This window comes from Glycine max, chromosome 10 (genome assembly GCF_000004515.6).
Source record: "Glycine max cultivar Williams 82 chromosome 10, Glycine_max_v4.0, whole genome shotgun sequence".
Classification (NCBI taxonomy): domain Eukaryota; kingdom Viridiplantae; phylum Streptophyta; class Magnoliopsida; order Fabales; family Fabaceae; genus Glycine; species Glycine max.
The window spans coordinates 29,524,972-29,597,060 of NC_038246.2; the positions used below are offsets into that span (position 1 = coordinate 29,524,972).

A 72,089-nucleotide genomic window follows, 5' to 3' on the forward strand; every position below is an offset into this window, starting at 1 on the left:
TTGCTCGGCCATGGGTCGTAAGCAATGCTCTAACCTTTTTGTGGATGAGCTGGGGTGAACTCTAGAGGTGATGGCGGTGCGTCTGTTGCCCGCTGTTGGCCATCCCCAGGCTACTGTGGTGTTTCGCCATGTGCCTGCCTGGGGGCGCAGTACTTCTTGATGAAAGCTCGATTAGTAGGGGGCCTGATGCCCTTGCTAACAATAGATGACATCAGAAATCAATTGAACCATGTGCATACTTACCTATGTCATGATGGCACAAACCAACCGATACATCTGCAGGGGGAGATTGGCATTGTGGTCGCCGGGCAGAATGTTACTAAATAGCAACGTCATCCATATCCATGTAAAAGTGGTCATGTTGGTGCGCATGATCCACACTCGTCTTTTTGCAGCAGCATGGGTGAAATCTTGCCCCAGTATGCATAGTAGATGCGTGATAGCCTCCCTCTATGGATGTGCTCGCACAGTCGGTCGCCCTCTAATATCAGGGGGTGGCCCAGGAACTGAAAAAAGGAAACTACTGGCCCCTTAACCGGGAGCACAAGTCTCGGTTAAGCATCTAAGGGCAAAGGACATTATATTATCTTAAGGTGTGGATATGGAGTCCACTGAAAGTGAGGACGCGTAGCCCTCATAAAGGCAAGGGTGTGCAACCCTCTGAAGTTCAGGACGTGCCGCCTTTTGAAGGTGAGGGAGTGTAGTCCTATGATGGCGAGGACGTGCAGTCCTCTAAAGGTGAGGGCGTGTCGCCCTTTGAAAATGGGGGACATGTAGTCCTCTGATGGCGAGGACGTGTAGTCCTCTAAAGGTGAAGGTACATGACCCTTTGACGGCGAGGACGTGTAGTCCTCTGAAGTTGAAGACGTGTAGTCCTCTGAAGGCGAGGACGTGCGGCCCTTTGAAGGTGAGGACGTGTAATCCTCTGAAGGCGAGGACGTGTAGTCCTCTGAAGGTGAGGGCGTGTAGCCCTCTGAAGGCGAGGACGTGTAGTCCTCTAATGGCAAGGACGTGTAGCCCTCTGATGAAGATAGGTACTAGTACCCAAGGGTCCACCTTTATGAGAAAACAAGAGGTCGGCCCATCGAGAGGGCCGGTCATCCAACAAGATTGGACACGAGATGTAGGAAATCTATGCAGTTAACATGATTTTTAGGGATGCAGACTCATGCAACCTTTGTTGTGAAATTTGGTAATGCTGACCTCATATGAAACAATGCAATGCAATGCAATGGAAAGTTGTACAATGTCCATGACATTCTTTCCCTATTTTGTGATTTTGATTTTGATTTAATTTTTTGGAAAACACAGATTGACTGTCCTTTTGAAAGAGGTGATAATTCATGCAACCTCATCCTATCTTTTTGCAAATCTCTCCGGGAACTCCCTCAGAGTGTATGTTCTGTTTGATTTAGTCACTTGACCATTTTGGAGTGACGACAACGGAGCCGTTTGACGTTTAATCAATCTATTGAAATTCTAGGGCTTTTCTCCCCCTTTTTTTTCTTGTTTAAAAACATCGACGGGTGAGAACTTTTGATCTGCCCTTGTGTTCACTTGAGGCTCATGCACGATGCCCCTCATTGCCCCAGTGTAAGGCTTTGAGGTACCAATTGTTATCTTTTGTCATGACCTTGTAGCTGGGAACCTATTGGGTGAAAACTTCTAATCTGCCCCTAGGTTCGCTTGAGGTTTTTGCATGGTGCCTTTCATTGCCCCAGTGTAGGGCTTTGAGGTATAATCGTTGTCTTGTTTTCACAACCTCACAGTGAGGAAGAATGAAAGAAGCAGTTGATTCTTGCAAAAAGAATTTTCCAAGGACGAGAAATAGTTGAAGGATTTTTCAGTTGATGGATTAAGTCAAATGACTCCTATGTTGAAGCAAGATGTTTTGATGTCTTGATGATGCTAAAGGATCAAGTGCTTCTAAGTTTTACTCAAGACAAGAATCCAAGAAAATCAAGATATATGATCAAGTTGATCTCTAGAATCTTTAGGAAGAAGTTTCCAAATTGAAAATACAAAAGGTTTGACCAAAGAATTCTATAATTTCAAATTGAGATTTGCTCTCTGGTAATCGATTACCAGCAGTTGAAAATGTTTATCACAGTCACTAGAAATTTGAATTCAAAATTTATAATGTGTAATTGATTACCAGAGGGGATTTTCAGAAAATAATTGCCAAGAGTCACACCTATTCAATTTTTTTATGAATGACCATCAAAGGTGACTTGGAAACACGAACTTAAAGGGAGTTTTCATTGCCCAAAAAGTTTTATCCTCTTAAAAGATTAAGAGTTTTTCTGAACTGAAATATTTTATCCTCTCAAAAAGATTCCTTGGTCAACCACTTGCATATTCAATAAGGAATTTTCATTGATCTTTATTGTACAATCTATCTCTTTTAAGAGAGATTTCTTCTTCTCTTCTTCTTATTTCTGAAAAGGGATTAAGAGACCGTGGGTCTCTTGTTGTAGGGAATTCTTGAACACAAGGGAAGGATTGTCCCTGTGTGCATTGTTAATCCGAAAAGAGAGAGTGAAAGTTTAATTGGGGAATAATCTTCGTATCTTAATTCAACCCCCATTTTTCTTAAGTTAACTGAGGCCATTTGTCCAACATCCTATTCTTGATAACTCACTTCTCTCTAAAAAGACAAACTTTCCGGAATGATAAAATGAGGTCACATGAATGTCTTGAAAACACAGTCAATCAAATGCTTCTTTTTTTTTTGAACTCCCTTTTTTATTTTTATTTTGAAACTTATTTGTTTTGAACTTTACTCGTTGATTTACGGCACCCCCACCAACGTGCAAGACGAGTAATCTCTGATTGAACGGTCTTGGAAGTCCAAACTTAGGAGCACAGGTCGCTTGAGCAAACAGACCAATGGCTTGCACCCACATTCCGGTGAAAGTTGAATAAGCAAAGATGCGTTTGCGAGAGGATGAGGGACAAAGATATCAACTTTATCCATTTCTTTTAACATTGTAACTGTGGTTTACAATAATGGTACAAACTTGAAAATCCTGATGGGTCATTAGAGACATCTAACAACAGCTTTCAAAATTGCCCCATGTGTGACATCTCTTGTCAATGTCAGGATTTACACGCGATTCTTCTCAAGTTTCAGCCAGCCCGCATCAATTAGACCTTGCACCTTACGCTTCAGGCCCCTACAATGCTCAATGGAATGCCCCGGGGCCTCTCCATGACAAGCACATGTTGCGTTCGAGTCGTATTCTTGGAGAAATGGAGGTTGATGAACCTCGGCTAGGGTTATGGCTACCATTGAATTATCAAGTAGATATGGGAGCAAGTCAGCATAGGACACTGGAATTGGGGTGAATTCTAAGGCTTTCTTGCTGCAAAATTCATTTCTTGGTTGGTGTTTTGGTTTACGCTAAAGGTGGTGTTTGTCATTGGAAGTGCGGTAGGTAGGCTTTGTGATTGATTTTAGGGATGGCCTTTGTGGACAACTGGGCGGTGGGTAAGGAGAAGGTTTGTTATTGGATGAGTAATGACATTGTTGGGTTGGTGGGAAACTTGGCTGTATTGGAATGGCAGTCACAGCACGGGCTTCTCCTTCATCCTTACCCTCTTCATTTGCCCCAGTTTTCTCATTTGTCCAAGCAGGATGACTAAATTTGCCTCTTTTCAGACCCACATCGATCCTTTCACTGGCAAAGACCAAATCCGCAAAGCTCTGAAGGTGCGTAGCCCACCATTTTTTCATAGTAGAATACTGGTAATGTGTCTACTATTATTGTCATCATTTTTTTCCGTCATTGAGGTGCCACTTGAGCTGCCAGGTCTCTCCACCTTTGGGCGTATTCTTTGAAAGATATGTGCCCCTTTTTGCACATGTTCTGTTGTTGCATCCTATCCGAAGCCATTATACTAACACTACCTAACGAAGGCAACCACTAGGTCCTTCCAAGAATGGACTCGGGAAGGTTCCAAGTTAGTGTACCAGGTAACAGCTACCCCAGTAAGACTTTCCTGGAAGGAATGTATCAGCAATCCCTCATCTTTTGCGTATGCCCCCATCTTCCGACAATACATCTTTAGATGGTTCTTGGGGCAAGTAGTCCCCTTGTACTTGTCAAAGTCCAACACCTTGAACTTGGGAGGGGTGATGATATTGGGTACTAGGAACAACTCTTCTAGGTTAGCAAAGGCATAATCCTCACCTCCTTCAATGGCCCTGAGCCTTTCCTCTAGATGATCCAACTTTCCCATTTCTGCCATAGCATGAGGGTTTTTTACTTATTGTGGAATGCTAGAGGTGTAGTTGGGGGTGATACTGAGGACCCTCCAAAGGGTTTTGTAGGGGTATACCACCAACTGCTTGCCCTTCAGTGGCATATCCGAGGCAAGGCTCGAAGTCGGCTAGATTGTGGTGGGGAATTTCATGTGTCTCCCCCACGGTTTAAGAGACATGTGCATGATCATTCGGGGTTGTTGGCTCTCAATGGGTATAGGAGTGGAGTTATTGACATTCTCACTGGGAGTGTACGCTACATTGGGTGGTGTATAGTTGAGAGGCAAGCCATATGGCGGGAAGGTGTGCTCGTTTTGAATTTGCACATCCTGGGGGCCGTCCGTACTTCCCAAATCTCTACCTACCATATCTGAGGTTGGATGATTCATTTGGTTGATGCCGGATGGGGACGTCGGGTTCACCTTAGCAACAACGCTGGTAGCGGCAATTGCAACCGCATTGGCTTCCATTATCTTCTTCGTGCTCATCATGGCCTCCATCATTGCGGCCATTTGCTCTTTCATGGCCTCCATGTCGGCCTCCATCTACTCTTGTACCTTCTCTGCTTTACCCATTACTCTAGCTCTAGCACAGGTCCGGTGAGGGCACCGTAAAGCATGTTTTTTTTTTCTTTTTTTATAACAATGATTAGGTTCTCTTTTTCTTTTCAAGGAAAGAATGCAATGAGCAATGCAACCAATGAACAACATGGATGTATGCGAATGATGCACAATTGAAGTATTGCGAATTTTTACACAGGATATGGGGTTGAATCAATTTAGATTTTCAACATGGTCCATGACATCTCCGTCAAGGTGAAACTGGAAGTAACAGGGACATCGACAGCCCTAAATGTGTTTGGCAGTAGACGAAGGAGCGATGTAACACGATCCATCTTTTGCCCCAATTTTTTGCAAGATGGTTACTTCCATACTTCAACTTGACTCGATGAACCTTTTCGTAAAAGCACGAGCTTGGTTCAACCCCATAACCCAGAGAATGGCAATTTTGATCGCCAATACTTCAACAACATTTCATAGGGATGAAAGACTCGAGAATACGCATGCTATGCATGGAAAATATAATTATGAGATTGAGATGCCCGAAGAGACATCCTTTCTTAATTAACCATACATTAGGTACCATGCTCAATCATTTTATTTTGTTGTGTTGTTTTTTTTTTTTTTAATTTTAGAAATGGGTTTATGATCCTAACATAGTTGGCTCATGGTACCTAACGCATATGCATGATGATGCAATGACTCATGCAAAATGGGAATGCGATAACGAACAAATGCACGAACGATATGTTCATTATGATGCTGAAGAAATGTTTATGCGGTGCATGATATGAATGCATTTACAGACACGAGGGCCCGGAAAATCATCTCTCCTTACTGCGCATTTGGGGGTGCAGTGCCCCATGTGTGCAGTTAAGAAGATGATATGGATCTTTTGACTTCCCACGACAAAAGACGAGACCCATATACAACGCATGTGTGACGGTATGATGCAGATGCGCATGCATGAAACAGAAAGAAAACAACACAAAGGGGTAATTCACACATACGAGACTGCAGAGATCCAACTTTAATGCTACGTTTTGGGCATGATGGCGCCTCAACGTAGTATTAAAAAGGTTATGTATTACTCTAAAGAAACCAAACATCACTAGCAAAACTATAAACTAGTGCTATTTACCAAAAAATGCATGAGAACGAATGGCACGGAGCATGTTTGCTCTTTGCCCCTATTTGGGAACCTATAGGACAATATCTAGGGGTCTCTAATAACTACTCCCCAACAATTCATAACTCACACGGCCGTTCTCTAGAGGTATCATCACTCAAGATAATAATATTGTGGCGGTATGGAATACCAGCGACAACACATTATAAAGAGAGAAAGCTCTAGACGAGGTTTCACTATTATCAAGCAAGTCGGAGACCTAGCATGATGATAGATTCACCTCCACTCCTTAAATTCCCATGAACCCGGGTATAAGGCCCCTTTTTTACTCAAACCCGTGGGTGCTTAGAATGCAGTGTAAAGAATGCGAAATAGACAACAGTTATTTACATTTTACACAGTTCAACAAATGCACACACGAAGTTTCACAAATCCACAATTCCTTAAAATAGGCCTAACTCACAAAAATAGTCCCCAGTGGAGTCGCCAAATGTCGCAACGTGCCCTTCGCGGGCGAGCGAGGGCGAGGCTCACGGGTGCGCTTTCCAAAGGAGGAAAGATGCGCGGAGTCGCCACCAACGTTTATTTGTGGAAAACGTCGGAAAAACTGAAGGAAACCGGTCAAAATGAAAATTCTAAGTTCGGGAGTTATATTTACGCTTGAGGAAGGTATTAGCACCTCTTACGCTTGTCTCGAAGGACAACAACCTATTTTTTAGAATTGTGGAATTGTGTTACCTTAACTTTATTTCTTTTTATTTTTTGAGGTCGACAAAAGCGGGGCTTTTGCTCCTACGTACCCTCCTTTGGAGAGGAAATCAAACCTACGTAGTTCTTCCTTATGCGTGAATCAAGTGATTCTTTTACTTTGAAAGGTGATCATTTTAAGGCGTTGGACCTTAAAAGTGATCCATTTTACTTGGTAAGAAACAGACATGATAAACTTTCAAAATCCTATTTTTGTGGACGAGCTTGACTAAGGCGAGTTGATTTTAGCCTTAGTTTCACTTTAGTTATTGGTCAATTCAATTAAGAATGAGAAATCCCAAAGAGAAAACGTCCGATTGATTTTTTCGCTTCATTTTACTAAAAGGTATTTTTTGATTATTATATTATTATTTTACCTATTTTTTTATTTCCAACGTGGTTACGGCACGACCGAACGGTCGGAATTCATTTTAACCAAAATTAACGGATGACACAATTCAAACGATCGGTGGAAATTTATTTTATTTTTAAATTAGGCGAGAAATGACTTAAATAAATGGCTTAAGCACGTCAAAAGGGGGTATAAAAAGTAAATGAAAACGAGAATGAAAACACATGAAGCAAAATGTGGACCACCACGGGTACATATAATGAATTGAAAAGCTTGGTTTGAGGTACTTACCCGTTGAAGATTGAAGAAAACGAAGAACGAACGATGAATCTTGAAGAACGGTCGAGAATCTTCACGTAATTACTCACGGAAACGTTACGAAAACGTTACGGAAGCGCCTCGGCTTGTATTTTCTTCACGGAAACAATTTTCCCAAGCAAATTCGAAAGAGAGAGAAGTGTCTAAGGGGCTGAACCCCTTTTCTTCTTCACTTCTTCCCCTATTTATAGCAAAATAGGGGAGAAGCTTGCCGCCCAGCTCACCCAGGCGAGCTCAGCTCGCCCAGGCGAGCAAGGTTGCTTCCTCTAGAAGCAACAGCCTTCTGGAGGAATCTTCTGGAGGGCCCAAGTGGGTCTGGTTGCTATTTACACCCCCCTTTTTACTAAATGCACCCCCCTTTTCTATTTTTTTGTAATTCTTTTTCCGTAACGTTACGAAACTTTACGAATTTCGTAACGACACTTATTTTTTCTTCCGCAAGGTTACGAACCCTTATGAATTACGTATTTACTCTTTTTTAGCTTTCGAAGAAGTTACAGAAACTTACGGATTGCGCAAAAACATCTCTTTTCGACTTCCGCCACATTACGAAATTTCACGGATCGCGCAAGCCTGCTTCCTTTTGATTTCTGAGACGTCTCGGGACTTCATTTATTGTGCAACAAAGGACGCCAAGTATCTCAAAGCGGCTAACCAATGGTTGCATGTTATCAAGTAATAATCCCCGGACGAAATTAGGGTATGACAGTACCTCAAACCGAGCTTTTCAATTCATTCTATGTACCCGTGGTGGTCCACATTTTGTTTCATGTATTTTTATTCTCATTTTCATTCGCTTTCTATACCCCCTTTTGACGTGCTTTAGTCATTTATTTAAGTCATTTCTCGCCTAATCTAAAAATAAAATAAATTTCCACCGATCATTTTGAATTGTATCATCCGTTAATTTCGGTTAAAATGAATTCCGACCGTTCGGTCGTGCTGTAACTACGTTGGAAATCAAAAAAGAGGTAAAATAATAATATAATAATAAAAAATACCTTTTAGTAAAATAAAGCGAAAAATCAATCGGACATTTTCTCTTTGGGATTTCTCATTCTTAATTGAATTGACTAATAACTAAAGTGAAACTAAGGCTAAAACCAACTCGCCTAGTCAAGCTCGTCCACACAAAATAGGGTTTTGAAAGTTTATCATTTCAGTTTCTTACCAAGTAAAATGGATCATTTTTAAGGTCCAACGCCTTAAAATGATCACCCTTCAAATAAAAAGAATCACTTGATTCACGTATAAGAAAGAACTACGTAGGTCTGATTTCCTCTTCGATAGAGGGTACGTAGGAGCAAGAGCCCCGCTTTTGTCGACCTCAAAATAAAAAGAAATAAAAGTTAAGGTAATGCAATTTCCACAATTCTAAAAAATAGGCTGTTGTCCTTCGAGACAAACGCAAGAGGTGCTAATACCTTCCTCAAGCATAAATATAACTCCCGAACTAAGAATTTTTATTTTGACTGGTTTCCTTTGGTTTTCCCGACGTTTTCCACAAATAAACGTTGGTGGCGACTCCGCGCATCTTTCCTCCTTTGGAAAGCGCACCCGTGAGCCTCGCCTTCGCTCGCCCGCAAAATGGCACGTTGCGACAGTTGCCTTGGCATATTCTAGTTCAGCCACCTCTGATATGAATAGTGGTGTTTTGTCCTCAGGAGGAGGCAACTTTAGCTTGCACTGGCAACCATATATGCCACCGACCACTCTCTTTAGATTACAATTCATAAATGGGAGTTGCTATTGGCCCCTATAAATTTTAATAATCCACAGAAAAGACATTTTTACCTCTTAGTTCAAACCCTAAGCCCCTCCCTTCTTCCCCTCCTCTATTTTTGGATGCAACGGAATCACAATTCTGTTGTATTTTTTAAGCTGAAAAGAATACTCAATGGAATCACGATTCTGCGTACAAAATACTCAACGAAATTGTGATGTTGTTGAGTATTTTATACACACTTTGTATACAACAACGTAAATGCATATCTGATGTAGTATGAGAGTTTCATAGAAAATCAACAATGTAAATGTGTTTCCATTGTTGTATACAAAGTGTGTACAAAATACTTAATGAAATCTAGATTCCACGTACAAAATACTCAATGTAAACATGTTTCTATTTTAGATTTTGTTCGTTAAATCATGATTCCATTAAGTATTTTGTGTGCACTTCGTCCTTTGAATTTCTATTGATGGATTTGTCATTTTCTCGCTCTCCATTACTTCAAGTAAGAAGATTAATTCAATTATAGAATCGGTGAGGATTGATTGTTTGTATATCGAATAAGTATCCAGTTAGGACTGTAGTTTTAAAAACTGGCTCGATTGTAACAACCATGCCTTTTGGATTTTCCATTTTAATAAATAAATAAATAAATAAAATTAATTTGGTCATAAGTTCCCCCACTATATAAACTAACTTTTAACCAGAGTAGCTTTTACAAAAAACACATTTTGTTCTCTTTTCTTCTTCTTACGCACAAGAACCCTAATAGAGCAATCGGAGGAGGAGCTCAAGAGAGCACCAGAAACGCCATCATTGCTAACGGGGAACGCTTGATCGACTACATCGAGGTAAGGGATGAGTTACTCACACTTGGGGTTTAGAATGAACATGTGTAGGGATTCCTAGAGGATCAATTTTTGGGTTATTTTGGGATGTTTTATGAAGTTCAATTATGTTTTGTTTTGTTTTAATCATGGATTGAGTGTGTTTGATGGAGCAATTGGTGTTCTGATGCGAATTTGTTGTAAAACTAGTGTGTTCTTGTGTTAAGTGTGTACCTTAGGCGTTATGGTTCTTTATAAGGAGCATAAAAATTGTGTGGTAGTGATTTTGTTATACAGGATATATTGGCCTTTCAATATTGTTGATTCTTTTTCTTTTTTTTTTAAAATTTTCGACGCCCCAGTGTATGCACTACACATATTAACACTTTTATTTCACAAACCTTATATTTTCTTCCGTGTAGGTGACTTCTCATCATGAAATTCATATGTGCAGGGGTTATTGGATAATTGAATTGGCTACAATCATTTGAAGAAATTGATTGAAGCTCTATTCACATTGTAATTAGGAAATTCCTTAATGTTTGTGACTTTGTTGAAATATGTTTAGGATATAGGTATACATGTGTCATACCCTAATTTCGTCCGGGGACCTTTGCTTGATGACATGCGACCATTCTTTGGTCCTTGTGAGGTGCTTGGCACCCATCATTAGGCAATTTATGAAATTCCAGGACATGCCGAAAAACCAAAAAAATGTTGATGCACAATCCGTAAGTTTCCGTGACACATCGGAAATCAAATGGAAGCATCGTTGCATAATTAAGTGAGGTTCCGTAACATTCCGTAAGTCAAAAAGGGGATGATTATGTAATCCGCAAGGTTCCGTAACATTACGGAAAGAAAACAAGTATCGTTACGAAATTCGTAAGTTTCCGTAACTTTACGAAAAAAGAATCACCAAAAAACAGCAGAGGGGGGTGTACTTAGTAAAAATAGGGGTGCAAATAGCACCCAGGCCCATTTGGGCCCTCCAGAAGATTCCTCCAGAAGGCGGTTGCTTCTGGAGGAAGCAACCCTGCTCGCCTGGGCGAGCTGAGCTCGCCTGGGCGAGCTGGGCGGCAACCACCTCCCCTATTTTGCTATAAATAGGGGAGGAAATGAAGAAGGAAGGGGTCCAGCCCCTTAGGCACTTCTCTCTCTTTCGAATTTGCTTGGAAAAATTGTTTCCGTGAAGAAAATCTAAGCCGAGGCGCTTCCGAAACGTTTCCGTAACGTTTTCCGTGAGGAATCTCGCAAAGGTTTGAGCCGTTCTTCGACGTTCTTCATTCGTTCTTCATCGTTCTTCGATCTTCAACGGGTAAGTACCTCGAACCAAGCTTTTCGATTCATTCTATGTACCCGTAGTGGTCCACATTGTGTTTCGTGCATTTTTATTCTCGTTTTGTTTACTTTTTATACCCCCCTGTTGACGTGCTTAAGCCGTTTTACTTAAGTCATTTCTCGCTTAACTTAAAAATAAAATAAATTTCCACCGAACGTTTGAATTATATTATCCGTTAACTTCGGTTAAAATCAATTCCGACCGTTCGGTCGTGCCGTAACCACGTTGGAAATCAAAAAGAGGTAAAAAATAATATAATAATCAAAAAATATCTTTTTAGTAAAATAAAGCGGAAAATCAATCGGACGTTTTCTCTTTGGGATTTCTCATTCTTAATCGAATTGATTAATAACTAAGGTGAAACTAAGGCTAAAATCAACTCGCCTAGTCAAGCTCGTCCACAAAAATAGGCTTTTGAAGTTTGTCATTTCAATTTCTCACTAAGTAAAATGGATCATTTTTAAGGTCCAACGCCTTAAAATGATCACCTCTTAAAATAAAAAAGAATCACTTGATAAGAAAGAACTACGTAGGTCTGAGTTCCTCATTGAGGATACGTAGGAGCAAAAGCCCCGCTTTTGTCGACCACCCCAAGAGATCGTTAATGGTCCAAATGCCTTAACGTTTCTCTCCTTTCAAAAACAAGAGATCGTTAATGGTCCAACGCCTTAACGTTTCTCCCCTTTCAAAATCAAAAGACCGTTTAATGGTTCAACACCTTCAATGACCTTTTGTTCAAATAAAAACATATTTTGCAAAAAAGACAAAAACAACTTAACCAAACACTTTGTTCCGAAAGAACTACGTAGGTCTGATTTCCTCATCACAAATTGAGGAATACGTAGGAGCAAAGGGAAACACCCTTGTCGACCACAAAAAAGAAAAAATATAAAAAGGGTATAAAGGATATAAGCACATAAAAGGGAACATAAAAATCAAAGTCATGTTTGCACATTCGATTAAAGGCTGCCGTCCCTTGGGACGGACGTGTGGGGTGCTAATACCTTCCCCGTGCGTAAATACAACTCCCGAACCTTTCACTTAAAAGTTCGTAGATCGCGTCTTTTCCGGTTTTTCCGACGTTTTCCTCAAATAAACGTTGGTGGCGACTCCGCGCGTATTCCTTTCGTGGAACACGCATCCCGCGAGTCACGCGTCGCCCTCCCGCCGAAGGGTAGGTTGCGACAGTTGGCGACTCCACTGGGGACTGTTTTTAGAGAGTTAGGCCATTTAATTTTGTGCAATGTTTTACCGTGACTTACCCCTTTGTTGGCTTCCTTTCATTATGTTCTTGTGTATATAAACTCTTTGTTGCTTTTAGTGCGTTTTAAATGTATGCATGAAGTAAATATTTATTCATTTGATACACACAAACACCAACACTATTTGCACACACTGTGAGTGAAAAAGGGCCCTATACCCGGGTTCATGGGAGCATAAGGAGTGGAGGTGAATCTGTGATCATGCTAGGTCTCCGACTTGCTTGATTACAGTGAACCCTCATCTAGAGCTTTTCTCTTTGAAAAAACCTATTGTTGCTAGTAGTCCCTACTGCTACAATATGTTCTTCAAAGGGGATGATACCTCTAGAAACCATCAAGAGAGATATAACTACCTTGGGGGTTATTGCTAAAAGCCTAGTTAGTTCTCTCCCTTATAGGTCCCTTAAATAGGGGCACGAAGCAAACACGCTGCGTGCCATTTTTCACACTGCCATGCATGAGTATCATATACTCTTTTGCTTATGTTCAGTAAATATTGTCATACTGTGTACATTCCCGCATTGTATCTTTTGCATAGGCATTGCATATGGGTTCTGTCTTGATCCCTACTGTAAACAAACCAACGGAGGGTCCGAGTCGCCTTCTTAAAAACGTGCGTTGGGGCATTTTGCTACCCCTAGACGTCGTATCTAAGAAGGGGACAAATTCCCCGGACCCCCGCATTCCTAGATGGCATCTGTGTCATATGCATTCCATCATGCATTCATCCATTCCACCCATGAGATATCGGAGTTTTGATTTGCACCAGCTTTTATCTCACTTTAGTAAGCATGGGAACAAATCAAACCGGCAAGAGGTTCTACCAAGTCAAGGTCAAAAGCCCAGATACCACCAGCATCAAGGAATTAGGGCGGTTGATGGAACCCCTCCAAATGCAAGCCTTCTGCAAGACTTACGGAAAGATCTTAGAGTTGACCATAGCAGAGGTGTCCATAGAAGCCATTGCATCACTTACCCAATACTACGACCAGCCCTTGAGGTGCTTCACATTCGGGGACTTCCAATTAGTACCAACCATTGAAGAATTTGAGGAAATTCTAGGATGTTCTCTCGGGGGAAGGAAACCATATCTTTCCTCCGGGTGTCTCCCCTCTTTGAGCAGAATTGCAACTGTGGTCAAGGATTCAGCCAGAGGTTTGGACCGCATAAAACAGACTCGGAACGGCATAGCGGGCCTGCCACAGAAGTACCTAGAAGACAAGGCGAGGGGTATGGCCAATCAAGGAGACTGGGTCCCGTTTATGGATGTGTTAGCTTTGCTAATTTTTGGGGTCGTCCTCTTTCCAAACGTGGATGGTTTGATAGACCTAGCAGCAATCGACGCTTTCCTTGCCTACCACCATAGCAAGGAAAGTCCGGTGGTAGCTGTCTTGGCAGATCTATTTGACACATTTGACCGAAGGTGCGAAAAGAGTAGCGCACGGATCATCTGTTGCTTACCCGCCCTCTGTGTTTGGTTGGTTTCACACTTGTTCCAACAAGACACAAGACATCCATGTCCGCTCCTGAGTCATCGCTCGTGCACTGAAAAGAGGAGAATGGATTGGGACCAGCTCTTGGCCGGGATAGGAGGTAGAACAATCAGTTGGTTCCCCCAATGGAAGGAAGGAAAAGAAGGAGTCCTTTTCTCATGTGGAAGATACCCAAACATTCCGCTGGTAGGAACGAGGGGTTGTATTAATTACAATCCCACGCTCGCTATAAGACAACTAGGGTACCCCATGAGGGGAGCACCGACGGAAGAAAGCATGTCTCCTTTCCTTGTGAGGGATCTCGGCGCACAAAATTCCAAGACTATACAAAGAATCCATAAGGCATGGGAAACCCCGTTAAGGAAAGATCAAGAGCTTAGAGGCATTCGTAATGGCATCATTGGTGGGTACCACGAATGGCTGAAAGTTCGCATACGAGGTTTAGATTGGCTCGCCAAGTTAAAAGTCGTCAGCGAAGAGAATTTTGAAGCACCGGAAGAGGACGAGGAAGTCCAAGCTCTCAAAAGCGAGTTAGGAAAGGCAAAACTCGCCAAGGAGAAGTTCAAGTTGGCTGCTACACACGTTCGGAAGGAGTGTGCCGGGTTACGGGAAGAGAATGCAATTACCGCAAGAGCCCTTGAACGAGAGACCAAGAGGGCTCGCAAGGAAGAGTATGGCCGGAACAAATTTCGCGGAGCTCTATGGGGTAGCAATAGTGAACTCAAGTTGCGAAGGGAAGAAAGGGACCAGTCGCGAGCACATAGCATGGTTCTGAAAGAGGAGTTGATGGCTTGTTCAAGGTCCAAAAGAAGCTTGTCTCAGCGTTTATGCGAGACAGAGACCAACATGTTAGCTATCATCGCCAAGTACGAAGAAGAGTTAGGTCTAGCCACGGCCCACGAGCATAGAATCGCGGATGAGTATGCTCAAGTATATGCGGAAAAAGAGGCTAGAGGAAGGGTGATCGACTCTTTACACCAAGAGGCAACCATGTGGATGGATCGGTTTGCTCTTACCTTGAACGGGAGTCAAGAACTTCCCCGATTGTTAGCCAAGGCCAAGGCGATGGCAGACACCTACTCCACCCCCGAAGAGATTCGTGGGCTTCTCGGCTATTGTCAGCATATGATAGACTTAATGGCCCACATAATTAGAAATCGTTAGGAAACTTGTATGGTCTCTTAGACCTTGACTAGATATGACTTCCTTTTTTAAAATGAGTTGGTCCCATGTTCCTACTCCAAAAAAAAAAACTTGTGCAAATCAAATCACTCCTACATCTCATCTCTAGCATGCATTTTCTTTCTTTACCCACTCCTCACGTTTGGTTTTTTAGGGAAAAACACCATAACTAAACGCGCCGCAAGGGATCCCTATCGCACCAGATCCAAATCTAGAACGATGGGTGATCAAGAGGAGACGCAGGAATAGATGAAAGCCGACATGTCGGCTCTGAAAGAACAAATGGCCTCCATGATGGAGGCCATGTTAGGTATGAAACAGCTCATGGAGAAGAACGCGGCCACTGCCGCCGCTGTCAGTTCGGCTGCCGAAGCAGACCCGACTCTCTTGGCAGCTACGCACCATCCTCCCTCAAACATAGTAGGACGGGGAAGGGACACACTGGGGCACGATGGCAGCCCTCACCTAGGATACAACCGAGCGGCTTACCCTTATGGATTGCCGCCCAACTATTCACCACCCATCTTGCAAGAAGATGCGGGCCACATTGCTTCTCCCGTCCATGAAAAAGAGCCTCCTCAGCAGCCCGACGAAGTCCATAAAGACCCTCAAGATTATGTTCGGAGGGATGTCGAGTTTTATCCCCCGATCCCCGAAGGGCCGGCACCAGGCACGTTGCCCCAACCCAACATCGCAGCCTCGCCAATAGTTTTGTCTATGGAAGGGCCGCCCCCGGCAACTGAAGAAAGGAGGAAGCTCGATCTCCTCGAGGAAAGATTGAGGGCTGTGGAAGGATTTGGGGACTATCCGTTTGCAGACATGACGGATCTTTGCTTAGTACCCGATGTTGTTATTCCCCCGAAGTTCAAAGTGCCGGACTTCGACAAGTATAAAGGGACGACTTGTCCCAAAAACCATCTCAAAATGTACTGCCGTAAGATGGGCGCTCATTCTAAAGATGAAAAGTTGTTGATACACTTCTTTCAGGATAGCTTGGCCGGAGCTGCGGTAGTGTGGTACACTAATTTGGAAGCTTCCCGTATCCGTACATGGAAGGATCTGATCACCGCCTTCCTAAGGCAGTACCAGTACAATTCTGATATGGCTCCTGACCGTACTCAACTGCAGAATATGTTTAAGAAAGAGGGTGAAACCTTTAAAGAATATGCGCAGCGATGGAGGGATTTGGCGGCACAAGTAGCTCCTCCCATGGTTGAGAGAGAGATGATCACCATGATGGTAGACACTCTGCCAGTGTTCTACTACGAGAAGCTAGTGGGTTACATGCCGTCCAGCTTTGCGGATCTGGTGTTTGCCGGGGAAAGAATCGAGGTTGGATTGAAGAGAGGAAAGTTTGATCACGTTTCCTCCACAAACGTGAACGCCAAAAGAATCGGGGCAACAGGGGCAAAAAGGAAGGAAGGAGATGCCCATGCCGTCTCTTCAACACCCGCATGGGTCAAACCCCAGCAAACACCTCATGGTACCCATCAGTACGCGCAACATCACCCAAGCTTCTCGGCTCATGCTGGGAACGCCTCTAGCTCAACACCCGTGCAGCCTAAGGCACCCACCCAGAGGGAAGCTCCCCAAGTTCCAACTCCGAACGCGACTCGACCGGCCGGTAATTCCAACACGACAAGGAACTTCCCTCCGAGGCCGTTGCCGGAATTCACCCCGCTCCCAATGACGTACGAAGATCTTCTGCCATCCCTCATCGCCAATCATTTGGCCGTGGTAACTCCCGGAAGGGTCCTCGAACCCCCTTTCCCGAAGTGGTATGACCCTAATGCAACTTGCAAGTACCATGGGGGTGCCCCGGGGCATTCCGTCGAAAAATGCTTGGCCCTTAAATACAAGGTCCAACATCTAATGGATGCCGGATGGCTGACTTTCCAAGAGGATCGGCCCAATGTGAGGACCAACCCGCTCGCCAATCATGGAGGGGGAGCAGTTAATGCAGTTGAATCCGATAGGCCCCACAGGTCCAAACCTTTAAGAGATGTGGCAACCCCTAGGAGGCTTATCTTTGAGGCCCTACAAAAGGGAGGTGTAATTCCCCATAGTGGGTGTAAGGAGGATTCCTGTCTGCTACATTCCGGCGAGATGCATGACATGGAGACGTGTTTGGAAGTAGAGGAATTGTTACAGCGGATGATAGACCAAGGTCGACTAGAAGTCGGCATTGAAGGAAAAGAAGAGCAGCACATATGCATGCAATCTACGGAGGGGAGCGGTGTTGCGAAGCCCAAACCCTTGGTGATATACTTCACTAAAAGTGCAGCCTCGCAAAAGCCCGGGTACCCCTTAATGACCAAACCTGTTCCTTTCCCGTACCAGAATAGTCACGCGGTCCCGTGGAGATATACACCTCCGGGGAAGAAGGAAGAAGAAGTCACTGACGTCAGCTCGCTATCAGCTAAAGTAACAAATATCACGGGGCTGAGCGGTGTGACCCGTAGTGGTCGTGTGTTCGCACCTCCGGACCTACCAGTCCAACCCGCCGACGTCAAAGGAAAAGGAAAAGTGGTGGAGGAACAAGATGGCGAAGCACCCCACGCTTCGAATAAAGATATGCCAGCAAAGGGGCCCCCAGAGAAAAGGGATGGTAGAAAGGAGGTGTCGCTAGAGGAAGCCAGCGAGTTCCTTCGGATAATTCAGCAGAGCGAATTCAAGGTTATCGAACAGCTCAACAAAACCCCGGCTAGGGTCTCGCTGCTAGAGTTACTTATGAGCTCCGAGCCTCATCGGGCTCTGCTAGTAAAAGTGCTGAACGAGGCTCACGTGGCCCAAGATATTTCGGTAGAAGGTTTCGGAGGGCTGGTCAACAATATCACTGCCAACAACTATCTTGCCTTCGCCGAAGAAGAAATCCCCGCCGAGGGGAGAGGGCATAATAAGGCTTTACACGTATCAGTCAAGTGTATGGACCATATCGTGGCCAAGGTACTCATCGATAATGGTTCCAGTTTAAACGTGATGCCTAAGAGCACTTTGGACAAGTTACCATTCAATGCTTCCCATTTAAAACCAAGTTCAATGGTGGTTCGGGCCTTCGACGGCACTCGCCGAGAGGTTAGGGGAGAGATCGATCTCCCAGTACAAATAGGCCCTCACACCTGTCAAGTCACCTTCCAAATAATGGATATTAACCCCCCCTACAGCTGCCTGTTGGGGCGCCCTTGGATCCACTCAGTGGGAGTTGTGCCTTCTACACTCCACCAAAAGCTGAAATTCGTAGTGGAGGGGCACTTGGTCATCGTGTCAGGCGAGGAAGATATCTTGGTAAGCTGCCCATCCTCCATGCCTTATGTGGAAGCCGCAGAAGAATCGTTAGAAACCGCTTTCCAGTCTTTTGAGGTGGTCAGCATTTCCTCCGTGGACTCCCTCTTTGGGCAACCTTGTCTGTCCGATGCGGCGGTAATGATGGCCCGAGTTATGTTGGGGAACGGTTATGAACCCGGGATGGGTTTAGGCAAAGACAATGGCGGCATAACTAGCCTGATAAAAACCCAAGGAAATCGTGGGAAGTATGGTTTAGGCTATAAACCCACTCAGGCGGACATGAAAAGAAGCATCGCGGAAAGGAAGAACAGTGGTCAGAGCTCGCGTTGGAGGCAAGAAAGTGAAGGAAGCCCGCCCTGCCACATAAGTAGAAGCTTTATAAGTGCGGGTCTGGGAGACGAAGGTCAAGTGTTCGCGATATGTGAAGATGATGTTCCAAGTACTTCGGATTTGGTCCGACCATGCCCTCCTGATTTCCAGCTGGGAAATTGGCGAGTGGAGGAACGCCCCGGCATTTACGCAACAAGCATAATGTAAACCTTTACGGTTTTAAAAGCTCTATAGTTGGGCCTAGGCTTTAGAGTTTTCATTTTGTTAAGGCTTTGTGTCTTTTGTTTTTGAATTTATAATACAAGGATCTTTCTTCATCTGTTCCTGGTCTCTACCCATTCTCATTCATTTGCATGTTTACTTCTTTTTCTGAAACGGTAGATTCGATGACGAGTCCCCCGAAGGTACTAATACCTGGGACCCGTCTATCGACTTCGAGCAAGAAATGAATCAAACGGAAGATGAAGGAAATGAGGATGTGGGACTTCCCCCAGAACTAGAAAGAATGGTCGCCCATGAGGACCAAGAAATGGGGCCTCATCAAGAAGAAACAGAGCTAGTAGACTTAGGAATTGGCAGTGGAAAGAGGGAAGTAAAGATAGGTACAGGCATTACCGCACCTATCCGTGAAGAATTAATAACCCTGCTAAAAGACTACCAAGACATCTTTGCTTGGTCATACCAAGATATGCCCGGTTTGAGTTCTGACATTGTGCAGCACCGATTGCCTCTAAATCCCGGGTGTTCCCCAGTAAAACAGAAATTGAGGAGGATGAAGCCCGAAACGTCCTTGAAGATAAAAGAAGAAGTGAAGAAGCAGTTTGACGCTGGATTTCTGGCCGTCGCTCGGTATCCAGAATGGGTTGCCAACATCGTACCAGTTCCTAAAAAGGGTGGGAAAGTACGAATGTGTGTAGATTACCGGGACTTGAATCGGGCCAGTCCCAAGGACAATTTTCCGTTACCACACATCGATATCCTCGTAGATAACACGGCCAATTTCGCTTTATTTTCCTTCATGGACGGTTTCTCTGGTTACAATCAGATAAAGATGGCGCCCGAGGATATGGAAAAGACTACTTTCGTCACCCTGTGGGGAACGTTCTGTTACAAGGTGATGTCCTTTGGACTCAAGAATGCCGGGGCAACTTATCAACGGGCCATGGTAGCTTTGTTCCATGATATGATGCATCAAGAAATCGAGGTCTACGTGGACGACATAATTGCTAAATCTAAATCTGAGGAAGAACACCTTGTCAACCTGCGGAAGTTGTTCGAAAGGCTTAAGAGATATCAATTAAGGTTGAACCCCGCTAAGTGTACCTTTGGGGTCAAATCAGGGAAATTGCTTGGTTTCGTTGTAAGCCAGAAAGGGATAGAGGTAGACCCCGAGAAAGTGAAGGCTATCCTTGAGATGCCAGAACCCCGTACAGAGAGGCAAGTCCGAGGTTTCCTGGGGCGCTTGAATTATATTGCCAGATTCATATCGCAGCTCACAGCCATTTGTGAGCCGTTGTTTAAACTCTTGCGCAAAAACCAAACTGATCGGTGGAATGAGGATTGCCAAGAGGCTTTTGGAAGGATCAAAAAGTGCCTAATGAATCCTCCCGTGCTTATGCCACCAGTACCTGGAAGGCCTCTCATTTTGTACATGACAATCTTGGACGAGTCAATGGGGTGTATGTTGGGGCAACATGACGAATCCGGGAAAAAAGAGCGCGCTGTTTACTACCTAAGTAAGAAGTTCACGACCTGTGAGATGAATTACTCCTTGCTCGAAAGAACGTGTTGTGCTTTAGTATGGGCATCCCATCGCCTAAGGCAGTACATGCTGAGCCATACTACCTGGTTGATATCCAAAATGGACCCGATTAAGTACATCTTTGAAAAGCCAGCTCTCACGGGACGAATCGCCCGGTGGCAAGTCCTGCTATCTGAGTTTGATATAGTCTACGTCACCCAAAAGGCGATAAAAGGAAGCGCTTTGGCAGATTATTTGGCTCAACAGCCTCTTAACGACTACCAGCCCATGCATCCTGAATTCCCGGATGAGGACATCATGGCCTTGTTCGAGGAAAAATTGGACGAAGATCGGGACAAATGGACTGTATGGTTTGACGGAGCGTCAAACATTCTAGGTCATGGCGTTGGGGCAGTGTTGGTCTCCCCGGACAATCAATGTGTACCTTTCACAGCCAGGCTAGGATTCGACTGCACCAACAACATGGCCGAATATGAAGCATGTGCCCTAGCCGTCCAGGCAGCAATTGACTCCGATGTCAAACTACTCAAGGTGTACGGCGACTCGGCATTGGTAATCCATCAGCTGAGAGGGGAATGGGAAACTAGAGATCCCAAGCTGATACCCTACAAAGCCTATATCAAGGAATTGGCTAAGACCTTCGATGAGATCTCCTTCCATCATGTTCCCCGCGAGGAAAATCAAATGGCGGATGCACTTGCTACGTTGGCATCTATGTTCCAGCTAACACCGCACGGGGACCTACCCTACATTGAATTTCAGTGTCGTGGCAAACCCGCACATTGTTGCCAAGTGGAAGAGGAACGGGACGGAAAGCCCTGGTATTACGACATCAAGCGATATGTCGAAAGCAAAGAATACCCGCCAGAGATTGCCGACAACGATAAAAGGACATTGAGGAGGTTGGCAGCCAGTTTCTTCATGAGCGGAGGCACACTGTATAAGAGGAATCACGACATGACACTCCTGCGATGTGTGGATGCCAAGGAGGCAAATCACATGATCGAGGAAGTCCATGAGGGCTCGTTTGGAACGCACGCCAACGGGCATGCTATGGCCAGGAAGATCTTAAGAGCAGGTTATTACTGGCTTACCATGGAAAGTGATTGTTGTGTCCATGTGAGGAAGTGCCACAAATGTCAAGCGTTCGCAGATAATGTCAATGCCCCACCACATCCTCTGAATGTCATGTCCGCCCCTTGGCCTTTCTCCATGTGGGGAATAGATGTCATCGGGGCCATTGAGCCCAAGGCCTCGAATGGTCATCGCTTCATCCTCGTAGCGATAGATTATTTCACCAAGTGGGTCGAGGCGGCTTCATATACCAATGTCACGAGGAATGTGGTGGTCAGGTTCATTAAGAAAGAGATCATCTGCCGATATGGTTTGCCAAGGAAGATTATCACGGACAACGGCACCAACCTGAATAATAAGATGATGGCAGAAATGTGCGAGGAGTTTAAAATCCAGCATCACAATTCCACGCCCTACCGACCAAAGATGAATGGAGCCGTGGAAGCGGCCAATAAGAATATCAAAAAGATTATCCAAAAGATGACCGTGTCATACAAGGATTGGCACGAGATGCTCCCATTCGCGTTACACGGTTACCGGACTTCAGTGCGAACGTCAACTGGGGCAACGCCGTTCTCATTGGTATATGGGATGGAGGCGGTGTTACCATTTGAGGTAGAAGTCCCGTCATTAAGGATCTTGGCAGAATCCGGATTAAAGGAATCAGAGTGGGCTCAAACACGCTACGATCAGCTCAACCTCATTGAGGGTAAGCGCTTAACGGCCATGAGTCATGGGCGTTTGTACCAGCAAAGAATGAAGAGCGCGTTCGACAAGAAAGTACGCTTGCGCAAGTTCCATGAGGGAGACCTTGTGCTAAAGAAAATGTCCCATGCTGTTAAGGACCATCGAGGGAAATGGGCCCCGAATTACGAAGGGCCTTTTGTTGTGAAGAGGGCTTTTTCCGGAGGAGCCCTGGTGCTTACCAACATGGATGGCGAAGAGCTACCTTCACCCGTGAACTCTGATGTCGTCAAACAATATTATGCTTAGAAGCTGGGGCAATTAAGGATGTCGCTGCATGTTCTCTATCTTTATGCGTTTTCTAGATTTCCCCCCAGGGATTTCCGGTCCGTTGTATCTCTTGTTACGATCTTTCAAAGAAATGAACACGGATTTGAGGCTTTTAGTCCTCACGTTAGTTTCACACCTTGCGTTAATTTGTGATCGCCTGAGCCCTCCCGCTCAGTTCATGGGATCCCCCAAGCGCTTAATTAGAATTGGACCTGAACCAACTTTCCCTAAATTTTCTGCGTTTGAAAACATTCATGCATACGCATGTATATTGTTGTGGTAAAACAGGGGCAGGATCACCTTGGGCTACCTTCTGGAGTGAAGACAAAACATGAACGGCAGAAACCAATCAAGGTAGGGTAATGATGCGGCCAAGATTGGCCATACCTGGTTGTTTATTACTTGCAGATACTTAAGGATGAACGCGAGCGGGGATGGGGTCACGACCGACCAATCGTCACCTTTCTCCGTGCGAAACAAGCAGGGAATGTCGCTGCAAGGCAGCCCCGTATCCTTTGTATTTTGCAGCTTTCTTTTAAAAAAAAAAAAAAAAAAAAAGGGGGAAAAGAGTAATAATAAAATAAGTAATCAACGCCTAATTCTAACCTAAGTAAGTTCAAGTTAGGCAAGATGCTAATCCATGAGAGGGGAGGGGACATGGTTAATGTTCCCCTCAAAAAAAAAAAAAAAAAAAAAAAAAAAGTGCAGGTTAGCTCGCCTGGGCGAGCTGGGCTCGCCTGGGCGAGCTGGGCTCGCCTGGGCGAGCCACCTCTGCACCAAAAATAAAAGTGACGAAAGGGGGGGACGTTTTTGCATTCAAAAACTTCTTTTCCCCCCTTTCAAAAGCCATACCCACGGGATTTACGAGTTTGCAGCCCTTGGGTCATCATTTTTCGCATTTTTTGATTCCGTTTCGCGCTTTTGTTCATCACCGACAAGTAAGTATTCTGTCCCTAAGCTTTCTAGCTTTTCATTGGTGTTTTGATTTCCTTTTGGTGATCTAAAATGTGGGAATGTGCTCAAATATGTGGGGCAATTTTGGTTTGTTTTCTTGCTTGATTGGGTTGAATTTGGGGTTTGTATGGGATGGCCCTAGGCCTATAATGCATTTTGAAGCAATGGGACATGCCACATTGTCCCCGTTCCCTTGCTATTGACGCCTAAACGCGCGCCCACCAAGTGTTCGGTGAAATGCCTCAATGGCATTAGCGCGTGACTTTTGTAAGGAAACAACCCATGGGGCCTTTTGGTTTGTACATAGTTTCTATTTTTGGAACATGTATTCATTCCCGAAAAAGGCTAGAGTAATTGCCCCACATATATCCTAGGCCTAGAAACTAAAATTTTATGCAAAAAGAATACAAAAGGAGGTGCATATTGGGTAAGGTTACCCTTTTGGGCCAGCAATCAGCTATGGGCCACACTATACTATTTTCCCTACGCCTAGTTGTTTAGGAATTGTGCTCGTCATGAATGTGTAGGTTTAGAATAGGTAGCAAGATACCTTTGGCAATTTGCACTTCGGGTATGAATAGCAAAATACTTGAATGTATGTATATATAATTTTTGGTAGTCAAAAATGTCTCACAAAAAATATATATAAATATGTTGCATGTTATGTGAAGAAAACATATTACAAAAAATATACCTTTTAAATTTGAATGCAATTTTAGTCAGCAAAGGAAAATAGGCTTGAATTTGCGTGCGGCTTTAGGTAGCAAAAACTTAAAAAAAAAAAAAAAAAAAAAAAAGAGCATGAAATGTAGCACCTTATTGTGTAGATAATCAAGATTCATCATGAAGTTTGCGTATGTAGGTATTAGAAATGCCAAGATGTGCACATGTGCAATTTTTGGTGCCCCAAAATGCTTGAGTATGCATGTATGTGAGTTTAGCCAAGGAGATGTGTGTGATGTAAGTAACAAATACACCTTGGAGGTACGTGTAAATAATCTAGGTAACGAAGCTGCCTTGATTGTATATAGGTGCATTTTTTCGGTTAATAGAATGTCTTGTGCAAGAGAACATTTGTAAGGAAATATGCGCATAAGCTTGCTCTAAAATTACATTGATGTTTGTATTTATGGGAGGAGGTTATATGCCATTTTTGCTTTAAGAGTAACGTCACACTGGTAAAACTAATTTTCCAAATGTTTGCCTTCGCAGGAATGGCCCCGAGGAAGCTTGCCTCAAAGAGGTCCAGGAAGGACAAGGCGGCCGAAGGAACTAGTTCCGCCCCGGAGTACGACAGTCACCGCTTTAGGAGCGTTGTACACCAGCAGCGCTTCGAAGCCATTAAGGGATGGTCGTTTCTCCGGGAGCGACGCGTCCAGCTCAAGGACGACGAGTATACTGATTTCCAGGAAGAAATAGGGCGCCGGCGGTGGGCACCACTGGTTACTCCCATGGCCAAGTTTGATCCAGAAATAGTCCTTGAGTTTTATGCCAATGCTTGGCCAACAGAGGAGGGCGTGCGTGACATGAGATCCTGGGTTAGGGGTCAGTGGATCCCGTTCGATGCCGACGCTATCAGCCAGCTCCTGGGATATCCGATGGTATTGGAAGAGGGCCAGGAATGCGAGTATGGCCAGAGGAGGAACCGGTCTGATGGGTTCGATGAGGAGGCCATCGCCCAGCTGCTATGTATACCGGGGCAGGATTTTGCCCGGACTGCTGCCGGAAGACGGGTGCGGATCATGCGCACCAACATGACCACCCTGACTCAGATATGGATGACTCTGCTGCTCAGCAACATCCTGCCCACCGATCATAATTCCGACCTCCCCATGCCGAAGTGCCAGCTGGTGTACGCCATCCTGACACGGATGAGCATCCATGTGGCTCAGTTGATCGCTGATGCCATCTATATTTTTGCAGGTATGGCGCCCACTAGGCACCCTTTGGACCCAGATAAGTCCAACAGGGCTCTGGGATTCCCCGCACTGATCACAGGACTCTGCCAGTCGTTCGGAGTCCCCGTTGCACCTACCAAGGTGATTCGGCCGCCCATCACCCGGGCTTTTATTGAGAAGTACTGTACCCAGAGACAGGCTCAGGGTGATGCTCCACAGGCCGCAGGCGCGCCACCACCACCTCATCAGGCTGGCCAGGCTGGGGCATTTGACATAGAGCAGTATTTACGGCATTTGGTTCGCCAGCAGGCGGCCAACCACCGAGCACATGTACGGACCCATGATTGTCTGTACCAGATGAGCCTTAGCATGCAGAGCCAGGGCTTCGCTCCTTTTTCATGCCCTACTCCAGACCAGTTCAGGGCAGAGGTTGCATGGCCCGGAGATTGGCCCGAGGCCCAAGCAGGAGAGGCACCCCCAGCAGCTCCCGGCGATGGAGAAGAAGCCCACGAGGATGAGGAGATGGCTGATTTGCTTGACTTCTTGGGAGGGAGTGGAGACACGTGACTGGGAGATCCCCAGATTCATGTTTTCTTTCATATTTCTTTTGTCATTTTTATTCTATGTTATTGTTTTGACTTGAGAGACTAATGTTTGTTTTTGTTGTTTCGATTGTCATTTGTACAGCGCATACATTTTTGTTTAGGTTGGTGCGTTAGCATTTATATATCATTACTATCGATGATGTTTGAAATTCTGGAACCGTGTAGAGTTCTTCGTTTAGGAACATCGTCCAAAAGTATATATGTAAAATAAACAAAAAAAATCATGATAAAAATAAAAATAGAAAAGGAAAGAAAATGAAATAGAAAAGGAAAGAAAATGAAATAGAAAAGAAAAGAAAGTGAAAAGAAAAAGAGAGCAAATAAGAAAAAAAAAGGGGCAAGTAAGGAAAAAGGTGAAAAAAAAAAAGAAAATAAGTTGTCTAGCTAAAAAAACGACATGCTTTTGAAAAGAGACGATTTCCAACTTTTCTTTGAAAAAGTTCATTGATCATAACCAATTTTTGGAAAATGTGTCTACACCTGAAGGGTGAATGCTGTGAAATTTCCCCGGACGCCCGAAATGGACTCGGATGAATGCACAAATTGATAAAAGAACATATTTTGGAAACATTGGGTTGATTTAAAATAGAGGAAATGAATCCTGAGCCCTAGCATCACATGACCATAAAAATTTGACACTTGAGTGTCCACATAGGTGCATGCATGACCAATTTTGCATAAAATTTCCAAATCATCATTTTTGCATTTGTGTCATGGAAATAATGTGGGGCATCCCTTTTTATCCTTGAACCAAACCCTGACATGTATCATGTCTAGCCAATCTACAAGCCTTGAGCCAAAATCCTGACTCACCATAAACCTTGACCCAGGGTGAGAATGTCGATCCTTACCCTCGGAAGCAAAAAAGAAGAGAAGGAAAATTTCCAATCAAAGGAAATTTCCAATCAAAGAGAAAGCAAAAAAGAAAAGAAAGGAAATTCCCAATCAAAGAGTGGGAGAAAGAAAAAACAAAAGAAAGAAAAAAGAGAAAAGAAGAAAAGAAAGTTCTTGATCAAAGAAACTAGAAGGAATGTGCAGAAAGGTCTTTGGACCGGACAATATCTGAACAATACAGAATTGTCACCAAATGAACAAAAAAGAAGGAAAGGAAACCACGACCTAAAATGGTCTTCTCCCTTTAATTACCAACCAAAATCCCGTGCGCTAGCGACCCTTTTTTTTCTCGCCCCGCACTAAACAAAAAAAAACAGAAAAAGAAAAAGCCAAAAACACACAAAAACCGAAAGAAGAAACCACCAAAAGAACCCATTCCCAAGGGAAGCCCTATTGATCCATGATCACGCATGTAATTTTTGATTTGATAGGAAATAATTTGCAAAGTCAAGTCATGACATATCTATGGTTCGGAATTAGGATGAAACACTTACCTGTGCGAGATTGATACACTTTGAGTGGATTTCTTCTATTTTTGTCGAACCCAGTGTTTCCTCTAAATGGCCATTTAGAAACGAAATGCTAACATCCAAGATCTCATTTATGGTTATGGGGGATCCCATCAGCAGACTCTCCTTCCCTGGTAGGCGCATTGTTTGTCACTCAAAAAGCATATGCTGCTCTAAATCAGTTGGAATATTTGTCTCTTTGCTAAAGCATGTTTGCATTTTAGTGGAGAAAACACCGAGACTTTTTCAAGTCTCACAAGTTATCCAGAACTACGTAGGTCTGAGTTCCTCATTGGAGGATACGTAGGAGCAAGAGCCTCGCTTTTGTCGACCACACCGCCTTTTGTCGCCATGACTCAAGAGCTGGTAGCCCGCGGAGACACCTTATGGTTATTCGCACCCTTTTGTCATCCAGAGGCGGCGGGCCCGATGACAAGCAGAGACCAAGTTTGGTCATTCTGCACCCATGATACGCGGAGATACCTTATGGTTATTCGCACCCTTTTGTCATCCAGAGGCGGCGGGCCCGATGACAAGCAGAGACCAAGTTTGGTCATTCTGCACCCATGATACGCGGAGATACCTTACGGTTATCCGCACCCTTTTGTCATCCAGAGGCGGCGGGCCCGATGACAAGCAGAGACCAAGTTTGGTCATTCTGCACCCATGATACGCGGAGATACCTTATGGTTATTCGCACCCTTTTGTCATCCAGAGGCGGCGGGCCCGATGACAAGCAGAGACCAAGTTTGGTCATTCTGCACCCATGATACGCGGAGATACCTTACGGTTATCCGCACCCTTTTGTCATCCAGAGGCGGCGGGCCCGATGACAAGCAGAGACCAAGTTTGGTCATTCTGCACCCATGATACGCGGAGATACCTTACGGTTATCCGCACCCTTTTGTCATCCAGAGGCGGCGGGCCCGATGACAAGCAGAGACCAAGTTTGGTCATTCTGCACCCATGATACGCGGAGATACCTTACGGTTATTCGCACCCTTTTGTCATCCAGAGGCGGCGGGCCCGATGACAAGCAGAGACCAAGTTTGGTCATTCTGCACCCATGATACGCGAAGATACCTTATGGTTATTCGCACCCATTCTTTTGCTATCTGTAAGACAGAACGCTTGATAGCATGCAGGGGCTGACACAGTCTTCTGCACCTTTTGTTCCTCCGGGAACAACAAAGTCATTTACATGCGGAAATTTCATGGTCGCCCGCGACTCTCGTCAACCGAGAGGAGCGAAATTAGTGTCATACACTGATTTTCGGGGACCTTTGCTTGATGACATGTGACCATTCTTTGGTCCTTGTGAGGTGCTTGGCACCCATCATTAGGCAATTTGTGAAATCCTAGGAACGACAAGTCACGGTCGCCCGCGACTCTCGTCAACCGAGAGGAGCGAAATTAGTGTCATACACTGATTTTCGGGGACCTTTGCTTGATGACATGTGACCATTCTTTGGTCCTTGTGAGGTGCTTGGCACCCATCATTAGGCAATTTGTGAAATCCTAGGAACGACAAGTCACGGTCACCCGCGACTCTCGTCAACCGAGAGGAGCGAAATTAGTGTCATACACTGATTTTCGGGGACCTTTGCTTGATGACATGCGACCATTCTTTGGTCCTTGTGAGGTGCTTGGCACCCATCATTAGGCAATTTGTGAAATTCTGGGAACAACAAGTCATTTGCATGTGGAGATTTTATGGTCACCCGCGACTCTCGTCAAATCGAGAGGGACGAAATTAGTGTCTTATCTTTACTTTTCTTTTATCTCCAATAAAAGACAAGTAAAGAGGGGCAACTGTCATACCCTAATTTCGTCCGGGGACCTTTGCTTGATGACATGCGACCATTCTTTGGTCCTTGTGAGGTGCTTGGCACCCATCATTAGGCAATTTATGAAATTCCAGGACATGCCGAAAAACCAAAAAAATGTTGATGCACAATCCGTAAGTTTCCGTGACACATCGGAAATCAAATGGAAGCATCGTTGCATAATTAAGTGAGGTTCCGTAACATTCCGTAAGTCAAAAAGGGGATGATTATGTAATCCGCAAGGTTCCGTAACATTACGGAAAGAAAACAAGTAACTTTACGAAAAAAGAATCACCAAAAAACAGCAGAGGGGGGTGTACTTAGTAAAAATAGGGGTGCAAATAGCACCCAGGCCCATTTGGGCCCTCCAGAAGATTCCTCCAGAAGGCGGTTGCTTCTGGAGGAAGCAACCCTTCTGGAGGAAGCAATCCTGCTCGCCTGGGCGAGCTGGGCGGCAACCACCTCCCCTATTTTGCTATAAATAGGGGAGGAAATGAAGAAGGAAGGGGTCCAGCCCCTTAGGCACTTCTCTCTCTTTCGAATTTGCTTGGAAAAATTATTTCCGTGAAGAAAATCTAAGCCGAGGCGCTTCCGAAACGTTTCCGTAACGTTTTCCGTGAGGAATCTCGCAAAGGTTTGAGCCGTTCTTCGACGTTCTTCATTCGTTCTTCATCGTTCTTCGATCTTCAACGGGTAAGTACCTCGAACCAAGCTTTTCGATTCATTCTATGTACCCGTAGTGGTCCACATTGTGTTTCGTGCATTTTTATTCTCGTTTTGTTTACTTTTTATACCCCCCTGTTGACGTGCTTAAGCCGTTTTACTTAAGTCATTTCTCGCTTAACTTAAAAATAAAATAAATTTCCACCGAACGTTTGAATTATATTATCCGTTAACTTCGGTTAAAATCAATTCCGACCGTTCGGTCGTGCCGTAACCACGTTGGAAATCAAAAAGAGGTAAAAAATAATATAATAATCAAAAAATATCTTTTTAGTAAAATAAAGCGGAAAATCAATCGGACGTTTTCTCTTTGGGATTTCTCATTCTTAATCGAATTGATTAATAACTAAGGTGAAACTAAGGCTAAAATCAACTCGCCTAGTCAAGCTCGTCCACAAAAATAGGCTTTTGAAGTTTGTCATTTCAATTTCTCACTAAGTAAAATGGATCATTTTTAAGGTCCAACGCCTTAAAATGATCACCTCTTAAAATAAAAAAGAATCACTTGATAAGAAAGAACTACGTAGGTCTGAGTTCCTCATTGAGGATACGTAGGAGCAAAAGCCCCGCTTTTGTCGACCACCCCAAGAGATCGTTAATGGTCCAAATGCCTTAACGTTTCTCTCCTTTCAAAAACAAGAGATCGTTAATGGTCCAACGCCTTAACGTTTCTCCCCTTTCAAAATCAAAAGACCGTTTAATGGTTCAACACCTTCAATGACCTTTTGTTCAAATAAAAACATATTTTGCAAAAAAGACAAAAACAACTTAACCAAACACTTTGTTCCGAAAGAACTACGTAGGTCTGATTTCCTCATCACAAATTGAGGAATACGTAGGAGCAAAGGGAAACACCCTTGTCGACCACAAAAAAGAAAAAATATAAAAAGGGTATAAAGGATATAAGAACATAAAAGGGAACATAAAAATCAAAGTCATGTTTGCACATTCGATTAAAGGCTGCCGTCCCTTGGGACGGACGTGTGGGGTGCTAATACCTTCCCCGTGCGTAAATACAACTCCCGAACCTTTCACTTAAAAGTTCGTAGATCGCGTCTTTTCCGGTTTTTCTGACGTTTTCCTCAAATAAACGTTGGTGGCGACTCCGCGCGTATTCCTTTCGTGGAACACGCATCCCGCGAGTCACGCGTCGCCCTCCCGCCGAAGGGTAGGTTGCGACAACATGTTTTTCATGCAAATCAATATAAGTATATAAATTTTTGATTATTTATATACATATTATATTTATTTAATGATATGTTTGATATTATTTTATATATATATATATATATATAAATACATTTCTGTTATGTATTTTATATGTCTGTTATACATACATATATATATATATATATATATTAATTATGTTTATGTTAATATAATTTATACATATGTTTAATGTAATTATGTTGGTAAATTCGAATATTAGGATAATATATTTAATATACTAATGTATGTTAATATTTTAATATGGTAATATTATAGAAAAAGTAATTGTAAGTTTTATGAATGGTACACTTAATAGGCAACTGCATGGACACGGGAAAAACATTTATCTTGTCGGACTTATAGCGGGCGATTATTACGCGTGTCCACTAAGTTGAGCTATAGTTGAGAAGGAAACGACTTTATGTTAATATTTTAATATATTTATATTAATGTACATTTATGTTAATATTTTAATATATTATGATAATGTTGGTTTACGTTAATATGTACATATTAATTTTGTTTACATTAATATAATATATATATAATTAATATAAGTATGTTAGTATTTTAATGTTATGTTTATACATTTATATACATATACTTAATAAGCTTTTAATGTATTTATATTAATGTTTTTAGTGCATTAATAACTTATATATGCATATTAATATTTATAATACATTTGTTTTCTTATAAATTTAATTAATGTTTTTTTATGCACCGATATGCACATAATATTTATCTAGTGATATATATCTATATATATACATATTTAGTATTGCATGTAATTGTATGGTGGTGTGTTATATATATTTGTTACATGTAAATATATTTATAAGCCTTGAAGTTAGATGTGTTATGATATTATTATTATACATTTTTTTTATCTAATTGTTAAGTATACCTTGTAATTAGTAAAATCATGAGATATTAAATTGTAGATATGAGATATGGTTGTGAATGAGTGCGTGAAAAATACTTGATGTGATATTACTTGTGTTGTGAGCTATGAGTTATACAATAACCCGACAAGTGTTTACCTTGAGAAATTTTTTTATGCGCAATGTTAAAGGAAAAATGTAGGATTCCTAGTTCGGATCCTGAAGGGTTAACCTGTAGCACAACATGTTAAATGTGTTTGAAATATAAGTGTAAGGTCGTGGGTATTATATAATTCATGAACAATGTCTGCGTGCAAAAATTGTTTTAGGGGTTCGACCTGAATCAGGAAGGTGTGGCCTAAACGGATTCTTTGGAGTCTAGGCCTTGGGGGTAAAGACACTCGGTTTGAGTGCTCCTTTAAGCTTATGATGATCCCATATGGTTGGAATATTCTCACAAAACAGAGTAACCTTGACTGGTCACCTTATGATTTTACTTAGTGAGAGTGACCTGACATACCCATTGTGTGGTGTGTCTTGTTATGTACTCCTAAGCACCCTAGTGTGGTTTTTTACTGATATGGTACCACATTGCATATAGGCTTCAGTTTTAGTATAATTGTTGCATAATGCATGTGAATTGTTTATTATGAAATCAGGGAGTGTTGTTATGCCTTGATTGAGTGGGTGATTCATGAATAATATGATGGGTGATTGAAATATGAAATTTAAATGATAAAGTGTTGAAATAACGTGAATTGAATTGAGTTATGTTACAAATAGTTGTATAATGTATTTTTGATTATGCTTTTATATTTTATTTAGAAATGCGATAACTCACTCCCGGCGTGTGTTTGTGTTTGGGCTGATTGCCATTTTGTTTCAGGTGAGCCAACATATGATGAGTTCCATGCTGGAGATAGAGATACTTAGCCTGAGATAGGGATATGCTCTGATAAGTGTGACATCGGGGCATAGAATTTTACTTCATATGTTATAATTCTGTGAATGATATAATTGTGTTATGTTTTGTGTTTTAGTTTTTTTTTTTTTTATATTTATTTAGAATGGACGACCTTATTTTGAGCCAGGATAACTTTATCTTTTATTCGAACAATTTCTACTATGATTTCACTCAGTGGATGTGAACCTTTTACTCTTTCAAATTGATTTAAATTAAATGTGTTTTTTTTAAATTAATTAATTCCACATGGTTTTCTTTCCTTTTATTATTATGTGTTTAAAAACTTTTAAATAAATTTTGTATGATTTTATTTCCTTTTATTATTTATTTATATTTGTGAGGGTAGAAGGTGCCACAGACTAATCCGATCATGGCATTGGGTCATTGGTCGAACTGGTGGGTCACTATTTGATCCGCATGACCCGGTCTATAATAAAAAAATATAAAAATTTTATACAAGTCTTAAAAATATTTAAAATAACATCACAAATTAATATAATTTCATATCATAGATAATTAGATACCAAAATGTTAAAAAAAACATCATTGTCCAAGTTCAAACAAACAAGTAAAAAAGATCACAAAAATAAATAAATAGCGAAATAAGTTCAAGTTCAAAATATGTTCCTAAACAAGTTCAACTTTTTTCTATGGCCAAGGGGCATACAACAAGTCATTGTCATTTTCAAGAACTCCTTCATTAAAGAACTCATAATCTCCCATTGTAACTTCATGATGAACGTTGCTTTCATTTCCAAATTTAAAGGACCTATGATGAAAAAACTAGAAAGAAAGTAGTAATTAGCACTTAGAGATAACAAGTATGAAACAAATGAGTAATAAAAATATGATTAAAATATACCAATATTATTTGAAAGTGGTTGGATGGTCATATTAGCAAGGTCTTTGTGTAATGCATCTACCTCCTCATTGGTTAGGAATGGTGGTGAACCCTCCATTACCCAATCAATATGGTCATCAAGGGCTTCCAAATTAATAGGATCATAGCTTTGTTGTCTCTTTTCCTAAGCACATGTATAAATATGTAACCATATGTAATATAGAAAGATAAACCATGAAAAAAGAATAAAAATATAATAATACCTATTTTGCAACCTCAAGTTGTAACAAACATAAACTAAATCATTAAGTTTCTGATGCTCCAACCAATTTCTTTTTTTTGAATGAATGTACTCAAATACATTCCAATTCCACTCGCAACTTGAAGCACTACAAGTTTGGCTTAAAATACAAATAGCCAACTTTTGCAATTGTGGTACGCTACATCTATAAGATGCCCACCATTGGTGTAAAATATTGCATTTCTTAAAATAAATTAATAACAAATAAATTCACAACTCACAAATAAATATTAAGAGGGGTTAAAATTTACAAGTTATGATAGTTACTTGGCATGACTGTATTTCATTCATTCAATGCACTTGCCTTCCAAAATCCAATTCAACATTGTTGCAAATTCTCTTCTCACTAGTTAGCTTAGTTCACAACTGACTATCTCCATGATCATATCTTTCAATGACATCCAACAGAGCAATTATTGTAGTCACATGTTGTTCAAATTCTTCCTCGTTAAACCGACAAGCAGGATTTAACCAATAACTCGTAGCATGGAGATTTTTGTGAAGCTGTGAATCCCAATGATGATCTAAGATTTTTAAGTAAGGCTTCACTTTTGTTTTATTTCTTCAAAATCTCTATACCATCTCTTCTTTAGCTTTATACATGCCTCAGTAAAGAAAACCCATAGAAGATTTATATTCACTATCAACCATATGCAACACATATACAAGTGGGTTAGCCAGTTTCACTATATCAGAACATTTGCTTCAAAACCCAAAGTCTAAGAGTTGTTCGGCAAATTGTTTTGCCTTAGCTTCTTTGACATAAGCTGAGCTTGTCCATTCTTTATATGTTACTATGGCTCTTAATGCTTCTTTTTGAGCCAAAATACTCTGCAAAGCAATAAAATTAGTGGCAAAGCGAGTAGGAAAAGGTCAGAGTATTTCCCTTCCACCTGTATACTTTCACATAAAAAATAAAGCATACCAATGATTATAAATGTATTTAGTAATTTTTATGGCATATGGTATGGCCTCACTAACTTCCTCCAATTTTCCCATGTCTTGCAACATCAAATTGATGCAATGTGCTACACAAGGAGACCAAGACAATTTAGGAAACTCTTTTTCCAGTAACTTACGAGTAGCAACATAATTGGCAGCATTGTCAGTTACTATGTGAACTACATTTTCAGGACCGAAAAATAACACGACATCCTTGAAAAGCTTAAACAAAAAATCAAAAGATTTAGAAGCATGAGAGACATCAACAGATTTTAGAAAAATTGTTTCTTTAGGACAATAAACCAAAAAATTGATAAGACTTCTTCATTTCCAATCAGTGCACCCATCTGCCATAAGAGTACAACCAATTTTTTTTCCAAATAGAATGATAATAGTCCACAAGTTTATGCACATCATCAACCCAACTATTTAAAAAATCACCATGAAGACAATGCATACTTGGAGCCTTGTATCTTGAACACGTGCCACAAGGAGCATCAATCATAGGCAGAAAATATGCTAAATTAGTTGCATTAAATGGAATAAATGCATCAATGAACCATTTAGAAATAGCAAGGTCACACCTTCGTATCACTTGTTTATTTTGCAGCACATTTTTCAAGGTAGGTTAAGATCCAGGCGTGGTTCTAGGCATAAAATAATTCCCAATGCGACCACTTGTATGCACCTTTTCAGTTGTCCTTTGTCTTTGTTCACCTTGTTGTTCCACTTCTATTAGCACTTCACCACCTTCTTCACCAGGTGGATAAAAATCATGCTCTTCATCAATTCTACTCTTCTTATTCTTGCTTTCATTTTCTTCAATATTATGTTTTATTTGATAATGAACATTGGGAGGCACCTTTTTATCATAGTAAATACACATCATAGCAATCTTGTCACCCTCTTGAATAAGCTTACAATGTGCCTAAGCTATGTCAGTCTTCCCTCCAATATTAGGCCTTGAATTTTGATTAGATGCTTTTTGGGATGTTGGTGTTTCGCAAGATGCCATCTATGATACAATTAAACACTTAATAATTAACCTAAATAGGCAAATAGGCAAATACCGATGCACTAAATGTAGTCTACCAGTACTAGTCACAAGGATCAATACAAAAGTACCAAACTAACAATGCAATATTGCAATCTAACCAATGAATACTAATTCAAAACAAATCAATACATAATTTAATTACCGTGCAAATAAAATACTGGAAATTGTTATGTTTTCTTGCCAAAAGAAAAATATTTTAAAATGAAATCAATGATGTACATCAGTAATCATACCATATCAAATAGCTCTTCCTTTTTCTCCTCAAATGAAACCTAGATAGTAAATAGTCTACAAGTAAAGCCTAAGCTATTATGAACCCACAAATGAAGGAAGAAAGACTCGTTGATATGGGGGTGGCACGACGACATAGTGGTAGCGACGGGGAAGACCGAGAGGAAGGAAGGAGAGGTTGGTGAGCAACGACGTAGAAGGTGAGGCTATGAGAGATCGAGAGGGAGACTGGGAGCAAGAGGAAGGAAAGAGACTGCAAGCAGTGGCATAGAAGTTGGCGGTAACATGATACCACGACAAGAGGAAGGAAGGAGAGGTTGGCGAGAGGAGCGACAATGTAGAGTGAGATTGCAAGAGGAAGGAAAGGGTTTCTAAAATTAAAATGAATTAAAATTGAAATGACATCGTTTTGAGCTACAACAAAAGAAAAGGATAAGTGACCCAGTCTGGGTCAACGGGTCACCTGTTTGACTGCAAATCCTAGTCGGGTTGCTCTGGGATGAAAGCACACTCGATCGAACATTAGACTCAACTCAGTCCAGGCATCGAGTTGCAGTTTGATTGGTTGGACTGACCGGGCCATTCCCAATTTTAAAACTCTGGTTAAGACGATAAGTCATCTATAAGGATATATGACACACAATCTGACCTATAAGGCCGAATGCTCCTTCGACTGTAGACTTACCCATGTTGAACACCACCCTTAGGCTCTCATAATATACAAGTATCGAGCACCTCTCAACATTGGTTATAACTAACAAACCCGTTTAGTAGTAATTATCCAATTAAAGCCACCTAAACAAGGTTACAGAGCATATTACCTAATTGGTAATTAGTATAAATAGGGCCAGTCCAAGGCCCTATAAGGTTAATATAAAAAGGGAAGAGCCACCAGGTAAAGACCACTGTTAATTTTAATATAGTCTTGATGTCATTTATGGTCTAAGTTGAAACCTCCCTTGAGCATTACAGTGCCTTTTACAGGTAACCCCCCTTTCTAACTTCTACACATTGAAGCAAAAGACAAGTTACTAGAAGAGTAAAGACCATTCGGCATAGTAGAAGATCCTTCGACAGAAGGGATAATGTCCGGTCCATTTGAGACAAAAACATTTTTGCACCCACCGTGGAGCTGAGTAACATAGATCTGGACCACAAGAAGTTATGGAATTAACTAGAACTGGAATGGTCACATAAATGATGGAGAAACCAGTGAATCAGCGAAATGAAGAGGTTCATGTAAAAGATTAGACTGATTTGTCCTTGATTGTGTGAAGACTGCATGCAAAAGTCTCAGACATTCGTCACAATTATGCTAAAGAGGTCATAGCCCTTTAGCGTCAAAATGCACATCTACGAGAATGTAACCAAGCACAACAACATGAGGTGGAACTACCTGAAGGAGGAGAGGCTGAATCAATGGCCTTCGATCTACCCAAGGCTACTAACCCAAGTGTGCATCAAGACACTCTTTCCCCATCGGTTAGTTCTTTGGGAAGATAGTTACTATAGTTCAAGAACCCCTTATGCCTGACATCATGGAAGTAATCCTCCCCTCCAACTGGAAAAAAATGACAATTGAAAAGTATGATGCTACCAGTGACCCGGACGAACACCTTGACGTGTACATCACATAGGTAAGTTTATACTCCACAGACAATGCATTTTTCTATCGAGTATTCCTAGCATCGCTAAAGGGACAAGCCCTCAATTGGTTCACTCACTAACCCCCTTAACCCCGTTGACTCCTTCGATACTTTGGTACTCAATTTGCAACTAGCTGACCCCGTTGAACTTGCATGGGCGTACCTTCTTGTCGAAAGCGTTCTTCACCCGACTTTGATACAACCGTCCATGGCTCATGGTGGCCAATCTCTTACCTTCTATGAGGTTCAGTTGATTAAAGCGTGCTTTGGCCCACTTCGACTATTTCAACCCCGACTCAGCCATAATTCTCAAAGAGGGGACCTCTACTTCAAACAGAAACACAACCTCCATCCTGTATACCAAGGAGAACGGAGTTGCCCCAGTTCAATAAAAATGTAGCGCGAAAGGGAGCATATCTTGCCAATCCTTGTATGACACGATCATTTTCTGAACTATCTTCTTGATGTTCTTATTAGCAGCCTTAACTGCCCCATTCATCTTGGGCCTGCAAGGCGTGGAATTATGGTGTTGGATCTTGAAATCCTCACACATCTCCTTCATTATTTTGTTGTTCAAATTGATGGCATTGTCGGTGATAATCTTCTTGGGCAACCCATATCGACATATTATCTCTTTCTTGATGAACTTGACCACCACACTCCATGTCACACTGGCGTATGAAGCAGCTTCAACCCATTTGGTGAAGTAGTCGATCGCAACCAAAATAAAGCGATGTACTTTCGAAGCCTTGGGCTCAATAGCCCTAATCACATCTATTCCCCACATGGAGAATAGCCAAGGCGCTGCCAAGACGTTAAAAGGCATGGGTGGAGCATTGACATTATCCGTGAATGCCTGGCACTTGTGGCATTTTCTTACATGGATACAACAATCATTTTTCATGGTGAGCCAGTAATACCCTGCCCTCAGGATCTTTCGGGCCATAGCATGCTCGTTGGCGTGCATTCCAAAGGAACCCTCATGAACTTCCACCAGCATTTGCTCAGCTTCCCTGGCATCCACACATCGGTGGTATCGCTTGATGTCGAAGTACCAAGGTTTACCATCTTGCTCTTCTTCTATCATGCAGCAATATGCGGGCTTGCCGCGACATCTGAACTCGATGTACGGCAAGTCCCTATGCGGGGTTAGCTGAAACATGGATGCCAGAGTGGCAAGTGCATCGGCCATTTAATTCTCCTCTCTGGGAATGTGGTGGAAGGATATGTCATCGAAAAACTCTGTCAGCTTCTTGATGTAGGCCTGGTAGGGTATCAGCTTATGATTCGTAGTCTCCTATTCGCCTCTCAACTGGTGGATTACCAAGGCTGAGTCTCCATATACTTTGAGCAATTTGACTTTGAAGTTGATTGCTGCTTGGATCCCAAGGGCGCACACCTCATACTCGACCATGCTGTTCGTGTAGTCAAAGCCTAACCTAGCAGTGAAGGGTATGCATTGATCATCGGGGGTAAGCAAAATCCCCCCTACTCCATGGCCTAGTGCATTGGATGCACTGTCGAACCACACTATCCATTTGTCCCTATCCTCATCCTCCACCTCTTCCTCGAACAAGGTCATGATGTCCTCATCCGAGAATTCTGGATGCATAAGTTGGTAGTTGTCATACCCTAATTTCGTTCGGGGACCATTGTTTTTCGGCATGCGACCTTTGTTTGATCACCTCAAAATGTCTAACACCCATCGTTGTGGAATCCGTAAAGTTCCAAGATGTTTCGAGAAGAAACCGGTCAAAAACACGAAAATAGGAGTGTATTTAGCAAAGTGGGGTGTGTGTAAATAAATTGTTACACTCTAATTTCATCTGAGGACCATTGTTGATTGCTTCGGAAGGCTTAACACTCATCACAGTGGAATCCGTAAAGTTTCATGAGATTTCAGAAAGAAAACGGCCAAAAACACAAAAATGGGTGGGGGTGAACTTATCAAGATAGGGGTGTAAATATAAATTCAAATCTAGGCCCTTCGAAACATTTTGAAAGTTGAGTTGCTTAAGGAGGAAGCAACTGGGCGGCAAGCTCCTCCACGTTGTTGAAAAATGGTTTCCGGGGCTTCCATGGCTTCCGTAAAATTTCCGAAAACTTTGGGTAAGCATATTTCACTTAACATTGGTGAAAGGGAAGAGAAAATAAATATGAAAATCAAATCCGAAACACTTCCGTAAGGCTTCCGTAACTTTTCCGTAAAGTACGAAAAGGGGGGTGAACTTAGTAATTGGGGTGCGGTTAGAAATCTTCCTCAAGAAGCCTCTGGGCAGCAAGCACCTCTCTTTTTCCCTATAAATAGAGGAGGGAGGCTGTTTCAAAAAGATTCCGGACCCCTTGGCTATGCATTTCGGCTATTTTGGGTGAAAAAAAATTGTTTTCGTGAAGAAAATCCAAGCCGAGGTGCTTCCATAACGCTTCCATAAGCGATTATGTGGAAATTCTTCATCGTTCTTCACTGTTCTTCGTTCATTCTTCGTCGTTCTTAAGTCTTCAACCGGTGAGTTCCCGAAATCGAATCTTTCAATTCATTCTATGCACCCTTAGTGGTCCCTACTTGTTTTGTGTACTTTCACTTTAATTTCGCTTACTTTCGGTTTTCTTTTCTTCTGCTTTAACGAGCTTTTTACCGTTTATTTATGCCGTTTTCTCATCTAATAAATGATAAAATGAATTTCAACCGATCATTTGTGTTGTAATCTCGTTTAATCACTGTTAAAACAAAATCTAACCGATTGTTCACGCTGTAACCACGGTTAAACAAAAAAAAGGCAAAATAATCAAAATATCTTGAAAAAAATAATAATAAAATAATCAAGAAAAATCAATCGTACGTTTTTCTTTGAAAGTTTCCTTGAATTAATTTACTAATAACCAAAGTGAAACTAAAGCTAAAATCAACTCACAAATCAAGCTTTGTCTGCAAAAATCACTAAAGACCGTTTTAAGGTCCAACGCCTTAAACGGTCGTCTTTGCTTTTATCGGTTAACATGTACCGTTCAAAAGCATAAAATCAACCCATAACTTTACCACTTTTGCAAGAACTACGTAGGTCTGATTTCCTCATCGCAATTGAGGATACGTAGGAGCAAAAGCCCCGCTTTTGTTGACCACCCCAAGAGATCGTTAATGGTCCAACGCCTTAACGTTTCTCTCCTTTCAAAAACCAAGAGATCGTTAATGGTCCAATGCCTTAACGTTTCTCTCCTTTCAAAACCAAGAGATCGTTAATGGTCCAACACCTTAACGTTTCTCTCCTTTCAAAAACCAAGAGATCGTTAATGGTCTAATGCCTTAACGTTTCTCTCCTTTCAAAAACCAAGAGATCGTTAATGGTCCAACGCCTTAACGTTTCTCTCCTTTCAAAACCAAGAGATCGTTAATGGTCCAACGCCTTAACGTTTCTCTACTTTCAAAAAACAAGAGATCGTTAATGGTCTAATGCCTTAACGTTTCTCTCCTTTCAAAAACCAAGAGATCGTTAATGGTCCAATGCCTTAACGTTTCTCTCCTTTCCAAAAATCAAAAGATCGTTTAATGGTCCAACGCCTTAAACGACTTTTGTTCGGTTAAAATCGATCTTGCGGAAAAAGATCAAAACAACTTAACCAACATTTAGTTTTAAAAGAACTACGTAGGTATGATTTCCTCATCGCAATTGAGGATACGTAGGAGCGAGGGAAACACCCTTGTCGACCACAAAAAGATAAAAAAAAAAAAACATAAAAGGCATAAAAACACAAAAAACATAAAAAAGGGAAAATAAAAGATTTTGAAGTCATATTTGCACACTTGATTAAAGGCTGCCGTCCCTTGTGACAGATGCGTGGGGTGCTAATACCTTCCTCGTGCATAAAAAAAACTCCCGAACCTTTCATGATTAAAGTTCGTAGACCACACATTTTTGTTTTTCCGATGTTTTCCTAGAATAAACGTTGGTGGCGACTCCGTGCATTTTCCTTTCTTGGAAGACACACCTGTGAGCCCTGCGTCACCCTCCTGTCGAAGGGTAGGTTGCAACAGTAGTCATTGATGGGCTGCTAAGCTAGGTAATCTACCAAGGTGCTTCCCTTTATCGCCTTTTGAGTGACATAAACAATGTCGAACTCTAACAGCAGAACCTGCCACTGAGCGATCCGTTCGGTGATTGGGTCCATCTTGGATACCAGCCAAGTGGTGTAGCTCAGCATGTATTGCCTTAGATAATGGGCTGCCCACACTAAGGTGCAACATGTCCTTTCAAGCAAAGAGTAGTTCATCTCATAGGTCGTGAACTTCTTGCTTAAGTAATAGACGGCTTGCTCCCTCTTCCTAGACTTATCATGCTGCCCTAGCATACATCCCATCGACTCATTCAAAACAATCATGTATAGAATGAGGGGTTTTCTAGGCACGGGTGACACAAGCATAGGGGGATTCATGAGGCATCGCTTGATCCTTCCGAACACCACTTGGCAGTCGTCGTTCCATTGGACGGATTGGTTCTTGCATAATAGCTTGAAGAGAGGCTCACAAGTAGCAATTAGCTATGATATGAACCTTGATATATAATTCAGGCATCCCAAGAAACCTCAGACTTATTTCTCGGTGCGTGGCTCGAGCTTTTCAGGGATGGCCTTCACCTTGTCGGGGTCCACCTCTATCCCTTTCTAGCTTATGATAAAGCCGAGCAATTTTCCCGACTTGACCCCAGAAGTACACTTGGCGGGATTCAATCTTAGTTTGTACTTACGTAGCCTCTAGAACAGCTTCCTCAAGTTGACGAGGTTATCCCCCTTGGCTTTAGACTTAGCAATCATATCATCCACGTAGACTTCAATTTCTTTATGCATCATGTCATGAAATAATGTTACCATAGCTTGCTGGTAGGTTGCCCCAACATTCTTAAGCCTGAAGGACATCACTTTGTAGCAGAACATCCCCCACAGAGTGACGAAGGTTGTCTTTTCCATGTCCTCTGGTGCTATCTTTATTTGGTTGTAGCCCGAGAACCCGTCCATGAAAGAGAACAAGGAAAAATTGGTTGTGTTATCTACAAGGACATCGATGTGCGGTAAAGGAAAGTTGTCCTTTAGACTGGCTCGGTTTAGATCCCGATAGTCCACGCACATTCGTACCTTCCCATCTTTCTTAGGGACTGGCACGATGTTAGCGACCCATTCTGGGTATCGAGCGACTGCCAAGAAGCCAACATCAAATTGCTTTTTCACCTCTTCCTTTATCTTTAAGGACATTTCGGGCTTCATCCTTCTTAGTTTTTGTTTCACCGGGGAGCAACCAGAATTCAAAGGCAACCTATGCTGCACAGTATCGGGGTTCAAGTCGGGCTTATCTTGGTACGACCAAGCAAAGATGTCTTGGTAGTCTCGTAGTAGAGCCACCAATCCATCTCGGGTAGGTGTGGTCATGCCCGTGCCAACCTTTACCTCCTTCTTTTCCTCACCAACACCCAAGTTTACGATTTCTGTCTCTTCTTTGTGTGGCTTCATTTCTTGGTCTTCATGTTCGACCATTCATTTTAGCTTTGGGGGAAGCCCCCAATCCTCATGTTCTTCATCCTCAGCATTGTCATACCCTAATTTCATCCAGGGAAAATTGTTTGTCGACATGTGGATTTTTGCCAGTCACGTTGAGCTGCTTAAAGCCAATTGTCATGCGACACGTAAGATTTTGCGACGTTTCAGAAGGAAATGAGCAAAAAAACTCAAAATTGGGGTGAAAAGATCAATTTAGGGGGTGTTCTTCAGCCCTGGGCCCATCTAGGCTAAAATCAACTCACAAATCAAGCTTTGCCCACAAAAAGGTCATTTGAAACTGTTTCAAGATCCAACGTCTTAAACGGTCCTTTTACTTTTATTGGTTAAAATGAACCGTTTAAAAGTATAAAATCAACACTTCATGTAATTTTCTTGCTTTCTCAAAGAACTATGTAGGTCTAAGTTCCTCATCACAATTGAGGATACGTAGGAGCAAAAGCCCCACTTTTGTCGACCCCAAAAGATAAAAAAACATAAAAAAGGGAAAATAAAATAAATTAAAAGTCATGATTTTGCACAGTTGATTAAAGGTTTCCGTCCCTTGTGACGAATGCGTGGGGTGCTAATACCTTTCCCGTGCGTAAAAACAACTTTCGAACCTTTTATTCTTAAAGTTCGTAGACCCGCTTTTGGTTTTTCCTAACGTTTTCCTCGAATAAACATTGGTGGCAACTCTACGCGTTTTCCCTCCTTGGAAGACGCACTCGTGACCCTCACATCGCCCTCCCGCCGAAGGGTAGGTTGCGACAGTTGGCGACTCCACTGAGGACTTTTTTTAGAGAGTTAGACCATTTAATCTTGTGCAATGTTTTATCATGACTTTCCCCTTTGTGGGTTTCCCATTATTTCTCTTATGTTTTTGTATATAACTCGTTGTTGCTTTTGGTGTATGCATGAGATAAATATTTATTCATTTGATGCACATAAACACCTACACTTTTTCACACACACGGTGAGTTTGTTAAAGGCCCTATACCCGGGTCCGTGGGAACATAGGTAGCAGAGGTGAATCTGTGGTCATGCTAAGTCTTTGACTTGCTTGATGACGGTGAAGCCTCATCTAGAGTTTTTCTCTTTGATGATATGTTGTCGCTGGTAGTCCCTACCGCCACAATGTTGATATCAAAGGGAACAATATCTCTAGAAACCATTGAAAGCTAGATATAACCGCCTTGGGAATTATCACTAAATGCCTTTTAGTTCCTCCCATTTAGGTTCTTGAAATAGGGGCACTGATTGGACACGCTGCGTGTTTGTTTTCCTTAACACTGCCATGCATATCTTTTAATGTCATGCTCATGTGCGTCTCTATTGTATGTTTGTTTGATGATATTGCCATGCTTGTACGTTCCTCTTTTGTGCTACCAACCATGCACTTTTACGTGTTTATGTCTGTATTGCATCGTCACGCATGCGTTGCATTTGGTTTCATCATTTTGTCATGGGAAGTCGAAAGGTCCGTATCACCTTCTTAAATGCATACATGGGGCACCATGCTACCAAATGTTGCAAGTTAGAAAAGATGATCTTCTGGACTCTCGTGTCTATAAAATGCATTTGTGTCATGCATGGCATAAGCATCCCTTCATGCATTCATCCTATTTTCCACCATGATAGGATATCGAAGTATTGATTCAAACAAAACTTTTAATTCTAGTAAACATGGGATCAAATCAAACACATCTGCTTAAGAAAAGGTTCTATCAAGTCAAAATCAAAAGCTTAGAGGTCACCAGTTTGTGAGAATTGGGGCAATTGATGGGTCAACTCCAACATCAAGCCTTCCACAAGACCTATGGGAAGATTTGGGACCTAGCTACAATAGAAGTCTCCGTGGAAGCAATTGCCTCCCTTACTCAGTATTATGACCAGCCCCTAAGGTGCTTCACATTTGGGGACTTCCAGCTAGTACCGACTGTGGAAGAATTTGAAGAAATCCTGGGATGTTCGCTCGGAGGAAGAAAGCCATATCTCTTTTTGGGGTTTTATCCCTCCATGGCAAGAGTACAAAGGGTAGTTAAAATCTCAGTACAAGAGTTGGACCGTGTGAAGAAAAATAGGAACGGGGTAGTCTGAATACCGAGGAAACATTTGGAGGGAAAGGCAAAGGCATTGGCAAATCAAGAGGAATAGGCCTCGTTTATTGACATCTTCGCCCTGTTGATATTTGGTGTCGTCCTCTTCCCAAATGTGGAGGGATTAGTGGACCTAGCAACAGTTGATGCCTTCCTTGCTTATCACCTTAGCAAGGAAAGCTTGGTCATTGCTATTTTAACCGATGTCTATGACATGTTCGACCGAAGATGCGGAATGAGCGGCGCAAGAAATATTTACTGTACATCGGCTTTCTATGTGTGGCTTGTCTTACACCTTTTTCGCCAAGAAAGTAGGCCCACCTCTACAAGGTCACCGCTTATGCACCGAGAAAGGAAAGCTGAACTAGAAGCAACTCTTGGCCAGCGTGATAGGGGCATCCATTAATTGGTTTCCTCGTTGGAAGGAAGGAAGAATCAGGGTTTTGTCCTTATGCGAAGGATTTCCAAATGTTCCCTTAATGGGAACAAGGGGTTGTATCAATTACAACCCTGTCCTCGCCATAAGTCAACTTGGCTACCCTATTAGAGGAGCGCCGTCAAAGGAAAGCGTCATGCCTTTCATCGCCCGGGGTTTCAGTGACCCCAACGCGAGAGTGCTTCAAGGAGTCTGAAAGGCATGGGGTGCAGTGCAAAGTAAAGATAAGGAGCTTAGGGGCAGCAACAACGGGATCACTGGCGGGTATCATAAGTGGCTGAGAGTCCAAACGCAAGAGTTGGATTGGCTCCCAAAGTTAAAAGGCTGCAAGAGAGGAAGAGGCTGAAACTTCGGAGGAGAGTGAGGAAGTGCAAACCCTAAAGGTGGAACTTCAAAAAGCCCAAATAGTCAAAGAGAAGTTCGAGTCAACGACCATCAAAGTTCGGAAAAAGTATGATGAGCTAAGGGACATCAATATGGCCACCACTGAAGCCTTGGAACGAGAAACCAAGAGGGCCTGAAAGGAAGAACATGGCCAAAACAAATTCCAAGGAGCTTTGTGGGGCAGCAACAATGAACTTAAGCTCCGACGAGCTGAAAGGGATCAGTTGCGGGTCGAAGGCATGATCTTGAAAGACAAGTTTAAGGAGTGCCATAGGTCGAAAAGAAGCTTGTCCGAGCAGTCAAGCAAGACCGAAGAAAATATGTGAGCCATCATCAACCAGTACAAGGAAAAGCTAAGCCTAGCAGTGACTCATGAGCAAAGGCTAGAGGATGAGTACGTCAAGGTGTCAGTCCTTCAAGTGGAAAGGGAAGCTAGGGAAAGGGTGATCGATTCATTGCATAGAGAAGCGATAATGTGGATGGACAGGTTCACCTTTACTTTGAATGGGAATCAAGAGCTTCCCTGACTGCTAGCCAAGGCCAAGGCAATGGCGGATGTGTACTCAGCCCCCAAGGAGGTTCACGGGCTCCTAGATTATTGCCAACACATGATTGATTTGATGTCGCTTTGATTTTGATTAGATAAACCCTTTTGTTCTCTAATAAAATAAGGTTAATTTAATCCTATGTGTTTAAAAATCTATATGAATCCAATACTTTGACAACTTATCTTTAGCATGCATTCATGTTTAGTTTTTGTCGCGTTACTCACCGCATTTTGTTCCTCTAAGAAGTAACACCATAACTAAACATGATCCAAAGCACCCCTATTGTACCTGGTCTAAGACTAGAGTCATGGGTGACATAGACGAGGTGCAAGAATAGATGAAGGCCGATATATCAGCCCTGAAAGATCAAATGGCTTCCATGATGGAAGCCATGCTAAGCATGAGAAGATTAATAGAAAGTAATGCAGCCATGACTGCTGTTGCTAGCATTGCCGCTAAGGCAGATCCAATTCTTCCAACTGCAATGAATCAAGCACACCAACTCGCCCAAGACATGGAGGGACGAGGATGAGAGATATTGGGGAGCACCGGTGGCCTACATCTAGGGTATAACAGAAATGCCTACCCCTATGGCTTACCCCCCAATTTCACACTGCCCATCATGCATGAGAACGTGGATCATGCTGTTCCCGTAACCTCTGAAGGTCAACTTCCCTAGCCTATATGGGGTGCCCGCGAAGAGCCCCGGGAGCGTGCCCAAGTTTACGTCGACTTATACCCCCGTTCACCACCGAGGGGCCGAAATTCCACACCATGCCTCAGCCTAATACTATGGGAGCCTCTCAACCTCGCCCGATACAACCACTACATTTCTCCATAGGGGGACCACCTCCGGCAGTGGAGGGAAAAGGAAAGCTCGATCTCATCGAAGAGAGATTGAGAGCAGTCGAAGGGTCTAGGGATGACCCTTTTGTTGATATGATCGACTTTTGTTGATAAGAGCAGTCAACACACCATATCGTCATTCCTCCTAAATTCAAAGTACTGAATTTCGACAGATACAAGGGGACCACTTGCCCCAAAAATCATCTAAAAATGTATTGTCGAAAGATGGGGGCATATTCAAGGGATGAGAAGTTGCTTATGCACTTTTTCCAAGACAGCTTAGCCGGGGCGGCGAACACCTAGTACACTAGCTTGGAACCTTCTTGGATCCATTCTTGGAAGGACTTAATGGTTGCCTTTGTTAGGCAGTATCAGTACAATGCTGATATGGCTCCGAATAGAATGCAGCTCCAGAACATGTGCAAAAAGAAGCACAAATCTTTCAAAGAGTAGACCCAGAGATGGAGGGATTTGGCGACTAAGGTAGCACCTTCCATGATGGAAAGGGAGATGATCACCATGATAGTGGATACACTCCCAATGTTCTACTATGAGAAGTTAGTAGGCTACATGCCCTCTAGCTTTGTAGATATAGTATTCGCAGGCGAGAGGATCAAGGTAGGCCTAAAAAGGGGGAAGTTCGACTATGTCGCCCCTGTCAGCACAAGCAACAGAAGGTCCAGGCCGACTGGGGCAAAGAGGAAAGAATTGGACGCTCACGCCATGACCTTGGCTCCTGTTTGGCCAAAACCTCAACCAACCCATCACAATACTCATCGATATGCCCAACACCATCCGAGCATTTCGCCCCGTGCCAGAAACCTCTCCAACTCGATGCCTGTCCAGCAACGGACATCAGCCCCACCACAAAGAGCCCCCCCGCTCAAGCCCCGGCTCCTGCACGGCCTTATCCCGCAGGTGATTTCGATCCTGGAACAAGTTCCAATCCAGGGAGGAACCCTCCAGTAAAGAAGCTTCCAGAGTTCGCCCTGATTCTGATGTCATATGGGGACTTGTTGCCATCCTTAATCACCAACCAGTTGGTAGTGGTGATCCCCGGAAGAATCTACTAGTCTCCTTTCCCGAGGTGGTACAACCTTGACGCGACCTGCACGTATCACGGCGGAGGTACTCCGGGACATTCAATCGAGCAGTGCGTGGCCCTCAAGCATAAAGTGCAAAGCTTGATTGGCGCGGGGTGGCTAACATTCCAAAAAGATGGCCCGAATGTGAAGACAAATTCACTTGCCAATCATGGGGGACCGGCGGTAAATGCAATAGAGGCGTGCAGGCTGTAGAGGCCTAAGCAAATGAAGGACGTGGTAACCTCAAGAAGGTTTATCTTTGAAGCTTTGCAAGAGGCGGGCATGGTTTCCTTTGAAGGGCCCAAATGGGACTCATGTTTGATGCATCCGAGTGCATCACATGACATAGAAACATGTTCGATGGTGGAGGAGCTATTACAACAATTGATGGACCAGGGCCGGTTTGAGATCGGTGAAGGGAACAAGGGAGAAAAACACATGTGCATGTAGTCAGCGCACAAAGAGAGCCTCGCTAAACCCAAGCCTTTGGTGATACACTTCACCAAGGATGTGGCCTCCCAGAAACCCTGAGATTCTCGACCTATCTCGAGTAGAAATCCTGTCCCCTTCCCTTACCAAAGCGACAAGGCGGTCTCGTGGAGATACACCCCTCAGAAGCCAAGCGAAAAGAAAGAGGAGGCCATCGGCATTGACTTACTTTCGGCCAATGTTACCAACATCACCGGCCTAAGTGGTGTGACCCGTAGTGGTCGCGTCTTTGTAGTGCCTAACCCATCAGTGTGATCCACGGATGCCAAGGGGAAGGCGAAGGTGGTCGCGGAAGAGACCAACAAAGCGGGCCCCACTCTGGATGAGGACGTTCCGGCTGGGAGATTCGCTGAGAAAGGAGGAGACTCCAGTGGAAGGAAGGTGTCCATGGAAGAAGCCAATGAGTTCCTTCGGATCATTCAACAGAGTGAGTTCAAAGTGATTAAGCAACTCAACAAGACCCCATCTAGGGTCTCTTTGTTAGAGCTGCTCATGAGTTTCGAACCTTATCGGGCGTTGCTAGTTAAAGTTTTGAATGAGGCCTATGTAGCCCAAGATATCTCTACAGGAGGCTTTGAGGGCATCGTCAGCAATATAACGGCTAATAACTACCTTACCTTCGCTGAGGAGGAGATCCCTATTGAAGGGCGGGGACACAATAGGGCCCTACACGTGTTCGTCAAGTGTATGGACCATATTGTGGCTAAGGTACTCGTCGACAACGGCTCATCGCTTAATGTTATGCCTAAGAGTACACTGAACAAGCTACCTTTCAACGTGTCACATCTAAAGTCGAGCTCCATGATAGTACGGGCTTTTAACGGCACCTGCCAAAACGTAATAGGGGAGATTGACCTCCCAATTCAGGTTGGACCTCACCTTTGCTAGATCACTTTCCAAGTGATGGATATCAATCCGGCTTATAGTTGTCTTTTGGGCCAACCTTGGATTCACTCGGTTGGGGTGGTCCCTTCAATGCTCCACCAAAAGTTGAAGTTCGTGGTGGAGGGGCGCTTGGTCATCGTCTCGGGGGAGGAGGATATTCTAGTAAGCTTCCCTTCTTCTATGCCGTATGTTGAAGCTGCGGAAGAATCCTTGGAGACAGCTTTTCAGTCCTTTGAGGTTGTGAGCAACACTTCTATGGAATCCCTCCTGATGTGACCCTGCATGTCTGACGCTGTGATGATGGTAGCCCGTGTGATGTTAGGGCACAGATATGAGCCCATAATGGGCTTAGGAAAGAACAACGATGGTGTGGACAGCTTGGTGGAATTCAAGGAAAACCGCGGGAGGTTTGGACTAGGCTATAGGCCCACGCATGCTGATGTAAGAAGAAGCGCCCTAGAGAGAAGAAGCAGGGGCATGGGCCAACAGCAAAGGCCACAAGGGAAAGAGGCTCATCCATGTCACATCAGCAAGAGTTTCGTGAGTACGGGCTAGAGGTGTGAAGAGCAAGTCACTATGATACACGACAAAGCCCCCCAAGACCATTCAAACTGGGTACAATCGTGCCTTCCTGATTTCCAATTAGGAAACTGGCAAGTTGTTGAACGACCTGAAGTTTCCGTGGCAGGCATAATGTAATTCGTTAGTTTTAACACTACAGAGGTAAATATTGGTACGAGCATGACCACATTGGTCCGAGATGAATTGGTGGTTTTGCTATGAAACTACCAAGACATCTTTGCTTGGTCGTAGCAAGATAAGTCCTGGTTTGAACCCCGACATTGTACAACATCGGTTACCGTTGAATCCCAGTTGTTCCCCGGTGAAACAAAAGCTAAGAAGGATGAAGCCTGAGATGTCCTTAAAGATCAAAGAATAAGTGAAAAAGCAGTTCGACGCTGGATTTTTCGCAGTGGCTCGGTACCCCAAATGGGTGGCCAATATTGTGCCGGTCACTAAGAAGGATGAGAAGGTACGGATGTGTGTGGACTATCGGGACCTAAACCGAGCCAGTCCAAAGGATAACTTCCCTTTACCATACATCAATGTCCTTGTAGATAACACAACCAATTTCACTTAGTTTTCCTTCATGGACGGGTTCTCAAGTTACAATCAGATAAAGATGGCGTCGGAGGACATGCAGAAGACTACGTTCGTCACCTCGTGGGGAACGTTCTGTTATAAGGTGATATCCTTTGGGCTCAAGAACACCGGGGAAACCTATCCGGGGGCTATGGTAGAATTATTCCATGATATGATGCACAAAGAGATTGAAGTCTACGTGGATGACATGATTGCCAAGTTTAGGACCGAGGAGGAACATCTCGTCAACTTGTGGAAGTTGTTCGAGAGACTACGAAAGTACCAGTTAAGATTGAACCCCGCCAAGTGCACCTTCGAGGTCAAGTCGGGAAAATTGCTTGGTTTTGCTGTAAGTCAGAAAGGGATAGAGGTGGAACCCGAAAAGGTAAAGGCCATCCTTGAGATTCCTGAGCCGTGCACCGAAAAGCAAGTGCGAGGTTTCTTGGGGCACCTGAACTATATAGAAGGGTTCATATCGCAACTCACCGCTACCTGTGAGCCTCTCTTCAAACTTTTGCATTTGTTAGGATCAAGCAATGCCTTATGAACCCTCATGTGCTAATGCCACTAGTGCCCGGGAAACCCCTTATCCTATGCATGACGGCGTTGGATGAGTCAATGGGGTGCATGCTCGGGTAGTATGACGATACTGGAAAAAGAGAACGAGTTGTCTATTACTTGAGCAAAAAGTTCAATGCTTGCGAGATGAACTACTCTCTGCTAGAAAGGACATGTTGTGCCTTGGTGTGGGCATCCTACCGTCTAAGGCAGTATATGTTAAGCCATACTACTTGGTTGGTATCCAAGATGGACCCAGTCAAGTACATTTTTGAAAAACCCATGCTTACAAGACAGATCGCTCCATGGTAGGTTCTGCAATCTGAGTTTAACACTGTCTATGTCACTCAAAAGGTGATAAAAAGAAGCACCTTGGTGGACTATTTGGCTCAGCAGCCTCTGAATGACTACCAGCCCATGCATCTGGAGTTTCCAGATGAAGACATCATGGCCTTGTTTGGGGAGAAGGTGGAGGATGAGGACAGGGATAAGTGGATCGCGTGGTTCGACGGCGCATCCAACACCCAAGGCCATAGGATTGGGGTGGCTTTGGTCTCTCCCGACAACCAATGTGTTCCCTTCATGGCCAGATTGGGCTTCGATTGCACGAATAATATGGTTGAATACGAGGAATGCGCCCTCGGAATCCAAGTGGCAATTAACTTTAATGTCAAATTGCTCAAAGTGTACGTAGACTCAGCCTTGGTAATTCACCAGTTGAGGGGAGAATGGGAAACTAGGGATCACAAGTTGATACCCTATCAGGCCTACATCAAGAAACTGGCTGAGTTCTTCAACGAGGTCTCCTTCCACCATGTTCCTAGAGAGGAAAATCAGATGGCTGATACGCTTGCCACTCTGGCATCCATGTTTCAGCTAACCCCACATGGAGACTTGCCATACATTCAGTTCAAATGTCGCGACAAGCCCACACATTGCTGCTTGATAGAAGAGGAGCAAGACGATAAACCGTGGTACTTCGACATCAAGCGGTACATAGAGTATAAGGAGTATCCACAAGGGGATTCTGACAACGACAAGAGGACATTGCGGAGGTTGGCAACTGGTTTCTTTCTAAGCGGAGGTATCCTGTACAAGCAAAATCATGATATGGTTTTGCTCTGATGTGTGGATGCTAAAGAAGCTGAGCGAATGCTCATGGAGGTACATGAAGGGTGCTTTGGGGAATAGATGTGATCAGAGCCATTGAGCCCAGGGCTTCGAATGGACATCGACTACTTCACCAAATGGGTTGAAGCTGCTTCATACTCCAGTGTGATGAGGAGCGTGGTGGTTAGATTCCTCAAGAAGGAGATAATCTGCCGGTATGGGTTGCCCAGGAAGGTTATCACGGACAATGCCACCAACCTGAATAACAAGATGATGAAGGAAATGTGTGAGGATTTCAAGATCCAACACTAGAATTCCACGCCTTATAGGCACAAGATGAATGGGGCGGTTGAGGCAGCCAACAAGAACATCAAGAAGATCATTCAGAAGATGACGGTGTCATACAAAGATTGGCACGAGCTGCTCCCTTTCGCGCTGCATGGTTATCGAACCTCAGTGCGCACATCAACTGGGGCAACTCCATTTTCGTTTGTGTACGGGATGGATGCCGTACTTTCGTTTGAAGTAGAGGTCCCTTCTTTAAGGATTCTGGCAGAGTCCGGGTTGAAAGAGTCAGAGTGGGCCCAAGCGCACTTCAATCAACTCAATCTTATAGAAGGCAAGAGATTGGTAGCTATGAGCCATGGGCGCTTGTATCAAAGACGGGTGAAGAATGCTTTTGACAAGAAGGTACGTTCGCGCAAATTCAGCGAAGGGGATCTTGTCTTGAAGAAAGTATCCCAGGCCCTAAAAGACAATAGGGGAAAGTTGGCTCCAAACTACAAAGGACCTTTCGTCGTGAAGAAAGTATTCTCAGGAGGAGCACTGGTGCTTGCCACGATGAAGAGTTGCCTTCACCCGTGAACGCCGATATCATCAAACGATATTATGCTTAGCACTTGGGGCAGCTAGGAGAGTCAATACATGGTTGTACTCTAAGGCTCCCTAAATTTTTCCAGTCCTTTGTAAACTTTGATCGCAACATTTAATAAACATCGAATTGATGGTTTGCATTTCAACCCTTGTGTTGTGTCTGTTATTGCTTTAGAATGCATACTCTCATTTTAATCTTGGGCCATCTCGCTCAATCTATAGGGGTGCCACAAGCGTTTAAGTAAAATTGAACATAATAAACATTTGTTTAAATTGTTACACTTGAATTGCCTAATCATGAGCATGCATGCATATGCATTTTTTGTCATCCTGTGAGTTGAAGGATAAGCAAAGATTTTGTCGATACCATGCCGAATTCAAAGCAAAGGTAAACAAAGGTAAGTGGTAGTGTAGTCATATTTTGCTGCGTAATATCATTTCCTGACTTAGGGGCAGGTACGAGCAGGTGCTAGTGATCGAGGCCGTACCCGAATCAAATAAATATTAAAATGTAGTAACTAGGAAGTGATCCTAGGTCATTTCCCAACGAGCAATGATAAACCAAATGTTCATAACAAATAGTAGGAAATAGTAACAAATTGGGGGGGGGGGGGGTTGTTTGCTTTTGTAATTTAAACAACAAGTAAAATTTAATTAGAAAATATCAAAATCAAAATACGTTGCTTTCCCTTGATTCACAACCAAGTCTCTTATCCTAGGTTGCGAGAATTTATCCTTATTCAGTTCAACCACTTAATCCAACCCTAAATTAAATTACTAAGCGAAATTCAACATAAGGCATTCATTATGTGATTAAGCATCACATACACCAATTACTCATAAACGATCATTAAGCATGAACGTAAATTAAGCGCAGAGACAATTAATCAACCACTAAGCATGCATGAATTAATAGCAACAACTTCAGAGTAATTAGTGAAGAGGAAAAAGAACTGAACAAAATTTAACAATAATAATAGAACCTCAAAGAGAACTGTGCTTGATCCTCAAGAGAAAACAACGCTGCGGACTTAGCCTTCCATTAATCAAATAGAGAACGGAATTTTATTGATAAAACTAAAAGTCTGAACTAGAATTGAAAAAAAACGAAAATAAAAGAGAAAGAGAAGAGAGACTAAAACTAAAAACGAAAAATAGAAGAGAGAGAGGAGAGAGAGAGGAGAGAGGAGCTAAACTAGAACCTTGGTGCTGTTATATAGTCTTTTTCAGCCTCAAAGCTTACAAATCTGTTTTAAATCCAAGCCCATAAGTAAAATCAAATCAAATCTAGATAAGATAAGATCCAGATGAAATAATATCTAGATGAGATCAAATCTAAATAATATCTAGATAAGATAAGATAAGATAAGATCTAATTTTATAGAATAAATTAGTCTACCCTCTTCAAGTCCAAGCCCAATGCTGGATTCAAGCCCAAGCCTAATTCTAGATTCAAGCCCAAGCCCAATTCTAGATTCAAACGCAATGCTTCATTAATTCCTGAAATTAGATTTAAAACATCAAATTAGCTAAATGGGCCCAAATAATTAAACTGCCTAATAAATTTGACAATTAAGACTAATTAATATTTAAAATGGTGCAAAAAGGGTTAAGAAATAGGAGAAAATAATGGCACATCAAAACCCCCCATACTTAGCCTTTTGCACTCCTGGGCAAAATGAAATAAAGAACAAAATCCAAGGATATCAAAGAGAGACAAACAAAAACATTTACATATTTCTCAATGAACATCAAGGAATGAAAGGAATGGGTAACATCTAACATGAAGAGATCCAAAGAGTCAAGACATTCGTGAAAATCATCCAAGCAACCCAATCATGGCAAAATAGTTAATCAGCTCAATAATGAAAAATGATTAAGCCTCACAAGATATACACTCTATCTCTCAAGTGTCTAGGCTACTGTTTACTCTCGAAGCACCCATGAAAACAAACACCACATAGACTTGGCAAAATTCTAAAATTGACAAACGACTTGACAACACATGCATATGAGGATCAAAAGGTCTTTAAAGGTTGTAATGGGGCCAAGGACAAGGTAGGGGAGAAAAATATGGAATAAGTAGCTAAATCCCAAAGGAATAGAGGAGCAATGGGGAATAAGTGGAAATTAAGAACAAGTAGTAAACCCAAACCCTCTAATATCAACAAAATCAACCAAGGCTCCTAAATCAAGTTCTCATATCAAGACCTTATTTATTCAACTTCACTTCTTTTCTTCTACTTCTTTTTTTTTTAATAGTACGAAATTGCAGAATTTGCAGCAACTGAATTATTTTTTACTTTTTTTTTATTTTTTTTATTATTTTTATTTTTTTTATTGAACAGTACAAAATTGAAGATTAAAGAAAGAACTAGGCAATATATGTACATCAAGCATGGCCAAAATAAAACATTAAGCATGGCCAAAAATCATATCTTCCAATGAAACATACCCCCCCACACTTATTCCCAGCTTATTCCCAAAACAATTCCAAAGCTCCAAAATTCCTTAAGGGTAAGGTGATATCATGGTTTTTCACTTAAGGCTTGTAATGAGCTTCAAAACAAAGAAAGGGGAAAATAGGCTCAAAGGGGCTATCAAAGGAATTAATTCAAGGTAAGTCCATTTGGCTAGAAGCTTATAAGAACGAAATTGCCTAAATCATTTCCAAATATGCATGTGAATTAGGAAGCATCAACAAGAATCAAGCCAAGGCTATTGTGCAAGCAATCAATGGGGCAAAACACACCAAAAGATTATGATGATGGATGGCTCGAATTCTCACAAAGGTAAACTTATCACTTTCAAATTGAGCTTTCAAAACTATCATGACATGTAAAGGAAAAACAAGGATTTCAAGTCACAAAATGTCAAGAGACTTTTATTTTCAGAACAATTACCCATTACTTGAACATATCCTATAATTCAAAGACAAACATGCAAATTTAACACAACAAAACTAAAAAAATTAACAAATTTAACAAAACTAACAAAACTAGCAAAACCAAAACCAAAGAACACTCCCCCCATACTTAAAAAACACATTGTCCTCAATGTAGCACAAGTAAAAGATTAAAAGCAATTAAACCATCAAATAGGATCGGACAAATGTAATAAAAGTAAAGGAGGAGATAGGAAAAGAAAAACTCCCTAAGTCATGGTGGAAAAGAAGTAAGCTGAAGTAAGGAGATCTTTTGAGCAAGGACAACCCCCAATGTGTAATTGGATGCATCGCACATTAGCTCAAATGGGGTTGTCCAATCAGGTGCCTGAATGATAGGGGTGGTAGTCAGTGCTCTTTTGAGGCAATGAAAGGCCTCTTTGCATTTATCATTAAAGTCAAACTCCACTTCCTTTTGCAACAAGTTGGATAGTGGAAGGGCTACCTTGATAAAATCTCTTATAAAGCGCCTGTAGAATCCTGCATGACCAAGAAAAGATCGCACCTCTCGCACGCAAGAGGGGTAAGGCAATTCTGAAATAACAAAATTTTTTGCAGGATCTACTTCAATGCCCTTATTGGAAATAATGTGGCCTAAAACTATACCTTGCTCAACCATAAAATGACATTTTTCAAAATTTAGAACAAGGTTAGTTTCAGTGCATCTATTCAAAACCTTTTCCAGACTATCCAAACAAACATAAAAAAGGATCCATATATAGTGAAATCATCTATAAACACCTCTATGCAATTTTCTAAAAAATCACTAAAAATACTAATCATGCACCGCTGGAAGGTACCAGGGGCATTGCACAAGCCGAAAGGCATCCTCCTATAGGCAAAAGTGCCGAAGAGGCAGGTGAATGTGGTCTTTTCCTGATCCTCAGGAGCAATAGTGATTTGCATATAACCAGAAAAACCATCAAGGAAATAGTAGTGAGATTTACCTGCCAGGCGTTCAAGCATCTGGTCAATGAATGGCAGTGGAAAATGGTCCCTTTTGGTAACCTGGTTCAGCCTCCTATAGTTGATGCATACTCTCAAATTGTTCTGCACCCGAGTAGGAATCAGCTCCTCCTTCTCATTTTTTATCACGGTGAGACCGGTTTTCTTCGGGACTACCTGGACGGGACTCACCCATTGGCTGTCGGAGATAGGATAAATGATTCCAGCTTGCAAAAGCTTGGTTACCTCCTTCTTCACTACATCAAGAATCACTGGGTTGAGTCTTCTTTGTGGTTGTCTTACTGGTTTAGCCCCATCTTCTAAATTTATCCGATGCATACATGTGGATGGGATAATACCAGGAATGTCTGCCAGGGTCCAGCCTATAGCCTTTTTATGCTTCTTGAGAACTGATAACAGCTTCTCCTCTTGCTCATTAGCAAGGGAGGCAGATATAATTACTGGAAAACTTTTGCTATGATCCAAGTAAGCATATTTTAAATTTGATGGCAGAGGCTTCAATTCTGGTGTGGGCGGCTGGATAATGGTAGAAAGAGATGGTTTCTCAGCCTTTACCTCATAAAGAAAGTCAGAGGTATGTGTACTTCCTGAAACATGGTTAGTTCTATCTGACTTTATAAAATCAATCTCAAGAGGTAAAACATCAGACATGTAATCAATATCAAATTCAGATTCACTCTCAGCATCAAATTCAAACATATGATCAAGTACAAATTCAGATTCAATGCATGAAGAGTGACATGCATGCAGATTAGAATGAAGATCAGTCATGTATTCATCAACAATATGGTCAATTATTTCAACACAAAATACAGAAAGATCTTCATATGGGTGTTTCATAGCATCAAGAATATTAAAATGAATAGTTATATCACCAAACTCCATAGATAGTGTGCCTGCATATACATCTATCTTAGTTCTAACAGTTTTCATAAAAGGTCTGCCTAAAATGATGGGAACTGATCCTTTAGAAAATCCCTCCTCCATATTCAAAATATAAAAATCAACAGGGAAAATCAGTTCACCAACTCTAACTAAGATATCCTCTATGAAACCAGCAGGATAGGCAACACTTCTATTAGCTAAATGAATTACCACATCAGTTGAATACAAAGGACCTAGAGATAGAGAATTAAAAATAGACAGAGGCATAACACTAACAGAAGCTCCTAAATCTAGCATGGCATTGTCAAACTTATTGTTCCCTATAATACAAGGTATGCTGAATGTACCTGGATCTTTACATTTTTCAGGGATTTGGGGAACAGATATACCAATCAATGCGGAGACATTTCTGCCCATACTAATTCTTTCACTTCCTTTAAGCTTCTGCTTATTAGTGCACAACTCCTTCAAGAATTTAGCATATCTTGGAATTTGATTTATTGCATCCAGTAGAGGTATGTTTACCTCTACTTTCCTAAATGTTTCCAAGATCTCCCTTTCTGCCTCTTCCATTTTTTTGTTGGAAATTGCTCTTGGAGGGAATGGAAGAGGGATATGCTGCTTCTCTTTAGATTCACCTGCATAGAAATTGTTAGGTAACTTACTCTTTAAATTTTTGTCATCATCTTTTTCTAGAGTAGAGTGAGGTTGGGCAGGTTCGTTGGTGGATGAGGAAGATGCTACTGGTTGAGGTCCTTGACACTGCTTTCCTGACCTCAATGTAATGGCACTCACATTTTTGGGATTCTGGACAGATTGAAAAGGTAATCTATCAGAATTCTGGGACTGTTGTTGATTTAACTGTGTAGCCAACTGTCCCATTTGATTAGTTAAGCTCTGAATGGAGGCTCTAGTCTCTTGCTGAAACTGCATGTTTTGCATAGTCATGTGCCTCACAAGTTCTTCAAGGGAAGGTTGCGGAGGGGCCTCAATTGTTTGCTGTTTCTGGGGCTGTTGCTATTGTTGTTGTTGCTGGATTGGTGGAGGAACGTATGGTCTGCTTGGGCCAGTAGCATTTTGAAAATAAGTCTGTTGTTGTTGTTGCTGCTGTTGTGAAGGATTCGACCATCTAAGGTTGGGATGATTCCTCCATCCGGGATTGTACCTGTTGCTGGAGAGGTCATAATTATTCTGTTGTGGCTGATTTTGCTGTTGAGGTTGAGGAGGTCTGTTGTAGATGTTTGCAACATAAGCTTCAGGCTGTTCAATTGCTTCAGATTGTTGCACAGAAGGGCAAAGGTTTGTGTGGTGGTCGGCAGAGGAACCTAAACCATAGAGTCTAGCGACACGTGCAGATTTTTGATTCATGGCCAGTTGGGTTACCAGGTTAACCAAGGCATCTAGTTTACCTTCAAGCTTCTTAGTTTCACCTGATGAAGATGAATTCGTGGCTACTTCATGCACTCCTCTAATGACAATAGCATCACTTCTAACACTAAATTGATGGGAGTTTGAAGCCATCTTCTCAATTAAATTTCTGACTTCAGCAGGGGTCATGTCTCCAAGGGCTCCACCACTGGCAGCATCTATCATACTTCTCTCCATGTTGCTGAGTCCTTCATAAAAATATTGGAGAAGAAGCTACTCTAAAATCTTGTAGTGAGGGCAACTGGCATATAATTTTTTAAATCTCTCCCAGTATTCATATAGGCTCTCTCCACTGAGTTGTCTAATACCTGAAATATCCTTTCTGATGGTCGTGGTCCTGGAAGCAGGGAAATTTTTTTTCTGAGAATACTCTCTTGAGGTCATCCCAGCTCGTGATGGACCTTGGAGCAAGGTAATATAGCCAGTCCTTTGCCACTCCTTCTAAAGAATGAGGAGAGGCCTTCAGAAATATGTGCCATGTTCTCAGAATATTCAAAATCAGAATGCTCAAAATCACCAATAACAGAATGCTCAGGATGCTCAAAAGGTACTAAATGATATCTAACTAATCTATGAAATGTCCTATCTATCTCAGGATCAAAGGGTTGTAAGTCAGATGAATTTCCTCTAGTCATACACTAAATTCAGCATGCACAATTAGTTGCCTTCTTATGCAAGTAACAGTGTAGGTTTGAACTACAGTTACCATCAAATGATGTCCAAATCACTTGAAATTTTGTGAGAAACCTTATAAAATGATGAGAAGATAGCACAAAAAATTTCAAATGACAATTTGAAGTCTAACTATATAAGCTAAAAATGATAAGTTAAGAAAAATAAGAGAATAATACTTGAAAAATAAAAAACTTTTGACAGAATCACTTTTTTTGGACGATGGAGACCTCAACCAGACTATGGCCGGCTGCCATGGCGTAGGAAATTTTTTTCTACCCCAAATATATATATGATAATTGCGATTCTGATAACCGGAGCAAAAATTATGGCCGTTTGAAGTTTTGACAAAAATCAAATTTGCTACTTTTTTGGAACTTTCAAATCTGACCAAACTAAAGGCTCTAGATATTTTTCCCACAAAATATAGATTAAAAGAAGTTACCACAAAAAAATTCAGCCAAAAATACCAACTCTAGCTACTAAAACAAAAAATCCCAAATAATTTAGCAAGGGTGGTCGCTAAAATCCGGCACTACATGATTTCCATTACTACTCTGTTTTCCCGCAAGCAAAAGTGGTCGCTAAATCCGTCGCAAAACACTATTCACAGTAAAACACCCAAAACTGAAACAGGGGAAGAGTTTAACAGAAAAACTAAAACAGAACACACACTAAACAAAATACCAAGACACTAAACAACACTAACACACACACTAACACAACACTAACAACTAAACATAAAACACCAAATAATTAAACACTAACACGACACTAGCTATTATGAACCTTTGGACACTGCTCCCTGGCAACGGCGCCGAATTTGATCGAGGTCGTACCCGAATCAAATAAATATTAAAATGTAGTAACTAGGAAGTGATCCTAGGTCGTTTCCCAACGAGCAATGATAAACCAAATGTTCATAACAAATAGTAGGAAATAGTAACAAATTGGGGGGGGGGGGGTGTTTGCTTTTGTAAATTAAATAGGGAGTAAAATTTAATTAGAAAGTATCAGAATCAAAATACGTTGCTTCCCCTTGATTCACAAGCAAGTCTCTTATCCTAGGTTGCGAGAATTTATCCTTATTCAGTTCAACCACTTAATCCAACCCTAAATTAAATTACTAAGCGAAATTCAACATAAGGCATTCATTATGTGATTAAGCATCACATACACCAATTACTCATAAACAATCATTAAGCATGAACATAAATTAAGCGCAGAGACAATTAATCAAGCACTAAGCATGCATGAATTAATAGCAACAAATTCAGAGTAATTAGTGAAGAGGAAAAGAACTAAACAAAATTTAACAATAATAATAGAACCTTAAAGAGAATTGTGCTTGATCCTCAAGAGAAAACAACGCTATGGACTTAGGCTTCCATTAATCAAATAGAGAACGAAATTTTATTGATAAAACTAAAAGTCTGAACTGGACTTGTAAAAAAACGAAAATAAAAGACAAAGAGAAGAGAGACTAAAACTAAAAACGAAAAATGGAAGAGAGAGAGGAGAGAGGAGCTAAACTAGAACCTTGGTGCTGTTATATAGTCTTTTTCAGCCTCAAAGCTTACAAATTTGTTTTAAATCCAAGCCCATAAGTAAAATTAAATCAAATCTAGATAAGATAAGATCTAGATGAAATAATATCTAGATGAGATCAAATCTAAATAATATCTAGATAAGATAAGATAAGATCTAATTTTATAGAATAAATTAGTCTGCCCTCTTCAAGTCCAAGCCCAATGCTGGATTCAAGCCCAAGCCCAATTCTAGATTCAAGCCCAATGCTTCATTAATTCCTGAAATTAGATTTAAAACATCAAATTAACTGAATGGGCCCAAATAATTAAACTGCCTAATAAATTTGACAATTAAGACTAATTAGTATTTAAAATGGTGCAAAAGGGGTTAAGAAATAGGAGAAAATAATGGCACATCAGCTAGGCTCGTGATCAACAGATCATCATCCCGCATCCGACTCAAGAAGTTAAAGAAGCGCTACTGGGAGACAGCCTAGTACCCTTTAAATTTCTACTTGTTTGTGCCTAGTTTGTTCGTAATGCTAGGAATTAGAATAAACAAGCAATAACCAAGGGTGGTAGTCAAATTTTGCAAAAAAAATTCCCCCCCAAAAAAAGCAGAGTTAGCTCGCCTAAGTGAGCACCCTCTGCACAAAAAAGTAAAAAAGGGGGCAGGAATTGAGCTTTTTCACCCCAAAACTTGCCCCCAACATTCAAAAAAGTGGGAGCTCACGGCAGTGCATGATTTTGCAGCCCCCAAGCCACCATTTTTGTGCTTTGCTTCCATTTTGGTATCCTTGTTCACTCCATACAAGAGATGGCCTCGAGAAAGCTTCCCGCAAAGAGGTCCAGGAAGGACACCACCGGAAAGGGCTCCAGTGCTGCCCCGCAGGTTGACATGGACTTCGACAGACACCGATTCTAGAGCGCAGAACATCAATAGCATTTTGAGACCATCAAAGGATAGTCATTCCTCAGGGAGAGACAGGTCCAACTAAGGGACGATGAGTTTCTTGTCTTCTAGGGAGAGATAGCCTACAGGCATTGGGCACCGCTTGTGACACCCATGGCTAAATTCGATCCAAAGATAGTCATGGAGTTCTACGCTAATGCCTGGCCTACCGAGGAAGGGGTCCGAGATATGCACTCCAGGGTGAGGGGCCAGTGGATTCCTTTCAATGGAGATGCCCTCAGTCAGTTCCTGGGACACCCACTGATCTTGGGAGAGGACCAACAATATGAGTACAGCCAGAGGAGGAGTCAGGCCTCTGGCTTTGATGAGGAGGCTATCGTGTAGTTGCTATGCATATCGGGGCAATACTTTGCTCGGACCATCGCAGGGAGATGGGTGCGGATCAGGTGCACCAACATGACCACCCTCACACAGATATGGATGACGTTGCTACTTAGCAACATCCTGCCCAACGACCATATCTCTGACCTCCCCCTACCAATGTCTTAGTTGGTTTATGCTATTCTGACACAGGTGAGTGTGCACGTGGCTCCACTGATTTCTGACGCCATTTATCAGTTTGCAGGTTTTGCACCCATGAGACACCCAGTGGACCCGGAGAAGTCCAACATGGCCCTGGCGTTTCCCGCTCAAGAGGAGGACCAACAACCAGCCGCAGATGTGCCACCACCACCTCAAGAGGAGGTACAGTCTCTGAGGTCCATCTCTGATTGCCTGGATGGGATAGAACTCCAGATGCACAGGTATAAGCGTCACGTGACTAGCCAGCAGGCGGCTAATCATAGAGGGCAAAGGCAGTTGAATGAGACGTTCTACTGTTACAACATGCACCAACAGAGTCAGGACCCTAGTCCTTTCCCCTGGCCCATCCCCGAGCAGTTCGAGGCCACGGTGGCCTGGCTTAGGGACGAGATTGATTTTGAGATGCAGGCAGGGCCTGCGGGGACCTCCGGAGGTGGGGATGAAGCCCAGGACAATCAGAACATGGCCGACATGTTGGACTTCCTCCTGTGAGGAGTCAGAGCTGCACGGCCTGGTTGCCAAATTTATGATTTGTTTCATTTTGACATTACTGCTTTTGGTTATTTTGTTATTTCTGTTGTGATTTGAAATTATTGCTTTCGGTTATTTTGTTATTTCCTTTGTGATTTGACATTATCTGCTTCTAGTTATTATGTCCATTACGATAGAACTGAACATGCCGTTATCGCTTTCAGTTATCTGTTGCTCATTATGAGTAATTTTACCGCATCTAGCACATTGTCATATGTACTTTGCGATGGTTTGTCTGAAACGCCAAAAATAGAGGTCTTGTGTACTTTCATTCACACGCCTTTTTTTCGATAAAGTGTAATCTTGGATACCAACCGTGCCCGGATTGCAAACTATTTTTAATCCTTTCTTTGCTTGAGGAAAATTGATTGAAAGAAAAACAAAAAAAATAATTAATCGATTAACCAAAAAAAAGAGGGGGTGAAAAAGGCCAACACACTTTTGAAAAGAAATAACTGCCAATTTTTCTATGGAAAAATTCACTGGTCAGAACACAAGTGGATTTTGAAAAAATATGTGTACACTAGGAGGGTGAATGCTGTGAAAATTTTCCTGAATGCCTAAATGGACTCGGATGTGTGCATAAATTGAGAAAAGAACATTTTTTGGAAATATTGGATTGATTTAAATAGGGAAAATAAACCCTAAGCCTTAGCGTTACATGGCCACAAAATTTGATGCTTGAGTGTCCACATAGGTGCATGCATGATCAGTTTTGCATAAATTTCTAAATCATCATTGTTATATGCATGTCATGGAAATAATGTGGGGAATTCCCTTATCTCTGAACCGCTTGCCAAGCAAATACCCGGACATATGCCATGTCTTGCCTTTTGCAAGCCTTTTCAGCCAAAACCTCAACCCATCGGCCATAAACCTTGACGCAGGATAGGAATTTTTACCCTTACCCTCAGAAGAAAGAACAGAAGGATCTCCCAAAAAAGAAGTTTCATTTGCTGTTAAGTTGTGAATGTGCTTCAAAAAGCAAAAGAAAAAGAGAAAATCCCCAATCAAGGATTGGAGGAAAGCAAAAGAAAAAGATAAAATCCTCGATCAAAGATTGGAGGAAAGCAAGAAAAAGAAAAAATTCCCGATCAAAGATCGGAAGAAAGAAAAAGAGAAATATACAGAAAGGTCATTTGACCAGACAATGTCTGGATAATGTACAAAGTTGTCACAAGAAAAAAAAGAAAAGAAAAGAAACCATGATTTGAGACACATGAAGCTCCCCTTCTTGGTTACCAACCAAATCTTTGTGCCCGCATCTCTTTCATGCCATGCTAAACGAAAAAAAAAAAACAGGAAAGGAAAAGGCCGAAACGCCCAAAGCCAAATTTCCCACCAAACACATCATTCCCGAAAAAGTCGTATTGATCCATGATTGTGCATGTTATCTTTGATTTGATAGGAAATGATTTGCAAAGTCAAGTCATGACATATCTATGGTTCGGAATTAGGATGAAACACTTGCATGTGTGAGATTTATACACTTTGAGTGGTTTTCCTCTATTTTCAGTAGGACCCAGTGTTTCTTCTAAATGATCGTTTAGAAACGAAATGCTAATATCCTAAATCTCATTAGTGGTTATGAGAAAATTTTATCAGCATACTTTCCTTCCCTAATAGACACATTGTTTTTCTTCAAAATATATGTTTCTCCGATCGTTTATGTTGTAATCTCGATTAATCATCAAAAAGGAAAGTTTCAATGGGACATTTACTTTGAAAGTTCTCTTTTAATGAGTTGAGAAATAACCAACTGAAACTAAGGCTAAAATCAACTCACAAATCAAGATTTACCCGCAAAAAGGTCATTTGAAACCATTTCAAGGTCCAACGCCTTAAACGGTCCTTTTACTTTTATCAGTTAAAATGAATCGTTTAAAAGTATAAAATCAACACTTCGCGTAATTTTCTTGCTTTCTCAAAGAACTACATAGGTCTGAGTTCCTCATTGCAATTGAGGATACGTAGGAGCAAAATCCCCGCTTTTGTCGACCCCAAAAGATAAAAAAAACATAAAAAAGGGAAAATAAAATAAATTAAAAGTTATGATTTTGCACATTTGATTAAAGGCTGTCGTCCCTTGTGATAGAGGCGTGGGGTGCTAATACCTTCCCCGCGCGTAAAAAAAACTCTCGAACCTTTTATTCTTAAAGTTCATAGACCCGCTTTTGGTTTTTCCTAACGTTTTCCTTGAATAAATGTTGTTGGTGACTTCGCGCCCGTGAGCCTCGTGTCGCCCTCCCACCGAAGGGTAGGTTGCGACAAGCATTTTTTGCTAGTTGCTCAAAATCGACATCTGGGTCCTCGGTATTAGTACCTTCACAAGACTACTTGTCGGATCTGTACCATTTAATTGCAACAAAAATAAACATGTAGACGAATGAGCATGGGTGAAAGTGCAAGAACAAATGAAGAAAGGCTGTATTTATATATATTTGCTAGCAAAAGACAATCCCAAACAGGGAGAAAACGCTAAAGCCTAGGCCCAGCTATAGGGTTTGGACTAAAAAATTACATTATGTTTGCCACAAAAATTCCCGGTTGTTCAATAATTTGCCAGTTTCCCAACTCGAACTCAGGAAGGCATGGCTGCACCCAGTTTGATTGTTCTTGAGGGACTTCATTATGGATCATGGCAACCCGCCCTTTATATGTCCAGCCCGCGCTGACAAAACTCTCGTTGATTTGACATAAGGGAGTCCCTTTCACTTGTGGTCCTTGCCGCTGGCCAATGTTTCTACCCTTCATTTCTAGGGCACTTCTCATCACGTCGGCGTGTGTAGGCTTATATCCTAGCCCGAACCTTCCATAGTTCTCCTTGAACTCTACCAAGCTGGCCACGCCATCACTGTTCTGGCCCAAACCCCTTTCAGGCTCGTATCCATGCCCTAACATTATAGCAACGTCGGATGAGCGCGGTTTCACTGGGGGAGACTCCACATAAGCGCTGCTTACCACTTCCAAAGCTTGGAAGGATGTCTCTAAGGATTCTTCGGCGGCTTCCACATATGGTGTAGAAGAAGGATAACTTACAAGAATGTTTTCCTCCTCGGAGATTATGATTAGCTGCCCTTCCACCACCAATTTCAACCTTTGGTGGAACATTGAAGGGACTACCCCGACTGAGTGAATCCAAGGTCGGCCTAAAAGGCAGCTATAGGCCGGGTTGTTATCCATCACTTGGAAAGTGATCTGACAGATGTGATGTCCAATCTGAATTGGGAGATCAATCTCCCATCTTACGTCCCGACGGTTGCCGTCAAAAGCTTGCACCACCATGGAGCTCGTCCTGAGGTGTGATGTGTTGAAAGGCAGTTTGTCCAACGTGCTTTTGGGCATGACATTCAGTGACGAGCCGTTGTCGATAAGAACCTTGGCCATAATGTGTCCAAACATTTGACGAACACATGTAAGGCCCTATTATGTCCGCGACCCTCGATGGGTATCTCCTCATTGGCCAAGGTGTGGTAATATTGTTGATGATACCTCCGAAGCCCTCCACAGAGATGTCTTGGGCTACATGGGCTTCATTCAAGATTTTTACCAACAGTGCCTGATGAGGCTCAAAGCTCATGAGTAATTCCAACAGGGAGACCCTAGCTGGGGTTTTGTTGAGCTGTTCAATTATCTTGAACTCATTTTGCTGGATGATCCGAAGAAACTCATTTGCTTCTTCGGCAGATATCTTATTTCTGCCGAAGTGTTCCTCTCCCTTAGCAAATCTCCCAACCAGGATCACCTCATCGAGAATCGGGCTTTGTTAGTCGATGAATACGACTAACTTTTATGTATAAAACTTGTGTAAAATGTATCAAACTCCTCCAATTTATAGTTATTTTGTAATTTTGTAATTACTTTTTGTTAAAGATAGGTAATAAATACTTAGTACTTCCATTTTGTGTGTTAATAATCATTTTTCTCTCAATTTTAGGTTAATTAGGCAAGTTTTGAAGTGCTGATTTTTACCTTCTCACTAAGCCAATCTGTTGGCTTAGCGAGCCATCCGCTAAGCGCAACATTCCTCGACTAAGCGTAAGGAAGAATCTGGAAGAAGGATGAGCTGTGCTTGTTCACTAAGCGAAGGGCCATCTCGCTAAGCACACCGCTTCAGTCCGTCTGTTGAGCGAGAAAAGCCGCGCTAAGTCGAAATTCACTAATGCACGCTAAGCAATTCAGAATTGCACTAAGCGCACGAGCATGAACAAAGCCACCTATTTAAGGCTAAAATCAGACTTCTGAGAGGAGTTTGGCCTTTTCTTGAAGCTTCTGCATAATAGGAGAGTTCTAGAGAGAGAAAGGTCCAAGTTCCTGAGAGCTTGAGAGAATTTGTTGTGTGAAGATTTGTAGAGACCAGAGCTGGAAGAGGAAGTTGTCCTGAGAGCTTGAGATGAGTTTGTGAGCGATTATGAGTTCCTAGAGGTGGAGGAGACATTCCTACTACTTGTATTTCTACAATCTGTCATTCTCTTCTCTTTGTTGTAAAGGAAGCTTCCTAGTTATGGAAAGCTAAATCCTCTGTTGGATCTTCCTTGTAAGTACTTGATGTAAATATCTTTTTATCTATTTAATGATGTTTTGTGTGTTCACTGTGCTATCAAAACTTCATTCTACCATGCTTTTGCCTTGATCACGTAGATGCATGTGTTTTTTAGGATCATTCAACAGTGGAAACTGGTCTGATTCTTAGAACTTGATAGGACAGGGCTAGTTTGTCATATTTTCACGAGGAATCGGGGTACGATAACCTAATTATTGTATGTTTGTCTTAATGCGGTCCTGGCCGAGTTTAGTCCAACAAGAGGAATCTGCAGATAAGGCTTGATCAGGATTAGGCTAGACTACCATGAGGAATCGAGGTTTAGCATTTCAAGAGACACCATAGAACGCATGAGCATTGTTAAGTAGAGAATATCATTCTAACATCAGGCACCTATTAGGAAGACCAATATGTCATCTACTTGTTTTTACGCATCTTTTCTCACATGATTTTCCCTTTTAATAGTTAGTTTACACACTTGTTCATAGTAAACACATCTCTTTTCACACTAGACACTTATTCACTAAAATAGCTTTACCAAGTAACACAAGTTCCTCGAGAGTTCGATACTCAGTTCTTACCGTTTTATACTACTTGCGCGATCCGGTGCACTTGCCGGAAGCGAACAAGTTTTTGGCGCTGTTACCGGGAACTTCTTTTTATTTGGAAAGTTAGTTTGTTTTTAGGTGTCTATTCTTTATTCGTTATTCTTTGATTATCTGTGAATAGTTGTTTTCAATTCATATTTATATTCTCTTATTGAATTGGATAACCGCTGTGTCTATTACTAGTTTATATGCATAGATATCCCACAGGCAATTTAGTTCCTCTAGACTTAGAAATTGAAGCTACATTGAGAAGGAACAGGGCCGAGAGGATAAGGAAGCTTCTGCAAAACAGAACAGTCGCATCCATTCTTGAGGAAGAAACTCATTTTTCTGATTCATTATCACCTGATTCACCATCATCAAGGGAATCCACTACTCAATTTCCTAAAGCCACTATCATGGCAGACGAGCAACACCAGAGGATCACCCTTGAGGATTATTCACGCAGCTCTGTGCCGCAATTCTTTACTAGAATTGCACATCCTGAAGTGCAAGCTCACAACATCAACTACCCGCATTCTTTAATTCATTTAATATAGGGGAATTTATTCCTAGGATTACCTAATGAAGACCCCTATGCACATTTGGCAACGTTCATTGAAATATGCAACACTGTTAAGATTGCTGGTGTGCCAGATGAAGCTATAAGACTCAGCCTATTCTCATTCTCATTAGTAGGAGAGGCCAAGAGGTGGCTTCACTCGTTTAAGGGTAACAGTCTGAAAACCTGGGAAGAAGTTGTTGAAAAGTTTCTAAAGAAATACTTCCCAGAGTCCAAGACTGCGGAAGGGAAAGCTGTAATCTCTTCATTTCATCAGTTCCTTGATGAATCTCTAAGTGAAGCATTGGAGAGGTTCAGAGGTTTATTGATAAGAACTCCCACCCATGGTTTTTCAGAGCCAATCCAATTAAATATGTTCATAGATGGGCTAAGACCACAAACCAAGCAACTGCTAGATGCTTCTGCAGGGGGAAAAATAAAGTTAAAGACCCCGGAAGAAGCAACTGAGCTAATTGAGAATATGTCAGCCAATGATCACGTCATTCTGTGCGACAGAACCCATCAACCCATAAAGAAAAGCTTGTTAGAACTATCATCATATGACGCTTTATTGGCACAAAATAAGTTGCTTTCTAAGCAACTTGAGATTTTAACATACACATTCTTCTATTTTGCAGGTTACAGGTTGTACCATCTGTGGTGAGGCTCATGAAACAGGCCAATGCATTCCCGTTGAAGAAAACACTCAAGAAATTCATTATATGGGAAATCAACAGCGACAGGGTATACTCAAGGAGGATTTTCAGGCTTCAAGCAGGGTCCTTATAATCAACAAGGATAGTGGAGGTCGCACCCTGGTAATCAGTTCAACAAAGACCAGGGTGGACCTTCGAATAGTCCAATCTAGCAAGGGCCTAACATCTTTCAGATGACTACTAAGTTGGAGGAGACTTTGACTCAATTTATGCAGGTAACAATGTCAAATCATAAAAGCACTGAGTCAGCACTAAAGAACCTTGAGGTCCAGGTGGGACAACTGGCCAAGCAGATAGCTGATAAGTCATCCAACAGTTTTGTGGCAAATACAGAAAATAATCCCAAGGAGGAATGCAAAGTTGTGATGACAAGGAGTAAAAGGTTTGTGGAGGCTGAGGATGAGGAGAGTGTTGTGCATAAGAAGAAAGCTGTTGAAAAAAAAGGTACTAAGGGAAAGAGAAAGGATCTGAGAGGTGAAAGAAATCAAGAAAAAAAGAAACAAATAATGGTCAAGAAAAAATAATTTAATGACCAAGAAAAAGAAAAAGAAGTAGAGAAAGAAAAAGAAAATAAAATAATTGAAAAAGATGAAAAAATGAAAATGAAAATGAAGAGAAGAGTAGAAGTGATAAAGCTATAAACGAAGGTAAGGAAGTACCATATCCTGTGGTACCTTCCAAGAAAGAAAAGGACCATCATTTGGCGAGATTTTTGGATATTTTCAAGAAACTGGAAATAACCATGCCCTCCGGAGAAGCTTTACAACAAATGTTGTTGGATAAAGTGGCCTCGGAATAATTAAGAAGGGGGGGGTTGAATTAATTATTAATGTACCTTGACTAATTAAAACTTATCCTTCTTAATGTTACTAGTTTCAATTAGGCTTTACTACTAAGTTATGTAACTTAAACAAAAGTAAAGTGGAAAAGTAAAGTACACAACAGAAATTAAAAAGTATAGGGAAGAAGAAGACAAACACAAGAATTTTATACTTGTTCGGCAACAACCCGTGCCTACATTCAGTCCCCAAGCAACCACCGGTTCTTGAGATTTCTTTCAACCTTGTAAAATCCTTTACAAGCAAAGATCCACAAGGGATG

The 72,089-nt window shown here is 42.0% G+C and overlaps 1 protein-coding gene and 1 non-coding gene across 2 annotated transcripts; both read left to right on the forward strand.

The window, feature by feature from the left end:
- The first annotated feature begins 52,320 nt into the window (after positions 1-52,320).
- LOC102660954 (uncharacterized) lies at positions 52,321-53,272 on the forward strand. The gene is made up of 2 exons (XM_006589995.1): positions 52,321-52,410; positions 52,502-53,272. The coding sequence occupies exons 1-2, from the start codon at positions 52,321-52,323 to the stop codon at positions 53,270-53,272; spliced, it is 861 nt and encodes a 286-aa protein (XP_006590058.1).
- A 7,304-nt stretch (positions 53,273-60,576) lies between these two features.
- On the forward strand, positions 60,577-60,683 carry LOC112998265 (small nucleolar RNA R71). Its single transcript, XR_003263301.1, has one exon. It is a non-coding gene; the product is annotated as a small nucleolar RNA R71 (small nucleolar RNA).
- Positions 60,684-72,089: the final 11,406 nt, after the last annotated feature.

Coding starts and splice junctions, on each gene's coding strand:
- LOC102660954 (XM_006589995.1), top strand. CDS start 52,321: ATGTTGTGCCTTGGTGTGGGCATCCTACCGTCTAAGGCAGTATATGTT. Junction 52,411..52,501: donor TCCAAGATGGACCCAGTCAA/GTACATTTTTGA, acceptor GTCACTCAAAAG/GTGATAAAAAGAAGCACCTT.